At 40.6% G+C, this 72,089-nt stretch overlaps 2 protein-coding genes across 2 annotated transcripts; both read left to right on the plus strand.

Annotated features, from left to right (window-relative positions):
• Positions 1 to 21,049: 21,049 nt before the first annotated feature.
• Positions 21,050 to 30,696, plus strand: LOC126708418 (putative disease resistance protein At4g19050). The gene is made up of 2 exons (XM_050408212.1): positions 21,050 to 21,744; positions 27,084 to 30,696. Exons 1-2 carry the CDS (start codon positions 21,411 to 21,413, stop codon positions 30,557 to 30,559), a joined length of 3,810 nt encoding a protein of 1,269 aa, XP_050264169.1. The 5' UTR covers positions 21,050 to 21,410; the 3' UTR covers positions 30,560 to 30,696.
• A 700-nt stretch (positions 30,697 to 31,396) lies between these two features.
• LOC126708419 (disease resistance RPP13-like protein 4) lies at positions 31,397 to 32,884 on the plus strand. The gene is made up of 2 exons (XM_050408213.1): positions 31,397 to 32,251; positions 32,339 to 32,884. Exons 1-2 carry the CDS (start codon positions 31,397 to 31,399, stop codon positions 32,882 to 32,884), a joined length of 1,401 nt encoding a protein of 466 aa, XP_050264170.1.
• Positions 32,885 to 72,089: the final 39,205 nt, after the last annotated feature.

Consider the following 72,089-nt stretch of genomic DNA (forward strand, 5'->3'; position numbering starts at 1 on the left):
AAGGGACGGTCCCAAAAGGAGACAGTGCACATTTGATAGCTCCTTAGCAAGGGAGCATACTATTGAGGATCCAAAAGGAAGCTCCTTAGCAAGGGAGTGTACCTTTAGGTTCCAAAGGAGCCATCCTTAAGAAATGGGATGAAAGGAGGTTCTAGTCTCAAAAAGGGGACAGCACAACCCTGTCAACGGGGCGTAAACGTTGACCACGAGAAAAGCCTAGGAAATTGTTTATGTGATGGTATCAATATATATATTATGATAGCACACAATATAAAGATATTATTTTCCTTTACATGAAATAGTTGATGCCAAAATATTGATGAGTTATAAGTTGTGAATCTGTTGAAAGAATTATTTATTTGAAAGGTTTGTTCCCACACCCCAATGTTAGTGAATTCCACTTATTGAGTTATCTCACCCCCCTTTATTTCCCATTACAGATACATTAGGTGGATTACTGGAGTAGAGATTCTTGGGAGACAGAAGTTACAAACTATTTTTGTGGAACTGAGGATTTTATTATTATTTTATGGCATTAAACTTTGTATTGGAGAATTATTTTGTGGATGTTTTGTATTTGGTGAATTAGAGCTCTGACTTTTGTAATCAGATTCAGGTTGCTAGTTTCTTTTATTTAATATTTGTTATGGATTATTCAGATTAAATAGACTTTTATTGCCTTTGATTTTGGGGCGTTACAGAGAGTGTTGAGAGTGTTTTGGAGTTTGGGAAGCATTGGGTCTTTGTCAAAATAAGCTAATGAGGCTTGGCGGTGCAATTGGGTGGTATTGTGAGATTTGGGAAGCTAGTGAAAACAAGACTTAGAAAAGTCCGTTGATAGCTAGAGTTTGGAGAGCTCAAGTACTTTGGGTAGATTAGGCTTGAAGGGTCTTTTTGGTATCCTTGTACTCCAACTTATTCACTAGTGAATTATTTCGGCTTTGAAGGCCGTAGAGAGATTTTTACACTGAGTTCTTCGATTTTTCTCTTCGATAACACATCGTCATGTTATCTTAGGTTTGAGGGTTTCTCTCTCTCTCTCTCTCTCTCTCTCTCTCTCTCTCTCTCTCTCTCTCTCTCTCTCTCTCTCTCTCTCTCTCTCTCTCTCCTACCCTTTACATATTTGCCTTGCACTTATATGTTCATTCATGCAATTGTTGAATGTTTCTGTAATACCAAAAAAAAAAAAAAGATTAAAAGGAAGGGTATTTAAGTAAATATTTTATGGGGTTTTATAATTTATAATTATAAGGGAGTTTTTAGAAAAATAGGGTTGAAACCCTAGCTATATAAGCCTATTAAGTCAACGTATATGAGGGGATATTTTGGAGAGAGGAGACTACCCAAAAGACTAGAGTACAGAAAGATTGACTACACTCGAGGTAAGAGCCTACGAAATCTCATTCTTGGTCAGATTAAGGTTTTATATGGATTTAGAATTTTTTTTTTTTTTTTATGGGAGTATTTTGGCCAACAATGAGACTTTCTTTAGGCATGGCCGCATGGGCCTGTACTCTGTTTTGCATAATTTTTCTTAAAGGAATAGTATCGGATTGATGGAGTTAGGAAAAAAAAAAAAAACCGCTTGACGAAAAGAAGGAGCACCAACTTCTTTATGATTTATTATTATTTGTTTATTGATTTGGTAGAGGAAGAATAATGTTTCCATAAAAGCTTGTGTCAGAGCTTGGTTTGTGTGATTTTTCCTCATGCCAAAAGAAAGCTAGAGACAATTGGTGCCAACGCCGGCTTCATTCTAATAATAACAATATTATTATTATTATTATTATTATTATTATTTTATTAGTTCATTGGTTTGGTAATTGAGTTGTTTAGGGAAGTTAGCTAGTGATCATGGAACATGGTCTAGGCGATGCTTTTGACCCTATATGACAATATGTATCCTAGGTTTTATTAGAGGCAATAGAGGATGTATACAAGGATTTTTACTTTGAGATAGTAAAAAGAAATTATTGGATATTATTAGTAGTCACTCTGTTGACCGGATACCATTATAAGTCATTCTTAAATTATTTGATTATTAAGTAAATGATACTTGCAAAATTGTTTTAGGTGATATCTAAGGATTTTAAAAGAAGTGTTAGGGAGAAGTTCCTTTGGTATGGCTTTTGGAAGTAAGTAACCTTATCCTAATTGGTTTTATTTTGACTAATATTGCATTTTTAACTAATGAAAATTGTTTATAACTGTTAGAATTTTATTTCAACTTATATTACTGATTTCAAGTAAAGAATTATCACAAATATATCTGATTACTGAATATATGATGTATTTTATTTAATTGTTTTTTTTTTAGCTATACTGATTCAAAGTAAAGAAATAAGAACTTTCACAAATATATATAAGCATTGAATATAAGATTTATTTTATTTTATTGTTTTTTTAGCTATATTGATTGAAGGTAAAGAATATAGAATTATCACAAATATATTTGAAGGATTTGATATATATGATTTTGGACAATCTAACTACGTTTGACTTTGATACCCAGCCAATAGGGGTTATTCATTGGTATTCTGATACCCAAACCAATGGAAGTTATTCACTGGTACTCTGATACCCAGCCAATGGGGGTTATGGTATTCTGATACCCAGCCAATAGAGGTTATTCATTGGTACTCTGATGTCCAGTCATGGGGATATAGCGTGACCATAGTCATAAGATTGTTAAGAATATGAATCATGTTTGAATATTTGAACTATTTTGAGTCCTTAAAACTACATATTTGATTTTGGAAATGTTTGAGTATTTGAACTATTTTGAGTTATTAAAACTGCTTTTGTATTTTTGGAATCCTATTGTAAGTTATAGCTTTTGATATATGGAAAATTATCTATTTTCTCAATCATCTATGACATATTTGTAACATTAAAGTATGTGATCTATTTGCAACTTATTATTTTAAGACTATGAAACTTCTTTAGTTATTTTTGAAAGAGAAATGATATGTCTACAATATTTTCATAACATTTTTACAACAAATCGTAAGTGGCAGGTTGTTATTGTTAGGACAAAAAAGTAATATTAGTGGTAGGTTCAAATTTGAACCAATAACAACTAATCACCTATGATTTGTTGTAAAAATGTTGTGAACATAGCATCGCTCTTTTTGAAAACCCAAAGTATATCATAACTTTTGAAAACTCATATTAAGTCTTATTACTTTACAAATCTATTGTTTGATAGAACTTATTAGGATTTTGGTTACTTATTGAGTTGTCAGCTCACCATTTTTTTCCCTCCAGTTTTAGATTGTGAAGAATAGCAAGTTTTAGGAGTTTTAATGTTGTGTTGTAAGTAGGAAAAGAAGCTTAGTGATTTTGAGATTGGATGGTCTTCTAATAGTTTTATATTTATTGACCAATTGGCATTATGTACATGAGGTTTGGATTTTGTTCCTATTAAATTATTGGAGATCTATTCATAAAGAAATTGTTGAGGTATTTTGAATTTATTTGATTTAATTTTTAAAGATAAATTTTAGTTACTAAGAAGGTCTTTCACACTTATACGGTGCTTACTTTATAAGCGTGCAGCAGTTGTCACGTACCTATCTTTATGGAAAAAATTGGCCTTTGCCATTTTTAAAAAAACAATCCAGCATTTTACTCATTTTCCCAAACTAATTAAGGAAAAGCCCTTCTTTTGAAACTCGACTTTCTCAAAATTGAGTTAAGCCCTATAATGGCGTTTTAAGGAGGCTATAGTAATGTTTTAATGAGCCTATAGTGGCATTTTGTAACTCGGGCTCCATGAGCTTGAGTTATTGGTAAAAAAGAAGGAAAAACTTGCATTGAACTCGAGTTCATGAAGATCGAGTTACAAAACGCAACTATAAGTCCTTAAAACGTCACTATAGACTCCTTAAAATGCCACTATAAGCCTCCAGAATTTTTTTTTTTTTTTTTTTAACTCGATTTTGAGAAAGTCGAGTTTCAAAAGAAGGGCATTTTCCTAATTAGTTTGGAAAATGGGACAAAATGCTGGATTATTTTTTTAAAACGGGCAAAGGCCATTTTTGTCCCTATCTTTATATTTGGGTTCAGGGCGTGACAGTTTCGATTAATTAACTTGCTAATCAAGTAAATTCCGCATTAAATGAGTTTAGATTAAAATTAATCAAGCTGCAATTAAAAAATTTGGGTCTAAACAAGCTCTAGCATTTGTAATATCAAGCTCTCAGGTATACTATCAAGTGCCAATACAGAGCAATGCCTAGTATCATGTTTTCATGTAGGATCCATGTGTCAAACCTCACACTCATGAGAATGTTAGGACTTGTAGTGTGTGTTGGCAAATTCCATGACAAATTGATTGGATTTTGATTATTTAGTTTGAACATTGTACTGGTAAAATATTGTGGGAGTTAGTCATGTATTGGGTAGAGGATGTATGAAGCTGGAATTCAAAATTGCAAGTTGAAGGTCTTCACTTAAGAAAAATTGATGTTTCAACTGAATCTGTAAGGCGAATTGAGATTATGAAATAGACTCTTAAGAAGTATTGAGCTACAGTCCTGACTTTGAAATAGACTTTAATCACACTAACAAGACTTATATTTGTTCACGGTTTATCAGGCTATAACTATTATTTCAAGTTTCAACATTCCTTCATTTGATGAATGAGTATTTTATTCATACGAATAAAAAGGACCACATGATATTGTAGGCAGCTTTGGGTGCATAATATATATCTAACAAAGACTATAATTTCTTTTCTTTTTTTAAATTCTTATTGTGTAAAATTGGTTTCTTCAAAAATTGATATATTGATGTATGTCCGTTTAAATAGCTTCTTTAGTTGAAATTGAAAATATTTTGCTGAAAGTACTGTAAATAAAGTTAAAAGGTAGCTGAAATAGTACAATAAAACTCATTAATAATACCAAAAAGTGCAATAAAATCCATAAATAGTAACAGAAATAAGCTGAATAATAGCAAAATAAACTAAATAGTAAAAAAAATTAGTTTTTTAACCCAATGTCAAACACAACCATAGTATTTCAAGTTGTTTGGAATGGAATAAAATCCTTTGCATTTCACTTGAAATGGAGAGAGTGCAGTTTTATTCCGTGAATTCAAAAGTGTGAAAACTGTTATTTTTTTTATATAAAAAATAAATAAAATAAAATAAAAAATTGTTTTGTGACTAATATATCAATTTTGACTGAGTTTTTTCCCTTTTTCTGGGGGCTAAAGGTCACCTGCATAGGAAAATTATTAGTCGATCCTTTTTCTAAGCAAAGTATATTATACATTTTTACAAAGCTACTTACTCCGCAAATTAGAGAAAGTAAATTCCAGACAGCAAATAAAGTAGGAAAATATTTCAAATGCCAAGGAAAGGATACTTCGCTATCGTATTCCTCACTTTTGTACCGAGAAATTTCAGATTTGCCTCCCCTTTATGAGGTTAAAGGTTTTTTGTTTTTTTTTTTTTTTTGTGTAAGAAGAATTTTATGAGGTTAAAGTAAATTAATAAAAGACAGCTAGGGAACTCCAAATGTCAAGTAAAGAATAAACAGGGATAATAATTTCACACTCTTTATTAATGGATGTTAATTACTAAATGAGAATATCTTATTATATTATAGTACTCCTTGCTTGCTTGTTCCATGCAATAAGCCATTTGAGAAGACCTTTCATATTTCTTCATAGTTGAATTTCATTTTTATTATTATTGTTATTTTGAAGAAAAATAATACATTTTTTGTTACATTAGTCAAAGAAGTCACATGATTAAATTTTACTTTAAAACCTAATTAGGTACAATATTTAAGATTTTATTATTTTTTTCATAAAGGTTATTGAAGGTTATTGATGTATGATGCAAGTTGAATATCAATAAATAAATAAAATTAAAAACATTAAAGATCAAACTTCTTCATGGGCAGAGTTTGGGAGAGAGTTATCTACCAGTTGCCTTTGCAGCTTGATTGGAAGAGTCGTATGTAATGTAACAGACTTGTTCAATTTCATGGGATTTTAATGGAAAATGCACCCAGAAAAGTTGTGGGTATCATCTAATTGGTATACTACCAATACAGAGCAATGTCTGGCTAGTATCATGTTTTCATGTAGGGTCCATGTGTCTGATCACCTTACACATATGAGAGAAGTGTTTGTATATATGCGCATATTGCATGACACATTTTGACTTATAGATAGCAGTTTACACTTTTTCCCCCCTTTTTTTAATGAATATATAGATAGGATTTTACAATCCAAACTATTCACAATATGTAGAATGAACGGAACCACATTAATGATCTTAGATGAATCAGATTCACCTAAATCATATGCCATCAACAAAATTTTTTGTTCACCTTGTTAGGCAGTTTAGATCCCAGTTTTACCAATTAACGAATCATTAAGCTAAGTTTATTTATTAGTCCAATTATCACTGTAATTAATTATATAAACACTAATATTGTGTAAAACAAATAATCGTGGAAACAACAGAATACACAATATGGTGAGGCGATGATAACTAATAGAAAACTATTCCAAAAAGAAAAACCACTACGGCGGGCATCTCCACCAACCCAAAGGAAAACATATCACTATATAGAATTGAAGTTTTAACAATGTAGAATAATCATATTTTAAATTTGTTGGGACATATGTAGATCATGTTAAGAACATATGTCAATATTTTATGTAATTGGTTAATCCTTTGACAAAATGCACTTTACTTGTATTTGAGTATATCTAGAATGTGTTTAATACTTCAAGAAACTTTATTTCAAGTCTAGTATTGAAACCATGTAAATCTGTCCAAAAAACAAGTGAAGAAGAGCTAATTCATTAAAGCTCAACAGCTGCTCGACAGATAACTATCTATCAAGGTTTGATGAGGCTCGACAAACACTATCTATTGAGGTATCTATCGAGAATTACAGAAATCAGTTTTTCAAATTTGATTTTCGGCCCATGCTTATGTATTTGTGTAGCATTTCTTTTCTCACAACCCTAGACATATATAAGGCTTATTTTAGAGGCCGTCACATAAGAGAATACAAGAAAAACACATGCAAAAAGTGACCAAAGCCTTGTTCTCTTTGAAAGAAGCTACTATGTCTTTGCACCTTAGGGTTTTGTAACCAAGTGCTTCTTGATCTTCATTATTGATGAAGTGAAGAACTTTGTAGCCAACAATCTTCTTCAAGTTGGTGTGTTAGTCACGTACTAGGAGTCGTGCAAAAAGCATGGCATTCATATATTGAAGAGTTCAGAGATTCTGAAGCGATAGAAGGTTTCTACTGTAAGTTCATCTCCGGAGATTGTAGAGTCTAGGGACAAAAGTTTTATACTAGATCTAAAACTTCTCTTTACTATAATAGATTGCTTTGTAGGAAGGCTTGGGGCCCCCCCCCCCCCCCCAGGTTTTTTTATTGTGAAACTATTTTGTTTCATTGGTTTTCCTAGGTTATCATATCTTGTCTTATTTATTTTTTTCCACTGCATAATTTTGACATGATATTGATATTTGTTTGTTTTAACAAGGTTTATTCATAATAAATCTAATTAACAACTTGAATTTAAAACTTGTTAATTCTATCAACCAGGGTCTAAATCTCCGAACAAAATTGCTACTAAATGTAGAATTTACCATCTTTACCTAACATAGCTCCAAAACTATGGAATATTAAATATATGTCATATCTGTTACACATGAACTTCTTGATCACAACTTCAAGCAACCACTTGAAGCTCTTATTCCAACAACTTTTTGATCACTAATCTTCAATTTCTTCAATCTTGATTTCCGGTTAATGCTTTGAGAGGGCTTGGAATACCATAACCCTAGATGCACAATATATGGCTTTCAAAAAGTATTTTAACCACGACCTCGACCAAATCTTGACAGATCTAGCAAGATCTCAACCAAACCTCGATAAATCTGAAGGAATATTAGCCAAATCTCATTAGATTCGGCTGAATCTCATCCAAAGGAATATCAGCCAGATCTCGTTAGATCCAGCCAGATCTGACAAGATCCAGCTGGATTTCAACCAAAATCAAGCAAGATTTGCAAACCCAAAACCAACCGATACACACCTAAAACTGATACGACTGTACCCGGTTAATAAACTTTAATCCCCAATCCCAACGATGAACTTGACATGTCTACAAAAGGTAATTAAAGTTATTTTAATAGTTTGGCAGTAATCACAACTCAAAAGTGTTCAAATTGCTTTGAAAATGATATTGAAAAATGACCTTTGCTTACTGTTTTGACCATAACTTTTTATCCACAAATAATTTTTGAGTGAGGTCTGTTTCATTAGAACATAAACATCCTGGGCTTCAATTTAAACACAAAATTTACCTAATTTAGACTAAAATTGAGTGAGTTACGACCATTTTAATTCAGGCTATCAAAGTTGTCAAAATTAGTATTTCTAGGGACACATGCATGCGCGGGGAGCATGCATGCATGTGTAGCCCCAAACCTACGAACGCAATTTGAGTTCTAGAGGCCCAAAAATTCATTTTTTAGGGTCCAAAGCCTCCTTCTCTTATGGGGCCAAGCTCCTAGACCTTTTGGAACATTTAAAACCCTATAAATGAGATTGAAAACCCTAGTTTAAACATATAAATATAACCTTATGCCTCCAAACTCAAACCCTAGCAAGACAGAGTTGATTTTCCACCTAAAATCTTCCAAAACTCTTTTCTAGCTTTGAACTTTCTTCACACACATCATTAAGCACGTTTTTGGCTTTTCAAAACTTCTCTCTATTACTCTTTAGGGAAAAATCTATTTTCTAATCTTTTTCAAACAATATTTTCAAGAACATCTTTTTTATTTTGAGTTGTGATTACCTATGAACTATTGAATACTTTGACTCTCTTGATTATCATTCAATCTTGTTATGCAGGCATTGAGGGGCCGATTAAAATGTCAACCAAGTTGTGTTCCATAAGCAAGGTAAGTTTCCCTCCAAGACTCTTCCTTAATTTAGGGTTTTATAGCTTGTGCTCTTTTCGTCTTAATTTGATTTATATGTTATGAATTCTTAGAAATATGTTTGGCTTTATTTAATTTTGTTTCGTTGTGTCTTATCATATTTTGATTGGAGAGTTGAATGATTGGATGTATTGATGAACATGTTTTGATGTGTTAAGTGTTATTCTTGTTTATTGTTAGATCCAATGCATGTTTAAGAATAGATTTTATTTTGTTTATCTTTATTATTATTTTTTTTTTATCTTTGATTTCTTTGTTGTTAGTTTAGATTGTTTGGTAATACATTAGAAGCATGCTAGGCTTTGTTTTATTATTGTTTGTTGCTTGCTTTAAAACTGTGTTTCTAGGCAGTATACATGTGCATACTAAAGGTATGCATACGCATACTTATGTATGCATACGCATCCTCATGCCCAGAAATGCAGATTTAGGATTCTTAATTTTTTTTTTTTTTTTAAATCATATGTTTAGGTCTTGTTGAGTCTAGTTTTCACATATTTAGCATTAGGGTTAGTAGAATAACATGCTTCACATGCTTTGATTGTTGAATTAATGGTTAGGGTTTATAACTTTGATAACCACATGAACATGCATATGAACATGAATATGCATTAATGCATAGGTGCTAAGGTTTTATTGTGAAACGAGGTAAGTGAAGGTAAGTCATGCATATGAATATGACCATGCATCTTTGAATATGATGATTGGTCTCTTTGATTGATGAATATCATGAAGCTAGTTTTGAATGATTGAATATACTTGATGATTAATGCCTTGTTGATGTTTCTACCTTGTGATATAATTGTTGCCCTTGGATATATATGTGCTAGATGAATCGTGGGGTTTTATGCTATGGGTGAGTATGGGACATATGCCATGTTTGGATGTTAGATACATGTTAATGTGTGTGAGTTTAGAATAACATATTAGGGGACCCTTTGATGGGATTAGGATTTAGAACACAATGAGTGGAGGTTGACCCACGAGTCGGGTGGGATTGGGTGCCTAACTCCTTCCCATCCCTTTACCTAAACTCTGGACACATGCTCTAATAGTAGATCAGTTCTTCCACAAAAGTTGCTATATTTATGGTTTCTAGACCTAATCTAGGTAGCGACTCCATTTCCTTCTCCGCCTAGGTCCACTTGGCCAAGGCATACTCCCCTTTCCTAAGGAGGAAAGCGATGCGCTTACAACAACCCAATTTGGTTGATCCAAAACTCCATTCATGTCTATTGGGGTTAAAATCTCCCCTACCTAATAATGTCAAGTTGAGTCCAGGTTGGGCACAAACCCAACCTATAAACAACCCTAGTTTGGATTTTCGAGATCCAAACTACAGAGAAAGGTTACAGGCTGGGCAAGTTCACGGAATTTTAATAGAAATGACACTCAGAAAGCTACTACTATGTGTCATCCAATTGATATTCTAGCAAATACCAAAACAATGTCCAGTAGTATGTTTTTTTGACCCATGACAATCATAACCCTATGCAAAACATAGGAAATATATTTGTGTAATATGCAATATCACTCTCATATTCATGTAGGATTTATGTGTTTAAGCCTACACGCATATTAGAGGAGTGTTAGGAGCGGCTTGATGCATTTGGAGGCCTTAGGCAAAAACTAAATTGAGGCTTTATATAAATATATATATATATATATATAGATATATACCAAATGGGGGTAAGCTACTAATTACAGAGGGAGAGCGTGCCGATCTGGGCAGACTCTATGCGGAAGACTGGGAAGGTTACAAATGTAGTTCTAGTACAAGTGTAAACTAAGGGGGAAGAGAAGAGAGCCATTCTGATTACAAAGTATTTCAGAGTACAAAGTAAAAAGCTCTGGAGGAGAGGACTTAGGAGAATTAAGCCTGCTGAAGACTGAGGACAAAGGTCCCTTTTATAGCTGAGGAGAGCTTTGGATAAGAACAGGAGACTGCTGAAATCACGGAGAGTAATTTGCTTTTACTGAAGGTAGATTCTTTTCCACCGAAAGCAAATAGTAACTCAATGATTCTGTCTGGGGTACTGTAGAGTGAACAGTAATTGGTCACTGTTTATGAACAGTATCTTGTCCCCTTGCTTTTCCAAATAGTAACTCTGCATAGTGTTCTGGACTGTGCAGTGAATAGTGTTTTGTCTGCATGCGGATACTGTTCTGAATAGTAACCGGTTCTTTGCAGGTGAGTTTCCGGAGGCTGTTCTGGAGCGTCTGGAACTTAATCAGTATCATGGCCAGAAGGATAACCATCATAAGGATCCCATGGAGGATCGTAATCATAGTTATGCTCATGGTATCTGGCAAACTTGTCACAAATGCCGCAGAACAGGATAGGTTCATAATCTGCTTGTCGCATTACTATCTGTCCGGGCTCAATGTAGTCAATCCTTTCAGTATGGAGAGATTCAGAATACAGCCTGGTGGTGAATACTGTAATTCTTCCAGTATTTCCAACAAAGTGGTAATTTTGCCATAACTCATGGGTGACATCTATAATCTCATTGTTGAAGTAACCGCTCCAGCAACTTGCAAGAGCTTTAGGGTCTTCATTATGGAGATAAGAGTCTCCTTCATACCAGGGACCATTGTGGGTGTACCCGTTTATGAGTACAAGGTGGTGTGCAGGTTGGATATCCATCCAATTGTTTCTGTCCCAGTGGGGGAGAGTACTCCAGCATCTGATAGAGACAAATGGACTCTTGATTTTTGAGACAACCTGTCGGATGATCTGTGGGAATTGGTTGATCTGATCATGGCTAGTGAGCCTGATGAGTCGGACGAACCCATATTCAAACATTCTTGAAAGCCAGCTTGGATCTTCTTCAACGGACCAATCTTCATAATTGATTATTAGGCCGGGGAAGGGATGTTTCTTCTCATAAATCCTTTGGCTGCTTCCAAAGTACTTTTCCCAGGTTGATAGGATGAAGGCAGCATCTTCTGATTCATCGTATACTGGAAAATGAGTGATGACCAATATCTGTAAATGTTTGAACCATAGGTCACATGATTCAGACATAGCCTTGCTTCGGAATATACGATTTTGTATATCAGAAGGCAAGTTGGCAACAGCACTTCTTAGCTGGGTTTGAGTCTTAAGACTTAACCGAGCATAATCTGTGCCCATGATAGTCGTTTTATCCGTTGAATGGATATCCTCTTTGCCAAAGAGTTGACTAATGGTATTTCTTCCAATCTCAATTTCTGCCTCAAGGTTCACTAGGTGTAGTTCTAATGCTTTGAGGGTTCTTTGAAAAAGATGATTGTTGCTCTGGGTATAGGCTCTTTGAAGGTTATCGAGGACAATTTTGATGGAGGGTGGAAGTCCTGTATATACTCCATTTAAAAATTGGAAATTCCTGGATAAAACTTCATGCAAAGTGATAGTTCTATTACCACCTGAAAATGTTATTTGAAGCGGAACATGTTCAAGAAGGGATGTTACTTCCCTGGGTTCTGATCCAGAGGAAGCGCCTTCGTGCATTTGAGAAGGAGAACCCTGGACAGGGGCTTTTCCTTTGTTCCTGCTTGAAGATGCCATTTTCCCCTTACTAGTGGGGCTAGTATGGAAAGTAATTTGCTTTTCTTCCTGCCATGTATTAACAAAATGATTATTTCTGAAAATATCTTTGTTAAAATCATGCAATGTCATGGAGCAAATACTTTTATATGCAATGTGATGAGATGATAATTTATGAGGTTTATGGGGGCTCAAAGAATTATCAAATATGGTGGATGGTGCAATTTGATCAAGGTTCTGGGCTTGATTTGGACCATAAGAAGGAGTTTTGGCATTGATGAGGTTAAGATTTTTAGAAACAGAAACTTTTTGGAGATTCTCAATATCTCTTGGTTCAGGGTTTCTAAGAAACTTAAACTTGACTGGTTGGCCAAAAGGGTGGGTAGTGATTCCTTCACTATCCGTGATGAAAGGGTACAACAGACATATGAACGGGTTTCCTAAGATGACCCTATCTGTTATATTTTTGACAAGAACAAAAGTGGTTTTAAAACACGCATTGTCTTGGCAAACCTGTGCTTCAGGGATTTTGAATTCAATCTGCATTTTCCCACCACTTGCAGAGGTTAACCGTTCTTGGGTTTTCTGGAAGTATTTAGGAGGGATGATTCCTTCTTGAATGCAGTTGAGATCAGCGCCCGAATCCATTAGGGCAACTACCTCTAATTCAAAATCTGTTCCTATGACAATCCTGACCTTGGAATGCCATTTCTGAAAGTTAATACTATTGATGGTTTGCAAGAACGATCCCTTGGATGGTTCGGGCTCCATATCTGCAGTAGGATTAACGGTTTCATCTACTTCACCATCAGAAGGGTTCTGTAATGAGATTCTGTCCTCATTGCCTTGCTGTGAAGTAAACTCTAGGTTTTTTACTCTTAAATCCATGAGACCATGATCAACCCTAAGGATGGCTAACTCCTGCTTAAGGTTTCTCATTTCAACTTTGTGATCCTTGATCTCTTTCTAAAGATCTTGGATGGTGATCTCTTTCTTGGATTTGGTAAACCTATTGTAGATTTTTTCCAAATCAACTAAGGGTTCCTGCAACCTAGGTTTGGATGTACTGGCTTCCTTGACTAGGGTTTTGTGGAACTCACTAAGTCTTTGAGCTTTCTCTTCTGGGTCCTTGATCTGTTCTATGAGATCGAGGAGCAGCTCTTCTTGCTTAGAAAGGACATGGACAGTTTTGTTCCTACAACAACTATCCTGACAGGCTAGGATTTCGTCTGTGTCACTAGAGGAACTGGAAGATACTCTAGAGGTTTCAGAAGATGTCCTAAATAACTGATGTTTCTCTTGGTCACTAGACTCACTGCTTAGGTGATCGAGTTCTAAGAGTTTGAAGATCTCATCCTTGTTGGCTTGGTCACTAATGAGTGTGTTGATAAGGGTTTTGGCCTTAGCTTGACAATCTCTTTTCCAATGACCTTGCTTTCCACACTTATGACATGTTCCTGATGTCTTTGGTGTGAATTTGCCTGTGGACTGGGACCTAGGTTGGGATCTGCCTTTATAGTAATCATTGGTACTGAACCTATGTTTCCTATAATGTTTAGAGGCAGGTTTCTTCCTATGGGATTTCTCAGAGGGTTCTTTTCCTCTGTGTTTGGACTTTCTTTTGGGAATGAGAGAGGGTAAGCCATACTGAGTACAGAAATTCCCTATTTCGTACTTGGCTTTGCTCTTGTTAGCTTGACTCTGGATTTTGAGATCTCTACACATTTTCATCCCTTCATCTCGAATTGTGCTAGAGATGTCTCCATAGGTCAGGTTATCATAATCTATGACTCCCAAAGTTCCTGCAAGAGTTTCTTTAACCTTCTGTCCAAACAGTGTGGGTAAGCCATTGATAAACTTCTCCTTCCAATATGGAGAGTTACAATCGCTTCTATACATGACACGGGTGGTGAATACATCTTCGTACCACCGGTATTCTCCAAGGTTTTTACATCTAAGGTTACTCAACTGGTCGTAAATCCTAGATGTGATATTGCTGGGTTTACCTATGAAGTGTTTCATGATCGTGTAGATCAGGGTATTGACTCCATCGGGAACTCCTCTTCCTATGCGTTCGTCAAAGATGGGGTTCTCATCCGCATCCTTTTGAACAGCATGTTTAATATCTTCCTTGGAAGCTGCTGTCATGCAGTTGTTCCACCAAAGTAACAGTTTTCCAGTAAATCCTAAAACAATGAGCTCAACAACCTCAGTATTGGGAATACCATCATTTAGATAGTTATTCGCTACCATGGTTATGTGCTGGATTTTATTTTGGATTTCTTGTTCAAAGAGGCCATCTATGTTCCATTCATAGAGCTTGGCACTGGATACTGTGAACTGGGTGGTCCTTTCCTCATACTGGAGGTCAGGGGGTGTTGGTTTGGGATACCAATTCTTGGTGAGGCTGGTTGGTGTTACCTTGTTTTGGTAAAGCCTATTTACCTGTAATCCTCGAAATTGGTCTTCTACCTGTTCTATCTCCTTTTCAGTATCTGAGGAGGTTCTGCTAGAACTGCTAGAAATTGTGTGGGTATGTAGGGTTACTAACCGAGATTCAAGTCTAGGATCCCTACTGGTTGAGGTGGGGTCTTGTGAAGGTTCCTTCTTCACAAGGTCTTCAAGCTTTTGAGCCACTACTTGTAAGGCTGTTTGGTCCTTAGGTTTGAGGCTAGCTTGTCTGGTTGTGGGAAGCTTAATTAAGGGTTTTTCTAGAGACTGGACGGGTTTGCTAAGGTTTCCTGGTTGGAGGAGAACCTTGTCGTCTATCCTGTCTTCTATCCTATCAAGCTGTTTTCCTATGACTCCTAAACACTGGTTAGTGTAGTTGTTTTGCTCTATTACCTTTCTGACTACCGTTTCTTCTGGAGCTACTGCACACTTGAAGGGAGAGGCAACAACATCTGTCTTACCAGTTTTGAAGAGTATGGTTTCCTGAGGCGGATGGCTGGACCTAACAAATTCTGGTTTGCTAGTACTTGGTGCATCCTTCTTAGGTGGTATTCTCCAGTTGGTTTTGGTAATAGCACAGTTCTTTTTATGCCATTGGAAATGTTTCTCAAAGTATTCAAAGAAAGGATAATCTGCTTTTACCTCTTTCATGAACAACTTCCATTTCTCCAAAACTTCAACCTTTTGTTCCTTGGTATGGTTGGCTCGATAGGCTTCTCTCTTAACTCTGTTCTTTTCAGAATTAAATTCCTTTTCAAGCATATCCATATCAGGGATGAATTCCTTCGTCAATACTAGGAGCTGATGGTCGTATTCAGTTTCCTGCTGAATAGGATTCTTAAAATCAGATCCTGATGGTGAAGGAGGTTTGAGACTATCTTGACTAGTGCTGTCTTCTTCTTGATCAGCAACTGAGTCTTGTTTGGCTGTGTAACAAGGGGTACTAACCTGGGAGTGGTCTTTGACACCTTGGAACAGTGGACCTAAGTCTCTTCTAGAGGTAGGAGCTCGTGTTCTAGACGAACTACTGTATTGGGATGCAGGTCTATCTCTAAGAAGGATAGTTGGCTGCCTAAGGGGTTGGCGTAGATCTATGGATCTAGACCTATGATGAAGATCTATGGGTGATCTAGGTTCATCATAATCTAAGGGTGACCTAAACCTAGACTGATCAAAGCTTAGTCTAACCGTTCCATCGACTAGCTGCTGGATGATATCTAGATCTGGACTCCTAACAGGGTTCTGAACCTGTAAAGGATAATTCTCATTTTCCAAAGTCCATTGGGCTGGGAATGTTATTTCAGACCATTGCAGGGTTCTTGGTACCTGAATAGTGGATCTAACATCCGAGGTTTGGATAAGAGTAGTTTCTCCTGGCTTTCTCTTATCGAATGCTTGAATGGACATGTTGGTTCGCATGCACTTATAATACACTCTGTATATAAGAGCAAGCTGCTTGGTTCCATGTAACACAAGGTTTCTATGGGTTTTGAGGTTAAGAGTGAGGACCTTCAAGATATGAGGGTTGTCAAGTGCAACTGTGAGATTTGGGTAACAGTCGAAGTGAACTGGACCATTACTCAAACTGGATTCTATGGTTCCTAGGAGACTGTCTCTAAATCTGATAAGACGGGTGTCTCTAAGGGCCATAAGGATTGAGTTGTTCAACCCTTCTCTGATCAATGGTTTTACTCCAACTTGGACAAGTCCTATATGGAGGAATTTATGATCTTTTTCCCTGTGAGCTTTCATGGCTGCAGGGGACAGCAAATAACAGGTTTCAAATTCCTTGTTAATGCTGTAAACTTGTTCTATAGTCCTAACATGGTAGTCCGTTCTGAAAGACTTTTTCAAGGACCATGACGAAGACTTATAGACTTGGGTTGTGGGAACTTTGGGTATGTTCCAATCTCCTAACTTCTGATCTAGATCTGAAAGCTGGTACGACTCTGAGTTGATTGTTCCATCTTCTTGTGGAATATCAGGAGGATTTGTACTGCTAGATCTAATGGAAGTGGAAGAGTCACTCCTTCTAAACATCCTATTTATCATTCTGGATTAAAAGCCTAAATATTACTTGGACTCTATTCTCTTGTTTTAGATGCAAAATTACTAATTTATTGCGTAGAATTGTTTTTTGAAAGTCTATAGACACAAAAAAAATTGACAAAAATTTTCACACCCATTGATGTGGCAAATTGATAGTGGTAAGTAAAAATGTAATGTTCATGATGGACCTAAATGAGAACTAATAAAAATTATCCAACTTAGTTGCTGTGAAAAATGTGATTTTTTTTTTTTTTTTTTTTGTATTACTCTCTTTTCTTCTTCTTCTTCTTTTTAAGTTTTATATTTACAACATTTTCACAAAAAGTCCTAGATGTTAAGTTGTTATTAACTCTAATTTGCACCCACCACCGAAATTACTTTCCTTTTTTTTTTTTTTTTTTCCAACTAATAACAGCCAATAACAACTTGTCACTTAGAATTTGTTGTGAAAAATATTGTGGATGTAACATTTCTCTTCCTCTCTCTTTTTTTCTTGTTTTTCATTTGATAAAAAAATATTATATTATTTATTAGCTAATATTTGTACTTAATTAATACTATTATAATGAAAGAAATAACTATATTGGTAAAAATTTTAAGGTCTTTTTCTACTTGGAGGCCTTAGATGACTGCTTCATTTACTTATACTATTGAGCCGCCTCTGAGGAGTGTTGAAGTATGGTCAATGCGTACGGAATTAACCTTTTTTTTCTTAGTGAAGTATGTATAGATCCAATATGACATTGTTAAAGATAATGGTTTATAATTTGAATTTTGGCCCTAAAGGGCCAATTGTACTAAAAAGTCCATTTAAGGCTCATCCAAGTCCATATATACCATGCATAGGGTTCTTTGTAACACACAAAACAAAAATTAATAGGAAAAATATTTATATACTCCCTAAACTTTAAAATAGTAGCCAAAACACCCTTTAAACTTTTATTTTAGCCGATTTATTCCTTGAACTTTGGACAGCTGCCAAATCAATACATTTGTCAGTCTATTATTAACAAACTAACAGGAAACTCATGTGAGAGGCATGTAGGAATAAAAATTACCAAAGATTTTCCATTGAGAGGGAGAGAGAACGTTAAGGATTAGTTTAGGGAGAGAGAGACAATCGTACAGAAGGCTCTGCATTCTTTCTCCTGTGCCATAGTTCCACCATCATCTAGCCAACCAAGCTACTCACCCTTTGGTATTTTTGTTTTTTTTTTTTTTTTGGCTGCTCTCTATATTTTTCAATTTGTGCGATATATTATTTTTTTTGTTGGTTTGGTAGTTGGTTATGGTGGATTGGGTAGAGTTGGTTGTATTGAAATGCCTATAGTTGGTTATTTTTTCAATCCACTATGCTTTTGAGTATTCTATATAAATGTTTGATGAAATGCCTAAGAGGGATGGCCAGTGCTTTAATGGGGTTTGGTTGTTCAGTAGGATTTTAGATGGGTTTGCAATTTCTTAACGATAATTCAAGTTTATTTTAATGCATTTCTACTAACTTTTGTGAGTTAAAAACTTCATTTTGATTTTCAATGCTTGCCAAGAGGTGATATTTTAGCAGATGTATGTGGTACATTGCATTGTGACCTTGTGATGGACTCCACGCCTCACAAAACAAAGTGCAATCCTACTCCTGCTTCGTGGAAATCTGTTAGAATTCGTGGGAGCAAAAAATAAAACAAAATTTGGAGAATGAGATGAGATCTTCCCAAGCTAGCCAAGGCATTGTCACATCTGTTAGCTTTTCTAAACGCATGGTTGATTTGCAAGTAAGGACTTCTATACAAGAGAGATCTACAATCATCCATCAAATGCAGCAATTTAGGGTGCACTTGGATTACTTTCAATTTGTTGTTGCTATGTGAAGTCGAACTACTACTGGAAAATGGAAATAACCCCCATATAGATCAATGCTTTGTCAGTAATGGAGGTGTCGAGGTTGTGATGGAAAAATGGAAAACAAAAAAAAGTAATATATGAGATTCTACTAAACTAAAGCCATTATGAGGCCATTGATTAACACGTGTCATCTAAAGAAGATATTGCAACCACCTGTGCTCACGTCTTGTTAAAAATCTATGATTTTAGATAATTTTTTCAAAAAAACGAAAAATGTTAAAATCATATTGCTCTGGCTATTGCAAAAAAAATTTTATAACTTTCATAACTCATACCAAATGTGTGACAAAAAGAGAAACATTAATACTAATATATTTTTAAAAATACTATTTTTGTTGAAGTTAAAAAGATAGGCAAAAATCAAAAACATAAACTTTTTTACCAAATTACCTCCAACATGGCTCACCCAGAATTCAATATGAATAAAACTTTTGGAGCTTTAAATTTATATAAAAAAATATTAAAAAAGAAAAAGAAAAAGAAAAAGTCACTTTAAAGTTTAAAGCAATTATTGAAAGGGTAATTTCGCAAACACCACTCGCAAGAAGTTGACTTGGGAAAGACTGAAGACTTTTAAACCAAAAGCCAGCGAGATACCAAACAAGACTTTTTTTTTAATATTGTTTTCATTATTCTAGCCGATGATTTTATAGTGCTACGTAACAAAATAATTTTTCCACCACTTTGCTGTATCTATGATTCTATGTAGACATGGCAAAACGGGCGGGTCGGTTCGGGTCGGGTCAATCGGGTCACGGGTCAAACGGGACACGGGTCAAAAACGGGTCATTTTAAGCGGGTTGAAATCGGGTTCGGGTCAGTCGGGTTGGGTCGGGTTGACCCGTATTTTTCACATGAAATTTTTTATTTTTTTTATTTTTTATTTTTTATTTTTTTTTATAAAGAAAACAATATGTATTTGCCATTTGGATAGTTATGCAACATATTACCTGATGTAAAATGCATTATTTTGCATTCACTACTTATATCAAGAATAAACTCAGTTAAACTTATTAACATTTATTCAATAATTTTAAAATTATACAAATCCTAACATTGCTATCTAAAACAAAACAACACAAAAATAAGTAAAACAAATATAAAAGTTTTATTTTTACACAATATCAACATTCCAAAAAAAAAAATTACAAATGACTTATTGGATAACTCATTTGATAAAGAATAAAAGTTACAATTTTAAAAATTAATTTTATAATCTATTATCAATTGTGGTTGACACTCTATTTCAATTTGAGATATACATTAAAGTTTGATTGCTTACTTATTTATACCTAGTCTCTTTTATGAAGATCATATCATTGTTAAGCAGCACACACTCTAGGAAATATCATAATTTATTTTGAAAAGCCGTTTATTTTGAACATAAATTGTTAAAAAATAGATCTAAGCATTCATAATTTATGCTAATTTGATACTTTGGCTTTACTATTTTCACAACCGTGAATGTGTCTCACACATATCTACAATTTTAAATCTGTTTTTAACTTTACTATAACCAGATTATCTTGGCATGTACTTTGCTATTTGATATCTAAAAATCTTTACTCATTACAGAATGCTCAACCATTTATTTTTCAATTAATTTGCATGCAGTTATGTAAATGTATCAATTGTTTCCTTAAAGCTCACAATAAACAATTAAACCAATATTGTCTTAATTTCACTATTTTTTTTACCCAAAAAAAAAAAGTTTTAAAAAAATGGTTCGGGTTCGGGTCGGGTCGCGGGTCGGGTCGGGTTGACCCGCACAAAACACGGGTCGGGTCACGGGTCAACCCGTTTTTGCTTCGGGTCAAAAAAATCGGGTTCGGGTCGGGTATTTTTCGGGTCGGGTCAGAAAATTCTGACCCGTTTTGCCATGTCTAATTCTGTCCCCATTAGTGATATATTTTACAGAATTATAGATTCCACAATCCACTAGGGAAGTTGATGTTTTAGTTTTATATATATATATATATTAGTAGGTAGTTGATCTCAAAGAAGTACTTACAAGAGCTAAAGTCATTGTAGCAGAGTGGTTTAGGCATATTTCATAGCACACCTGCTGAAGGAATTTTTTTGGTAAGAAGCACGGACATTCCAGAATCCTTAGCATGTCCATCTTGGACATGGACACGCCGGGGACACTATGCTTGTTCTCAATGTAATTTTATATATGTTTTTAAAGATTTTGATGGTTGTTATTTGTTTTAAAAACTTCAAATAAACAAAGAATATGTATAGAATTAAACGGTTAATGAAAATCTTTTATATATTAATTATTGGTAAAATGGGAGTAAAAATTAACCATTTAATGAAAATCTTTTATAATGTGTTGTAAAAAACTTTCTTGGAGGAATAAAGTACTTTGTGCATGTGTGTATATCAATATGTGTGTGTTTGTGCAAGGTGGAATTTATCTTTTTGCTAAACTGATTCTTTTAATCTTATCAAAATTCTGACATTGAATTTTTCATATTAGCTATGGCCTTGAGAGGGGCGGAGAAAAATGAGATACTTGAGCTGTTGAAGAACGACAATGTGACGACAATTGTTCTCATTGGGGATGCAGGAGTTGGGAAAACATGGATTGCAAGAAAGATAGCTGATTCAGCAGACAAGGAGGACCTATCTTATGTGACTCTTTGGGTATTTATGAATCAACAAGATGATAATAAGTCTCTCCAAGAGAACAGGTCTCTTCATGAGAACATTGCCCGTCAATTGTCTGTACTTTCCACTATAGAGGAGTGGGAAGATAATGCTACTAAGGAGGAGGACCATATTAGAAAACAGAGAAAGAAGAATCTGAAATTCTGTATATATTGAATTGAATGAAATAATTGTTACAGTGATCTATTTATATACACGAGTAAAGAGAACTAACTAACTAATTACTCTCCTCCAAAACTAACTAACAGAATTAACAGCTAACAGCCCTATCACGTGCTGATTACATGCCAAGTATTAAAACTATATACAACAATACAAAGCTACATGTCGTATAGAACAAAACAAACCTACAAACTCTGCTCATTGTCGTTTATCCTTTCTATTCTTCTTTGTAGCAACTTGACACTTTGCAACTGATCTTGATTTGCTTTCTTTACACTCCCCCTCAAGAGGAAGTGGGGAATGCACATTCAACACATTCATCTTGGATAACAGATTGTGAAACTGATGTGAGCTAAGTGCCTTTGTTAGCATATCAGCAAGCTGTGATTGAGTCCTAATGTGCAGCAACCTTATTACACCTTGAACCATTTTGTCCCTCACAACATGGCAGTCAATCTCTATGTGTTTTGTGCGCTCGTGGAACACTGGATTGGCTGCAATGTGGAGAGCAGACTGACTATCACTGAATAGTAAAGCAGCCTTAGAGTGATCAACTTGTATATCTCTTAGTAAACTAAGAATCCACACAATCTCACACACTGCTACTGCCATAGAACGATACTCAGCCTCTGCAGATGACCTGCTTACTGTGTTCTGTTTCTTAGACTTCCAAGAAACTAATGAATCTCCCAAGAACATGCAGTAACCAGTCACTGACCTTCTCGTATCAGGACAAGCAGCCCAATCTGAATCAGCAAAGCCTTTAAGATGCAATTCAGATGCACTTAAGAGGAATAACCCTTGTCCTGGACTACTTTTGAGGTATTGCAACACCCTATTTGCTGCAGCCTGATGTGGTTTCCTAGGCTTTGACATAAATTGACTCAATTTATTGACAGCAAAGGTTATATCAGGTCTTGTGATTGTAAGATACAAGAGCCTGCCCACCAATCTTCTATAAGAGCTTGGATTTGTCAACAATTCACCTTGATACTTACTTAACTTCAAATTGTGTTCCATGGGGGTTTTGGCTGGTTTACAACCCAGCAAACCTGCATCATTTATCAATTCCAAAGTATATTTTCTTTGACACAAATGGATGCCTTTCTGTGATCTAGCTATCTCAAGCCCAAGGAAAAACTTCAAATCTCCAAGGTCCTTTAGTTTAAACTGCTGATCTAGAAGAATCTTCAGTTCTGCCACAGACTTAGGATTATCACTTGCAATCAAAATGTCATCTACATACACCAATAAAGCAATGAAAGACCCTGGTGTTTTCTTGGTGAACAAAGAATAATCTGCCTTAGATTGTCTGAACCCCAACCTTAACAAAGCAGCAGAAAACTTTGCAAACCATTGTCGTGAAGCTTGCTTAAGGCCATAGAGAGACTTTTGTAATTTGCAAACTACCTCCCCCTTGCTGTGGAAGCCAGGTGGTAAAGTCATAAACACTTCCTCATGCAAGTCACCATGCAAGAAAGCATTATTGACATCAAGTTGGGAAAGAGACCACCCTTTCACAGCAGCAACAGCCAACAAACATTTCACAGAAACAAGCTTTGCAACAGGAGAAAAAGTTTCTATATAATCAAGTCCCTCCTTTTGAGTATAACCCTTGGCAACCAACCTAGCCTTGAACCTCTCCACAGTACCATCAGCTTTATACTTCACCTTATACACCCATTTACAACCTATGGCCCTTTTACCAGGAGGCAAAGGCTGAAGGGACCAAGTATTATTAGCCTCTAAGGCCTTAATCTCACTAGCCATAGCCTCCCTCCATTGAGGATCAAGAACAGCCTGATCATAATGATTTGGTTCAACTATAGAAGAAATGGCATTGCAAAAATGTCTATGGTTGGAAGAAAGGTTAGCATAGGACAAAAAGGAAGAAAGAGGATAGAGGGTACCTGAGGAAGAAGATGAAGTAGGTGGAGCTACAGCAGATACCTGATTGCAGTGATAAGCCTGTAAATAAGATGGTTTAGAAGAAGTCCTAGTGGATTTCCTAATAGGAATGGACTCAACAACTGGCTCAGCATTAGATATAGCAGCAGGCATAGGTGCTGGCTCAACAATAGGCTCAGGAATAGACTCAATATGGGGCTCAACAGACACAGAAGCTGAAGCTGATGTAGGCATGACAGGAGTAGAAGGATGACCAGAACCAAGAAAAGAACAAGGCTCAAAAAGGAAAGGGTTAGTGGTAGGAAGAGACTGAAATGGAACAGAAGGTGAAGAAGATTTAGAAAAGAAAGGAAAAGTAAACTCATGAAAAATGACATCTCTAGAGATGAAAATGCTTCTAGACTTTAAATCTAGAAGTTTATACCCTTTGATGTTATAAGGGTAACCAAGAAAAACACATTCTCTAGCTCTAGGATCAAATTTGGGTCTATGGGCAGCAATGGTTGAAGCAAAACACAGACAACCAAAAGACCTAAGAGAAGAGTAAGATGGAGGTTTGTGATAGAGAAGCTCAAAAGGGGTTTTATTATGTAAAACAGAAGATGGAAGCCTATTGATTAAGAAAACTGCAGTTAAAATGCATTCGCCCCAATATGATATAGGCAAATTAGACTGAATCTTTAAGGCTCTAGCAATTGAAAGTATATGTTGATGCTTTCTCTCCACAACAGAATTTTGTTGTGGAGTATAAGCACAACTCTTTTGATGCAAAATGCCATGAGCAGAAAAGAAATCATGCATATTAAATTCAGGGGCATTGTCTGATCTTATGATCTTGATACAAGCATTAAACTGAGTCTTAACCATTGCATGAAAAGAAATAAGGATTGGTCTGACATCGGATTTAGATTTCAGAAGAAATACCCAAGTAGAACGAGTGGCATCATCAACAATGGTTAAAAAATATCTATAACCATCATGAGTAGCAACAGAATAGGGACCCCATACATCAATATGAATAAGATCAAAAGGAAACTTGGAAATTTCATTATGAGTAGGAAATGGCAATCTTTTCTGTTTAGCCAAGGGACAAACAGTACAAATGTCATCACAAGAGTGTGAAAAAGAATGTAAAGCATCTTTAATGGGTAACAGTTTATTAAAAGAGGGATGGCCTAACCTAAAATGCCACAACTTTGACATATCAACAACAGAATTAACAATAGGAATAGATTTGATATGAGACAAAGATTGAGACAATGAAGGGTGCTTTGATGAAGAAGAACTCAGCTTTCTCTGCAACAAGTACAGGCCATGATGCATCTCACCCACTCCAATCGTCTTCCAGCAGGTAAGGTCCTGAATGAAACAGAAATGAGGTAGAAAAACAAGACAAAAGGGAAGTTGCTTTGTGAGTTGACTGACAGACAAAAGGATAAAAGTAAAACTAGGAACACAAAGAACATTGTGAAGAGTAAAATGGGCAGAAAGTTGTACTGTACCAACATGTGTGACAATAGCAAACTCATTATTTGGCAAGTTAACAACACATTGAGAGATAGAAGTAAATGTGGTCAACATGGAAACTGAACAAACTATATGATCAGAGGCCCCAGTGTCAATGACCCAAACATTATTCTCAAAAGCTGTCCTATTTATAACTTTTGCAGAAAAAATTGAATGTCTAGAATCAAACACATCATGAGGCAAAATGCCAATACCTGACAGAGGTGTGGTGGCATGAGAAGCAAAGGAAACACTATTAGCCATAGCAAGAGAATTCGGAGAATCTTGAGATGAAGCTCCAATCATAGCAAGGATTTTCTGATATTGATCTGAAGTGAAAGGAAATTGAGTCTGTGGTTGTGCATGAAGAAAAGAATCTTGAGAATCAATGTGAGCAGACACTTGATTAACCAAGGAAGCTTTGCCTTTGGCTTTGTAACCAGGAGGATAGCCGTGGAGTTTGTAACATTTCTCCACAGTATGACCTTGCAAACCACAATGACTACAGGTAGGCCTTTCCTTACCTTTACCCTTGTAGTTCTTGGGACCAAAACTAGTACCCTTAGCTGCAAGAGCAGTAGACTCAACAAAAGGACCACCATTGTTGCCCTGCCCAACTGATCTTTGCTTCTCATCTTGAATCAATAAAGAGAACACTTTCTCAACAGATGGAACAGGGTCCATCAACAAAATTTGCCCTCGAACGTGAGAGAAAGAATCATTGAGACCCATCAAAAATTGCATAACAGCTTCTCTGTGATGAATCTTAGAAATCTTTTCATTCACATTACACACACATTTCTCACAAGAACAAGTAGGAATTGGTTCATAATTCTGTAACTCATCCCACAAAATTGAAAGATTGGTGAAATACTCAGTCACAGAGAGCTCACCTTGAGAAAAACTTGCTAAATCCTTCTGCAATTGATAGACCCTAGGTCCATTACCCTGGGAAAACAAGTTCTGAAGCTTATTCCAAACTTCCTTAGCAGTTTTACGATACGCCATGCTTGTGGCAATCCTGGGAGAAACACAATTGATGATCCAAGAAACCACAATATCATTGCATCGTGCCCAGCTTTGAACCAAGATAGGAACTTTCTCCATAGCTGAAGTCAAAGAAACCGATCCATCAATCAACCAGAATTTGCTCTTGATCCTGAGAGCTCTCTCCATAGATCGTGCCCATGTAGGATAGTTCTCACCCCCAATCAATGGTTGTGAAACCAATACCAAACCAGGATTCTCTGCATGGTGAAGAAAGAAAGGATGCGATTCATCAATGGAGATACTTGTAGAACCAGAGGAAGCCATTGATAAAGCTTCAAGACTCTGATGAAGAAACCCTAACTTTTGAAGAAAAAAAAAACGAAAATTTGAGACGAAGAAATTAGGCGGAAGCAAGAAAAGGCTCAGAATTGAAGAAAACACGAAAACGTCTCAAAAACAAAACAATCTCTCAAGAAAATTTCTTTGAATCAAAGAGAAAAGGGGAAAATTTTCTCTAGAAAATTTTCTGATTTTGAGAGAAAAGAGAAGAGGAAGCTAGGAAATCAGTGAAACTGTGCTAGCTGCTCTGATACCATATTAGAAAACAGAGAAAGAAGAATCTGAAATTCTGTATATATTGAATTGAATGAAATAATTGTTACAGTGATCTATTTATATACACGAGTAAAGAGAACTAACTAACTAATTACTCTCCTCCAAAACTAACTAACAGAATTAACAGCTAACAGCCCTATCACGTGCTGATTACATGCCAAGTATTAAAACTATATACAACAATACAAAGCTACATGTCGTATAGAACAAAACAAACCTACAAACTCTGCTCATTGTCGTTTATCCTTTCTATTCTTCTTTGTAGCAACTTGACACTTTGCAACTGATCTTGATTTGCTTTCTTTACAGACCATGAAGAGGAGGACGTGGAAAGCTTGAAAAAAAAGATATCTACTAAGCTTGAAGAAATGAGATTGCCTGATCCTAAAAAGTGTCTTTTCTTGATTGTCGATGGTGTTCCTGATATGATGAATGAAAATGATATTATGTCAGCATTTACGGAAATTATGCATCTGAATGGGCAGGCTTTGTTTAAGGTTTTAATCACTAGAAGAAAAGAGCAAGTTGTGGAAGTAAATGAAGTGACTGAAACAAAGAGTGAGATAGTAAAAATAAAGCCTTTGTCCAATGAAGAGGGATCAAGTCTGTTTAAGGAAAGATTCACTAAAAACGTTTCAGGCATTGATGATTTTGCCAAAAGAATTGCAGAAAACAGCAATGGTCTACCAGCTGCGATTGTAGTAATAGCAGAAGCCTTAAATCGCATTGTAGAGCATGATTGTGGGATTTGGACATTGGAAAGTGCTATGAAAGAAGCAGCGACATGTAAGGATGCACATAACAGTGCAAATCCACTGCTGCGCTTTGGGTATGAAATGTTGCCGAAGAGAGATGAGGCTTTGATTGATTGTTGTTGGTATAGCTTGCAGTTCTTTCTCAAGCATGGTGGAGTCCATTACAATGAGTTGATAGCTTGCTGGATATTGGAAGGATATTTTGGTCCTGTTGACCATGTTGAGAAGGTGTATGAAGAGGGACATCGTGTTTTAGTGGAGCTTATAGATCGCCATCTGCTGAAAATACGAGATGATAATGCCGTTGTCGTGGAAGGATTAGCACTTACAATCCTTGATTCTTGTCCTGATAGGAATGAAGGGAAATCAAGTTTGGGTTTGGCTAGAGTGTTTGAGGGTGGCCATTGGCAAGGTTTTGGGAGAATCACACATGCAGACGGTTTGATAAAAACAATGTGCAATCGTGACAAATGGGATAAAGTGTCCACACTACTGATTTATGGAAGTCGTCTCTCCAGGGAAGTCCTTGATACATTCTTTAAGCCAATGCAGGGACTCAAAGTTCTTGCACTTTTCAATCCCACAATCAAATCATTGCCATCAAACTTGTCTGAAATGGACAAGCTACGTCTTCTTGTGCTCAGAGGATGTGATCTATTGGAGAACGTTGATGATATCAAAGAACTTAAATCATTAACGGTTCTAGAGATATCAGGTGCTACCTCCTTGAAGAAATTTCCAGATGATTTTTTTCATAAATTGCTTCAACTTCGAAGCCTGAAGCTCTCTGCAGTCCAGATCAAATCGCTGCCTTCTTCCATCTCTGAATTGAGTGAACTTAGGTGGCTCATGCTAAGGGGGTGTGCTAGCTTGGAAGAACTTCCAAGACTACAAAAACTTGAAAGCCTCCTAGTGCTTGATCTTTCTGGTGCTATTGAATTGAGAAAATTGAAAGATAAAACGTTTAAAGCACATGCAAAACTTCGAATGCTTGATCTTTCCCAAACAAAGATTGACCGCTTGCCTTTTTTGAAAAATCTGGGAAATCTCACTCAACTCTCCTTAAGATGTTGTACATGCTTAACTAGACTTCCCAGCCTAAAATCAGTATCTCAGCTTGAAATTCTTGATCTTTCAGGTTCTTCTAAGCTAAAGGAAAATCAAGATGAAATCTTTCCAAGTATGGATGGCCTCAAAACCCTCAATCTTTCTAATACTGCAATCAGGCATTTACCTTCCAATAATAACAGCCTCCCAAATCTCGAGTTGATGAATCTTTCTGATGCTTTTAGTTTAGACAAAATCGAAGATAATATCTTTGAACATCTGAGAAACCTCCGTCGTCTTAAACTCTCAAAAACCAACCTTCAAAAGTTGCCCTCACTTTCTAACCTTTGTAACCTTGAAATTCTTAATCTTTCAGGTTGTAGTGCTTTGAAAGAAATTGTGGATCAATCCTTTCAGCACATGGCTTGCCTTCAACAACTTAACCTCTCAGAAACTAAGATTGAATGTCTACCATCCCTTTCCAATCTTAGTAGCCTCTGTCAACTCTTACTAAGAAACTGTGTCAATCTCAAAGAACTTCCACCTCTGGAATCTCTATCGAAACTTGAGAAGCTTGATTTATGTGGTGCAAGGTCTTTGAAAGAAACTGAAGCTGAATTCTTGGAGAACATGGTTCACCTTCGGTTCCTCAACCTATCAGGAACTGCACTTAAGTTACCTCCCACGTCCAACCTCACCAACCTCACCAACCTCACTCAGCTTTTACTTCAACGTTGTAGACTGTCCGAATTATATCCAAATTTGGAAAAATGTACACAGCTAGAGGTTTTGAATCTTTTTGAGACAGACATTCAGTCTCTACCATCACTTGAAAATTTTAGCAATCTCCGTGACCTTAACTTAAGAGATTGTTCAAGCTTGGAGAAGCTACCGTGTCTGAAATCAGTTACTCATTTGGAAGTCCTTGATTTATGGGGAACTAGAGTCAAGGAGTTTCCCTATGAGATCTCACAGTTGACTCATTTGAAGCGCCTTAATCTACCAGACTTCAAGGATGTTCAAACACTTGACTGGGGGAAGTTAAAGAACTTACCAGAGGAGCTAAACTGGGATCAGTGTGGCATCTTCAAGTGCAGTCAAAATAGGCCTTGCATGTCATTGAGTGGCACTGAATTCTTCCAATATTTGAAGACAAATCCTGGGTTATGGGAGACATGCTTCAAAGAATTTCAGTTCTCTGTTTGTGCTCATGAAAAGGAAGGCACAGCTAGGGACATTTGTTGGCACAGAGTTGACCCTAACTTCAGAGAAATCTACTTCCAGACTCTTTCTCTTCCTGAAGAACATGGCAAGTATCTGGAAATCGTTGGATTTGATAGTTTTACTGGGTTTGAGGATGCCCTCCTAAAAGCAGAATATATCTCTTTGATTGATAACAAGTTTATCAAATCCTTATCAGACTTGGCTGCGGGTGTGAAGTCAATGAATGTTGGCAATGTCATGGCAATGAAAGGCTGTTGGCTAGAGAGGTCAACCGAAATGCAAACTATTTTTGATGAAGAGGCAGAAGTCTTAATGGAGGAAAATCTTGAGACTCTGTGGGCGTCAAACCTTCCCATATTGGAGAGTGTCTCCAATGGAAACTTGCAACTGGGACACGTTAAAAAATTATATCTAGATTGTTGCCCAATGCTTGAAGCTATTTTTCATTCATCCCAGCTACCAGAAAATCTTGAAGTCCTCCAAATTAAATTCTGTGATAAATTGAAGACTCTGTTTATGCCAAATACATCAACAGATTGTAAACTGCAGAATTTACAGAAGCTGCACCTGGTGGAACTGCCTAATTTGACTAGTATTGGGGTGCTAGAGTCGAAGAGCATTCTGGATATATTTCCATCTATAAAATTAATCAAAGTCAGGGAATGCCCAAATCTCGAAAATTTAGATAAGATTAAGGACTTCAAATTTACTTTTGTTGAAAACTCTGGACCCATGAAGTCCAGGGATCACTAGATTGAAGGAGAGCTCTCCTGATTTAATTAACAAGGATAGCACTAGTTACATTGTGCATCTTGCTCCATTTGTACGCTCAGGTTTGTCATAGTTTCCCTGCATCTTTTTCATACATGGAAACCACATTTTGATATTCCTGCCCAGCTTGCTTTTTCCCTGTTGTTTCGTGTTAATTTCTCTTATGCCTTTCTTCATGTATCCAAGTTTAAGGTTATTGTAAAAGTTGTCTGTTTTAGAGTGCATTATTTTTCCTAGTCCATATAATGCTCTGTAAACATTATTTGTTATTGACTTATGCGAATCACCTATGTTCTTTTCCTTCTAATTCTTTTGCTACAATGTTGAACTGTAAGGTACAATATTCAGCTTCTAGGTTGCAGTTGTTTGTATAGGACCATTAATCTACTTGCCTTTCTGGTATTTTAAAACAACTTGATAAACTACTTGCTGGGAACAGAGTGATACTTTGCTTATGTCAGTATACAAAGTAAATTTCTAAATTCATGTTTAGTTTTGGGTGAGAGCATTTTGAAGCAGCAGAACCACGGTTCGCCACTCCTTAATTAGCTGAGACTGCAAACTAATTAGCAAGTTCTGAGTCCATGGTATGGTATAGGTCATGATCAGGCATCATGTAGCAACTAGGTCCAGAAAGCTTCAAAGATAGCATATTTTACAAAGAAATTCAGGAGATTTTTGACGTGCTTGATGACGAAAGGAAGTTCCTTTTTGTCTTGCTTTACAGTTTACCCAGAAAATGCAGTGGTGAAGAGGAGGATCTTTGTATAGTGGGGGGTGGGAGAGGAGTTCTGGCCAGCTTCAGGTATTGAAGATGAAATGCCTGAGAAAATCGTTGATGGAATTCTTAAAGAATTTCAAGAGAAGGGCTTAATTGAGCCTGCGATAAAAAAGCGAAGACTGCATGTTAAGAGCTATAAAATGCATCCTCTTGTGCGTTCAGCTGTGACTGTTCTTTCCCAGGAAGCTGGTAATTTGTTTGATTATGATGATAAGGGGAATGTGCTTCCCCAGAAATATTGGACTTCTGAATTACTAGATCCTAGGGAGGAACCGGTGGTGAAGGTGAATGTCTCATTCCCAAGGTGTAAAAGGATGTGTTTGCTAAAAGTCCAAGAGGAGGATCAGGAGCTGAAGCAGAAGCAGAAGCAGTTCCTAGAGAAAAAACCTTCTATACCAAAGGAAAGTCAGTCAACATCAAGTTCGAATTCAGAAGGTACAGATCTAGAAAAAATCGTTACATTATTCAATGTTAATGAGCCTTTTCCTGATCTTGAATTGGCGTGGTTAATGAAGAAGAAAGATAAAAATGCGGAACCGATTAAAGAGCCGAGTGCGAAGGACTGGTTATCGAAGATGAAACATGCCAAAGTTGTTTGTCTGGGAAGCTGGCCGGGATCAGTTAAACCTCATATTGAAGTCGAGAGCATTGAATTCTTAGAAGGGTTGAAGAATAGCACAGGTTTAAGGTTTCTTAGCCTCCAAGGAGTCTCAAATATCACAGAGCTTCCAGAATTTATAGGCAACCATAGCAGTTTGGTGATCTTGGATCTCAAGGAGTGTCACAATCTGGAGGTGCTTTCAAAGGAGATAGGCAAACTCACGAACCTCAGGTACTTGGATCTTTCTGACTGTTATCTGCTAGCTCGCCTGCCCAAGGAGCTTTCCGCCCACGTACAACTTCGAGTCCTGAAGGGGTTTGTCATTAGTAATCCGCAAAGAAAAGGCTCGGCTACTTTAGATGATTTGAAAAAATTGTAGAAGTTGAGGAAACTGTCCATCAATGCAAATAGTAATGACTTCCCTAAAGATGAGGATCTAACTGCTCTCCAAAATATTGGAGTACTCCGAAAGCTAACAATAGTATGGAGAGCAACGCTAGCAGATAAGCAAGGAGAAGCTCAGAATAGAGGAAATGCCAGCTGCTGGCAAATATTCAAATCAGCTACAAAGCAACACAACCCAAAAACAGTGACGAAGAAACTTCCAGAGCAACTTGAGAAGCTGGATCTTCAGTGTTTCCCCAATTCTACAGCGACGTGGCTGACACCTGAATCTTTGCCAAAACTAGAGAAACTCTACATAAGAGGAGGAAACCTTGCAACTCTGGGCGAAAGCAAATGGTCCAAGGTTAAGGCTTTACGTTTGAAGTACTTGAATGAATTGAAGACAACTTGGATAAAACTGCAGGAATCTTTTCCAAAATTGGAATACTTGGAGAAAGTCAAATGCCCTGGGATCAGACTCTGCCCTTGCGACCAGCATGGAGTGTGGATGAAGAATCCTGATCAAATCGAACAAAAGTAGCTGTGAGAGGGATTGGTTGTTGCTCTCTACTGGCCTCACATTATTATTAAATACTATTGTGGTGTGTTGATTGCTTTTTTTTGAGAGAGAGAATACTGCTATTTAATTTGAATTTCTTTTTCTTTTTCTTTTTCTTTTTTTGGTTAATAAAATTTTAATTTGTATTTCAAATCTATATCTGATTTCTGTACTTTATTAATGGATTTTTACTAAATAAATGACATTATTTTATATAATACTTAATAATATATACTCCTTGCATGTTTGTTCCATCAATATTATTTCATATTTCTTCGTAAAACGCTATTGATGTACTGCTTATGCACGTGGAGAACAACTAAATGGAATTAAAACATTAAAGATCAAACTTCTGCTAGTATTGCTCATGATTCATAAGTAGGAGAGACAAGATTTTCAAAGTGTGGGTGAGGGTCTAGCAGTAGCCTCTGCAGCATCACTGATTTACTGGTAGGGATTGATATCTGTTAATTCTTGTATAATATGGCTTCTACTTGGTCGCTGTATTGTTTGGATTTTCGAGATCCAAACTACGGAGAAGGGTTATATGTTGGACTTGATCAAGTTCATGGAATTTTAACGGAAAAGGCACTCAGAGAGCTCCTACTATATGTTAATCCCAGATTTGGATCCGGTGCAATACCCCTAAATCCCTCACAAAAAATATCAACTTTTTTCATTTTTTACCTCTTTCAACTTTTAACTTTTTTTGCTTTTTAAACTACAATGTCCAGTAGCATTTTTTTAGTGACCCACGACGACCACGACCCTATGCAGAATATATAGGAAACATATTTGTGTAATATGCAATATCACTCTCATATTCATGTATGATTCTTGTGTTTGAGCCTACACATATTAGAGGAGTGTTGAACTATGACAATATGTATGGAATTAAACTTTTTTTTTTCCCCTAATTGTATAGAATTTAACCAAATCACATCTATGATGTCAGATCCAACCAAAGCATATGACATTATTGAAGATAATAGTTTATAATTTGAATTATGGCTCTAGAGGCCCAATTGTAGTGAAAAGCCGGCCCATCTTGGGCTCATCCGAGTCCATATATAGTATATACCCTGCATAGGGTTCTCTGTAATACACAATATAAAAATAAATACTATCTTGGGCTCATCCGAGTCAAAAATTTCTCCTTTTATTATTTGGAGTTTACAATTTTGGTTTTGCAAAATTATAATATTGGTGTATGTACCTTTCACACTCTAGCTCCTTCCTAACAGGTGTGTCAATTCTTTTCCTAAGTTGTACTCAATTAAAGATTAAAACAAAGTATACTATGCCTTGCAATTGGAACATTCACAATAGCTTATGCAAAATAGCATTCCATTTAGCTAAAAATAGAGAATACTGTAGCTTAGGTAAATTATTATTATTATTTTTAGCTTTTCAATTTTTTATTTCCTCTCTCGCTCAAATGGTTGAGAGGTGAAGCTTTGAGCTTTTTGTCTCAAATCACTCTTTGCAGCTAAGAGGAAACTCTGCTAGATTCTCATCCAATGGATATTGCATGCTGTTTGAATCTCACTGTTGGATTCTTTGGTACAATTTGGAGTCTTTGTACTATAAAGGTGTCGTGGCAAATGGTTTGAACCGAGTCATTTCATGGTAATGGAGAATGGTGGTGTTGACGTCAGGGCCGGCCCAAGGCCCACCACCCAAAAAAAAATTCCCTTAAGAAAAAAGGCCCCTCTCCCATTGTCAAAGGCCCAAAAATTTATAAATTTATATTTATTTTTTAAAGATTGTGCATTTTTTTTATTAGTGATGCTAAAGATACCACAAATTTTACTATTGGCTTACAAATAGACATGTTACCGATCACAAAAAGTGATTTAAACATTCATTAATTAAATTGATAAAGTTCATCAATGAGAGTCAATGTTATATCATACTGTGAACATTTTATAGTACTTTAAGCACATTTTTTCTTTTCATTTCTATTAAACTCTCAAAGTACGAGACCAATAGAACTCTAACTTAGTTGAAACCCTCAAATGTTTCAAAAAAATGTTACAAATGTGTTGAATCATCAATTATAGATTAATCTCCTCTAATAATTTGAGGCTTTAATTTTTGTAAACTAATATTCTACAAAGCCACACACTGAATAATATCTATCTTTCTCTCTTAAAAACAAGATATAAAATTAAAAATTAGATTACAATTTTACTTAACTATGCATCATCATATATCCAAAATAAGGTGTCTTTTTTAATCATAGTATATTTTTATTTCTTTTTATTAATATTTATGGTTCAATTATGATATTCAATTCTCTATATAAAATTAACATTAGTTTAGTTGGTATTATTCATCAAATTATGTATTTAATATATCAAATTAACCTTGATTTGATTAGTGTGAGAGACCATAAATTTTGGTGCTCTCAATCAAAAGAGAAAGATATCGGCACCTCTCTTTTTGGGGTTGATGTGAAGTCGCTACTTATTTTTTATTACCAAAAAAAAAAAAAATACACTACGTAAAGTACATAACTGAATAATTCCAAGTTTCATTGATAGAATATACAAATACAATTTTGATAGAAGATCTTTACAAGGCTTTGGTCCTAAATACAATCCATGTAAAAAATACAAAACTTTGGTCCTAGATACAATCTACCAAAATATAAAATAAAGCACTATTTCTATGAACCAAAAACCTAAAGTTTAGGGGTTAGGTTACAGAATGGGAAGGTATTAGGCACTCATCCTACCCAAACAAAGTCTAGTCTTCTAGACTCTAAAATGATCATTTTAACACCCCTTGTATGATGTTATTTAAATGTAACTTGTCAAGTGCCGATTGGCACTCCTCAGTGCTCGGCCTGGTTTCCTTTTCTGGTTCATTTTACACTCTTTTTTGGGCATTTTCCAGGGGCAGAAAATGTACTTGGACTTTTTTTTTAAACTTATATTCCTAATAAAATCCATCTTAACTTGATAATTAAGTCCTTTAAAAGTAATTATCTGAAAGATAATTACTTTTAAAAGCCTAATTATCAACAATTCCCACATTATTAGATTATCCATTTTATTCCTATAAAACCAAACTTATTTTTAGGATCTGTTTGAATACCGCTTATTTTGCTGAAATTGAAAACTTATTGCTAAAAGTACTGTAAATAAAGGTAAAAAGTAACTGAAATAGTACAGTGGGAACCATGAATAGTGCCAAAAAGTGCAGTGGAGCCCGTGAATATTAGCAAAAATAAGTTGAATAGTGAAATAATTTGTAATTTTCATTTGTATCCAAACAGAGACTTAATCAAATTCAACAACCAATCACATAAATTATTTAATTAACATTAATTATTGACCAATCAAAATTAATTTCAATTAATCACACGTGATCGGTTTCACCCAAATGAAATGTATGCAGATCGTGAAAACTTTCAATTCGATGGCCCGATTTGGGGTCCAGGCATATTTTTGCGATCGTTAGAATCTCAAGATCATTTTTATGATATGAGATGAATGATTTAATGCATGAAATGCAATTATGATTTTTGGGGTACTTAGAATGATACTTTCTATCATCTTCCAAAATTAAATTCAGGGTGCAAAATTGAGTGTCTACAATTATTATTAAATAATTTTGTTTAATTAATTTTACATATTAAAGGCCCCATAAAATTTTTTCGCTTTAGGCTCCAAATTATGTTGGGCCGCCATTGGTTGACGGTTTGGGTGGTCAATATAAATGGGTCATAGTTCATGGCGATTTGAGACTTGGGTTTTTAGCGGCATCATGGAGATTTGAGGGCTGGGTTTGGTACTAGTGGTGGTAAGGATTGCAAAAATTTCAAAAAAAAAAAAAAAAATTGTGGAGTTGAAATAGGTAAATTTGGATATGAGGAAGAAGGGGAGAGAACTATGTTAGAATATGGTCTAATGGGTCAAAATTTACTGACCAGAAAATATCTAACCTAAACCCAAAATGTTTTACTCGAAGTAAAAAATGAGTTGACCCAAGACCCGATCTATTTTTTTGCTAAAAAAAATAAAATTAAGAAATTATTGCTTTAATTGTTCATTGTGAGTTTTATAGTGCATAAGTCCAACTCAATTGGCAATATATAATGGATATTATTATTACATTTTTTTTAAAAAAAATATCAATATTTTAACATTTTTTGGATAATGTCATTCAAATAATATATATATATATATATATATATATATATAACATCATTTAGATACAGTGGTCTTAAGAAAACAATTGAGACTGTCTTTACATAACTACATGCAAATGAATTAAAAGATAAATGGTTGGGGCATTTTGTAATGAGGAAAGATTTTTAAATATTAAATAGTAAAGTACATGTCAAGATAATCTAGTTACAGTAGAATTAAAACACATATATTTAAAATTATTGACATATATGAAAAACATTCATAAATTTGAAAAGAGTGAAGCCAAAGTATATCAATAAAATCAGCATAAATTATGGGTGCATGGGCCTATTTTTTAACAATTCATGTCTAAAATAAAACAGTTTTTCAAAATAAAATATGATATTTCCTAAAGTATATGTTACTTAACAATGACATGATATTCATAAAAAAGACCATGTATAAATAAGTAAAAAAAAAAAAAAAAAAAAAAAAATCAAACTTTAAAGTATATTCTCAAATGGAAATAAAGTATCAACCATAGTTGATATTAGATTATAAAATTAGTTTTAAATATTGTAAATTTCTTATATATTTTTATTTCTTGTCAAATTAGTTATCCAATATGGCATTTATAATTTTTTTTTTTACTGTTTTGGGATGTTGGTTGTGGGGCCCAATAGTTTATGGGTCCGGCCCGCTCGCTTATAGGGAGTCCACAGGTCCCAAACTAAGGGAGGCTAGGGCCCAAGCCCAAAAATAGCGAGCTCAAAGTGGCCCGAAGATACGTCCGAGGACCGCTCAGTCCTCGGAAGGCCCAAAAATCCCATTGACGAAAGTGGGATACAGGTAAACTTGAAAGATCAGAAAATATCCTGGGGAAGTTGTCTTTAATACCCTTCCCTGACATGGCACTGCCCCTGACAGAGCCGGGATCTTAGGCTTTATGGATCATCTCCAGCAATTTTTGGGATTAGACTGACGGGACAGATATCTGTCCTGGAAAGATCGACCCTACACGTGGACGAAGGACAACGAACGTAGGCTAATATAAAAGAGAATGTTATGTGACCAAAAGGGGGATGTCTCCCATCTAGCTTCTTGAGAAAGACTTGATGAAAGAGAATGCCTGGATAATATACGCCGGATACCACATAAAAACCCACCGACGGATAACCGGGGACAGCACCATCGCTCCTCGGACATGATCCGAGGAGCCAAATCCTCCTGAATACAAGATTGAAGGGCTTGAATATCCAGCCCAAAGCTCTTTCTCATATTGGTTCACCTATACTCCGGCCCGTACTAACGCCCCGTGACCCAACGCCAGCCTTTCAACCCATTCTCTACAAATTTTATTGTGAGGGATCCATCACGCGCGAGCCCAACGTCATTGCTGGGCCGCTTGAGAATCGTGTCCCTACAATTGGCGCCGTCTGTGGGAAGACTTACGCGTTGGCACGGGTGGCGCAGGAGTCAGCTCTCTAGCAAGCGGAGATTCACGAGTTTTTCCCAACTCCGGCAACATGCAGTCGTTGCTCCGCCATAAGCTTCTACTAGGGGCTACGCCTTGCACTGCTAACGGAGCGGGCAGCTCTAGGGGCTTCCGGCCTCGAGCCAACTCCTCCCTCCCTGGCATAGGGGCCTACCTTCGAAAAAATAAATCAGTATAGAGAAAAAACTATTTAAAAGAGATCTTAAAAGTATTGGACAGAACCAAGGCCTTGCATGGTCCTCGGACCCAAGCCTATGGGGAAACCAAGTACAAAGAAGAGATCTTACAAGTATTGGACAGAACCAAGACCTTGCATGGTCCTCGGACCCAAGCCTATGGGGAAACCAAGTACAAAGAAGACATCTTAAAAGTATTGGACAGAACCGAGGCCTTGCATGGTCCTCGGACCCAAGCCTATGGGGAAACCAAGTACAAAGAAGACATCCTAAAAGTATTGGACAGAACCAAGGCCTTGCATGGTCCTCGGACTCAAGCCTATGGGGAAACCAAGTACAAAGAAGAGATCTTACAAGTATTGGACAGAACCAAGGCCTTGCATGGTCCTCGGACCCAAGCCTATGGGGAAACCAAGTACAAAGAAGACATCTTAAAAGTATTGGACAGAACCGAGGCCTTGCATGGTCCTCGGACCCAAGCCTATGGGGAAACCAAGTACAAAGAAGACATCCTAAAAGTTTTGGACAGAACCAAGGCCTTGCATGGTCCTCGGACTCAAGCCTATGGGGAAACCAAGTACAAAAAAGAGATCTTACAAGTATTGGACAGAACCAAGGCCTTGCATGGTCCTCGGACCCAAGCATATGGGGAAACCAAGTACAAACCAGACATCTTAAAAGTATTGGACAGAACCAAGGCCTTGCATGGTCCTCGGACTCAAGCCTATGGGGAAACCAAGTACAAAAAAGAAATCTTACAACTTTTGGACAGAACCAAGGCCTTGCATGGTCCTCGGACCCAAGCCTATGGGGAAACCAAGTACAAAGAAGACATCTTAAAAGTATTGGACAGAACCAAGGCCTTGCATGGTCCTCGGACCCAAGCCTATGGGGAAACCAAGTACAAACCAGACATCTTAAAAGTATTGGACAGAACCAAGGCCTTGCATGGTCCTCGGACTCAAGCCTATGGGGAAACCAAGTACAAAGAAAACATCTTAAAAGTATTGGACAGAACCAAGGCCTTGCATGGTCCTCGGACCCAAGCCTATGGGGAAACCAAGTACAAAAAAGAGATCTTAAAAGTATTGGACAGAACCAAGGCCTTGCATGGTCCTCGGACTCAAGCCTATGGGGAAACCAAGTACAAAAAAGAGATCTTAAAAGTATTGGACAGAACCAAGGCCTTGCATGGTCCTCGGACTCAAGCCTATGGGGAAACCAAGTACAAAAAAGAGATCTTAAAAGTATTGGACAGAACCAAGGCCTTGCATGGTCCTCGGACTCAAGCCTATGGGGAAACCAAGTACAAAAAAGAAATCTTACAAGTCTTGGACAGAACCAAGGCCTTGCATGGTCCTCGGACCCAAGCCTATGGGGAAAACAAGTACAAAAAAGAAATCTTACAAGTATTGGACAGAACCAAGGCCATGCATGGTCCTCGGACTCAAGCCTATGGGGAAACTAAGTACAAAAAAGAAATCTTACAAGTCTTGGACAGAACTAAAGCCTTGCATGGTCCTCGGACCCAAGCCTATGGGGAAACCAAGTACAAAAAAGAGATCTTACAAGTATTGGACAGAACCAAGGCCTTGCATGGTCCTCGGACCCAAGCCTATGGGGAAACCAAGTACAAACCAGACATCTTAAAAGTATTGGACAGAACCAAGGCCTTGCATGGTCCTCGGACTCAAGCCTATGGGGAAACCAAGTACAAAAAAGAAATCTTACAACTTTTGGACAGAACCAAGGCCTTGCATGGTCCTCGGACCCAAGCCTATGGGGAAACCAAGTACAAAGAAGACATCTTAAAAGTATTGGACAGAACCAAGGCCTTGCATGGTCCTCGGACCCAAGCCTATGGGGAAACCAAGTACAAACCAGACATCTTAAAAGTATTGGACAGAACCAAGGCCTTGCATGGTCCTCGGACTCAAGCCTATGGGGAAACCAAGTACAAAGAAAACATCTTAAAAGTATTGGACAGAACCAAGGCCTTGCATGGTCCTCGGACCCAAGCCTATGGGGAAACCAAGTACAAAAAAGAGATCTTAAAAGTATTGGACAGAACCAAGGCCTTGCATGGTCCTCGGACTCAAGCCTATGGGGAAACCAAGTACAAAAAAGAGATCTTAAAAGTATTGGACAGAACCAAGGCCTTGCATGGTCCTCGGACTCAAGCCTATGGGGAAACCAAGTACAAAAAAGAGATCTTAAAAGTATTGGACAGAACCAAGGCCTTGCATGGTCCTCGGACTCAAGCCTATGGGGAAACCAAGTACAAAAAAGAAATCTTAAAAGTCTTGGACAGAACCAAGGCCTTGCATGGTCCTCGGACCCAAGCCTATGGGGAAACCAAGTACAAAGAAGACATCTTAAAAGTATTGGACAGAACCAAGGCCTTGCATGGTCCTCGGACCCAAGCCTATGGGGAAACCAAGTACAAAAAAGAGATCTTAAAAGTCTTGGACAGAACCAAGGCCTTGCATGGTCCTCGGACCCAAGCCTATGGGGAAACCAAGTACAAAAAAGAGATCTTAAAAGTATTGGACGGAACCAAGGCCTTGCATGGTCCTCGGACCCAAGGCTATGGGGAAACCAAGTACAAAAAAGAGATCTTAAAAGTATTGGACAGAACCAAGGCCATGCATGGTCCTCGGACTCAAGCTTATGGGGAAACCAAGTACAAAAAAGAAATCTTACAAGTCTTGGACAGAACCAAGGCCTTGCATGGTCCTCGGACCCAAGCCTATGGGGAAACCAAGTACAAAAAAGAGATCTTAAAAGTATTGGACGGAACCAAGGCCTTGCATGGTCCTCGGACTCAAGCCTATGGGGAAACCAAGTACAAAAAAGAAATCTTACAAGTATTGGACAGAAACAAGGCCTTGCATGGTCCTCGGACCCAAGCCTATGGGGAAACCAAGTACAAAGAAGAGATCTTAAAAGTATTGGACAGAACCAAGGCCTTGCATGGTCCTCGGACCCAAGCCTATGGGGAAACCAAGTACAAAAAAGAGATCTTAAAAGTATTGGACAGAACCAAGGCCTTGCATGGTCCTCGGACTCAAGCCTATCGGGAAACCAAGTACAAAAAAGAGATCTTAAAAGTATTGGACAGAACCAAGGCCTTGCATGGTCCTCGGACTCAAGCCTATGGGGAAACCAAGAAAAAAAAAGATATCTTATAGATCTTGGACAGAACCTAGGACTTGCATGGTCCTCGGACCCAAGCCTATGGGAAAACCAAGTACAAAAAAGATATCTTGTAGGTCTTGGACAGAACCTAGGACTTGCATGGTCCTCGGACCCAAGCCTGTGGGGAAAACCCAGCACCTAAAAGAAAAAGTATAAGTCCTAAGCAAAACCCAGGTTGTGCGAAGTCCTCGGACTCAGGATCCTTGGGAAATCAACTACCCGGGTGGGGAAGTTTCTCGGCTTAAATATTGGAAAAGGTTAACGCCAGTGTGTTAAAAAGATGGCGAAATGAACTGATGGTCGTTAGCCTAAAAGAAATCGTTCATTGAAAGGGTGACATGTCCTCGGATAATTACTTCTTGCACCCTATCAAGCACTTAATCCCCATCGCGATTAATTTTGAGGTAAGTCTCGTTCCACACTGGTCGGATTGTTATGTCGAGTGATAATTTTGTTAAAGTTATTATGGCGTCTTTTTATTAGCGAGTATTTTGGCCTTAGTTGTCATTGGTTCAAATGCTATACTACTGTGCCGAGCAGAACTTGCAAATTTATTGAAACAAATAAACAGAACATACGAAATAGGATAACAATAACTTTTATTAATATAAAAAAATTATTATTACAACGTACAAGGAAGGGCTTAAACAAGCCTATACAAAAAATGAACTGCTAAAACAGTAACAACATCCGTAATACAAATAAGTAAACCATCAGGTGTCTTCTGAACTCGCCTTCAAAGTCTCTCTGAAATCTATGCCTCAGTACTGCTCACATCAGGAGAAGAACCTTATACAAAAATAATGAAGGAGAAGGAAGAAGAATTGGAACACATGGAAGCACTTCAGCAAACTCTTGTCGCTGAAGAAAGCAAGGGAAAAAGAAGATGGAGGACATGAGTAGGAAGGAGGAGAAGAAGAGGGAAGTAATGAAAAGAAAGTAAAAGGAGCAAAAGAGGGAGAAAGGGAGCCATATTAGGTATGCTCATGAAAGAGCGGATGGAGATGACAAGGGAGGTTTTCAACTCAGTCACACCGGAAGTGGGGTGTGACGAGTCTCTGCTTCGGATTTTGGCTAAAAGAATGGCGAGGCAAATCTTGAGTCTCCGCCATCCTTGCCCTGACTGAGCCATCTCAAGTTTCGTTAGGACATGGCGTTTCTGAGAAAGGAAGGATTTATTCATGGCTGACTATTATGGAGGATGTATTATTGGATAAGGAATAACCAGACGGAAGAAGTGAACTAGGAGAAGGGCCTGAGGGATTCAGATATGAGAGAATCACCTTTTGTCTTCTCTCTTTATATAGGGGAGTAAGACGAAGGTGCGTAACCCGTTCTGATCCCCAAGGAAATCTGCGAATAAATGTGCATCCGTTTCATTCCCCCACGCTATCAGTAACCGTTAGGTTGGGGAGGTCTCGTAAAAGGAAGATATTAAAGGCGTGCCACGGATAACCAAACGGAATAAGCGCATCACGCGTAAATCGAGGGAAATATCTTGTAGACCGGCGCATTCCTCGTGGAGGTGAAGAGTCGCTAACGTTGATCAAGGGCCGAATTAAATGAGCCGCAGTTAAGGCTCGGTATTACCAAAACCCACCTTTCCAACCAAGACGTTGGACAGCAGGGTTTTGAGGGGCTATTGTGGGGCCCAATAGTTTATGGGTCCAGCCCGCTCGCTTATAGGGAGTCCACAGGTCCCAAACTAAGGGAGGCCAGGGCCCAAGCCCAAAAATAGCGAGCTCAAAGTGGCCCGAAGATACGTCCGAGGACCGCTCAGTCCTCGGAAGGCCCAAAAATCCCATTGACGAAAGTGGGATACAGGTAAACTTGAAAGATCAGAAAATATCCTGGGGAAGTTGTCTTTAATACCCTTCCCTGACATGACACTGCCCCTGACAGAGCCGGGATCTTAGGCTTTATGGATCATCTCCAGCAATTTTTGGGATTAGACTGACGGGACAGATATCTGTCCTGGAAAGATCGACCCTACACGTGGACGAAGGACAACGAACGTAGGCTAATATAAAAGAGAATGTTATGTGACCAAAAGGGGGATGTCTCCAATCTAGCTTCTTGAGAAAGACTTGATGAAAGAGAATGCCTGGATAATATACGCCGGATACCACATAAAAACCCACCGACGGATAACCGGGGACAGCACCATCGCTCCTCGGACATGATCCGAGGAGCCAAATCCTCCTGAATACAAGATTGAAGGGCTTGAATATCCAGCCCAAAGCTCTTTCTCATATTGGTTCACCTATAGTCCGGCCCGTACTAACGCCCCGTGACCCAACGCCAGCCTTTCACACCCATTCTCTACAAATTTTATTGTGAGGGATCCATCACGCGCGAGCCCAACGTCATTGCTGGGCCGCTTGAGAATCGTGTCCCTACAATTGGCGCCGTCTGTGGGAAGACTTACGCGTTGGCACGGGTGGCGCAGGAGTCAGCTCTCTAGCAAGCGGAGATTCACGAGTTTTTCCCATCTCCGGCGACATGCAGTCGTTGCTCCGCCATAAGCTTCTACTAGGGGCTACGCCTTGCACTGCTAACGGAGCGGGCAGCTCTAGGGGCTTCCGGCCTCGAGCCAACTCCTCCCTCCCTGGCCTAGGGGCCTACCTTCGAAAAAATAAATCAGTATAGAGAAAAAACTATTTAAAAGAGATCTTAAAAGTATTGGACAGAACCAAGGCCTTGCATGGTCCTCGGACCCAAGCCTATAGGGAAACCAAGTACAAAGAAGAGATCTTACAAGTATTGGACAGAACCAAGGCCTTGCATGGTCCTCGGACCCAAGCCTATGGGGAAACCAAGTACAAAGAAGACATCTTAAAAGTATTGGATAGAACCGAGGCCTTGCATGGTCCTCGGACCCAAGCCTATGGGGAAACCAAGTACAAAGAAGACATCCTAAAAGTATTGGACAGAACCAAGGCCTTGCATGGTCCTCGGACTCAAGCCTATGGGGAAACCAAGTACAAAAAAGAAATCTTACAACTTTTGGACAGAACCAAGGCCTTGCATGGTCCTCGGACTCAAGCCTATGGGGAAACCAAGTACAAAAAAGAGATCTTACAAGTATTGGACAGAACCAAGGCCTTGCATGGTCCTCGGACCCAAGCCTATAGGGAAACCAAGTACAAACCAGACATCTTAAAAGTATTGGACAGAACCAAGGCCTTGCATGGTCCTCGGACTCAAGCCTATGGGGAAACCAAGTACAAAAAAGAAATCTTACAACTTTTGGACAGAACCAAGGCCTTGCATGGTCCTCGGACCCAAGCCTATGGGGAAACCAAGTACAAAGAAGACATCTTAAAAGTATTGGACAGAACCAAGGCCTTGCATGGTCCTCGGACCCAAGCCTATGGGGAAACCAAGTACAAACCAGACATCTTAAAAGTATTGGACAGAACCAAGGCCTTGCATGGTCCTCGGACTCAAGCCTATGGGGAAACCAAGTACAAAGAAAACATCTTAAAAGTATTGGACAAAACCAAGGCCTTGCATGGTCCTCGGACCCAAGCCTATGGGGAAACCAAGTACAAAGAAGACATCTTAAAAGTATTGGACAGAACCGAGGCCTTGCATGGTCCTCGGACCCAAGCCTATGGGGAAACCAAGTACAAAGAAGACATCCTAAAAGTATTGGACAGAACCAAGGCCTTGCATGGTCCACGGACTCAAGCCTATGGGGAAACCAAGTACAAAAAAGAAATCTTACAAGTTTTGGACAGAACCAAGGCCTTGCATGGTCCTCGGACTCAAGCCTATGGGGAAACCAAGTACAAAAAAGAGATCTTACAAGTATTGGACAGAACCAAGGCCTTGCATGGTCCTCGGACCCAAGCCTATAGGGAAACCAAGTACAAACCAGACATCTTAAAAGTATTGGACAGAACCAAGGCCTTGCATGGTCCTCGGACTCAAGCCTATGGGGAAACCAAGTACAAAAAAGAAATCTTACAACTTTTGGACAGAACCAAGGCCTTGCATGGTCCTCGGACCCAAGCCTATGGGGACACCAAGTACAAAGAAGACATCTTAAAAGTATTGGACAGAACCAAGGCCTTGCATGGTCCTCGGACCCAAGCCTATGGGGAAACCAAGTACAAACCAGACATCTTAAAAGTATTGGACAGAACCAAGGCCTTGCATGGTCCTCGGACTCAAGCCTATGGGGAAACCAAGTACAAAGAAAACATCTAAAAAGTATTGGACAGAACCAAGGCCTTGCATGGTCCTCGGACCCAAGCCTATGGGGAAACCAAGTAAAAAGAAGACATCTTAAAAGTATTGGACAGAACCGAGGCCTTGCATGGTCCTCGGACCCAAGCCTATGGGGAAAACAAGTACAAAGAAGACATCCTAAAAGTATTGGACAGAACCAAGGCCTTGAATGGTCCACGGACTCAAGCCTATGGGGAAACCAAGTACAAAAAAGAAATCTTACAAGTTTTGGACAGAACCAAGGCCTTGCATGGTCCTCGGACTCAAGCCTATGGGGAAACCAAGTACAAAAAAGAGATCTTACAAGTATTGGACAGAACCAAGGCCTTGCATGGTCCTCGGACCCAAGCCTATGGGGAAACCAAGTACAAACCAGACATCTTAAAAGTATTGGACAGAACCAAGGCCTTGCATGGTCCTCGGACTCAAGCCTATGGGGAAACCAAGTACAAAAAAGAAATCTTACATCTTTTGGACTGAACCAAGTCCTTGCATGGTCCTCGGACCCAAGCCTATGGGGAAACCAAGTACAAAGAAGACATCTTAAAAGTATTGGACAGAACCAAGGCCTTGCATGGTCCTCGGACCCAAGCCTATGGGGAAACCAAGTACAAACCAGACATCTTAAAAGTATTGGACAGAACCAAGGCCTTGCATGGTCCTCGGACTCAAGCCTATGGGGAAACCAAGTACAAAGAAAACATCTTAAAAGTATTGGACAGAACCAAGGCCTTGCATGGTCCTCGGACCCAAGCCTATGGGAAACCAAGTACAAAAAAGAGATCTTAAAAGTATTGGACAGAACCAAGGCCTTGCATGGTCCTCGGACTCAAGCCTATGGGGAAACCAAGTACAAAAAAGAGATCTTAAAAGTATTGGACAGAACCAAGGCCTTGCATGGTCCTCGGACTCAAGCCTATGGGAAAACCAAGTACAAAAAAGAGATCTTAAAAGTATTGGACAGAACCAAGGCCTTGCATGGTCCTCGGACTCAAGCCTATGGGGAAACCAAGTACAAAAAAGAAATCTTACAAGTCTTGGACAGAACCAAGGCCTTGCATGGTCCTCGGACCCAAGCCTATGGGGAAAACAAGTACAAAAAAGAAATCTTACAAGTATTGGACAGAACCAAGGCCTTGCACGGTCCTCGGACTCAAGCCTATGGGGAAACCAAGTACAAAAAAGAAATCTTACAAGTCTTGGACAGAACTAAGGCCTTGCATGGTCCTCGGACCCAAGCCTATGGGGAAACCAAGTACAAAAAAGATATCTTACAAGTATTGGACAGAACCAAGGCCTTGCATGGTCCTCGGACCCAAGCCTATGGGGAAACCAAGTACAAAAAAGAGATCTTAAAAGTATTGGACAGAACCAAGGCCTTGCATGGTCCTCGGACCCAAGCCTATGGGGAAACCAAGTACAAAAAAGAGATCTTAAAAGTATTGGACAGAACCAAGACCTTGCATGGTCCTCGGACCCAAGCCTATGGGGAAACCAAGTACAAAAAAGAGATCTTAAAAGTATTGGACAGAACCAAGGCCTTGCATGGTCCTCGGACTCAAGCCTATGGGGAAACCAAGTACAAAAAAGAAATCTTACAAGTTTTGGACAGAACCAAGGCCTTGCATGGTCGTCGGACTCAAGCCTATGGGGAAACCAAGTACAAAAAAGAAATCTTACAAGTCTTGGACAGAACCAAGGCCTTGCATGGTCCTCGGACCCAAGCCTATGGGGAAACCAAGTACAAAGAAGACATCTTAAAAGTATTGGACAGAACCAAGGCCTTGCATGGTCCTCGGACCCAAGCCTATGGGGAAACCAAGTACAAAAAAGAGATCTTAAAAGTCTTGGACAGAACCAAGGCCTTGCATGGTCCTCGGACCCAAGCCTATGGGGAAACCAAGTACAAAAAAGAGATCTTAAAAGTACTGGACGGAACCAAGGCCTTGCATGGTCCTCGGACTCAAGCCTATGGGGAAACCAAGTACAAAAAAGAGATCTTAAAAGTATTGGACAGAACCAAGGCCTTGCATGGTCCTCGGACTCAAGCCTATGGGGAAACCAAGTACAAAAAAGAAATCTTACAAGTCTTGGACAGAACCAAGGCCTTGCATGGTCCTCGGACCCAAGCCTATGGGGAAACCAAGTACAAAAAAGAGATCTTAAAAGTATTGGACGGAACCAAGGCCTTGCATGGTCCTCGGACTCAACCCTATGGGGAAACCAAGTACAAAGAAAACATCTTAAAAGTATTGGACAGAACCAAGGCCTTGCATGGTCCTCGGACCCAAGCCTATGGGGAAACCAAGTACAAAAAAGAGATCTTAAAAGTCTTGGACAGAACCAAGGCCTTGCATGGTCCTCGGACCCAAGCCTATGGGGAAACCAAGTACAAAAAAGAGATCTTAAAAGTATTGGACGGAACCAAGGCCTTGCATGGTCCTCGGACTCAAGCCTATGGGGAAACCAAGTACAAAGAAAACATCTTAAAAGTATTGGACAGAACCAAGGCCTTGCATGGTCCTCGGACCCAAGCCTATGGGGAAACCAAGTACAAAGAAGACATCTTAAAAGTATTGGACAGAACCAAGGCCTTGCATGGTCCTCGGACCCAAGCCTATGGGGAAACCAAGTACAAAGAAGACATCCTAAAAGTATTGGACAGAACCAAGGCCTTGCATGGTCCACGGACTCAAGCCTATGGGGAAACCAAGTACAAAAAAGAAATCTTACAAGTTTTGGACAGAACCAACGCCTTGCATGGTCCTTGGACTCAAGCCTATGGGGAAACCAAGTACAAAAAAGAGATCTTACAAGTATTGGACAGAACCAAGGCCTTGCATGGTCCTCGGACCCAAGCCTATGGGGAAACCAAGTACAAACCAGACATCTTAAAAGTATTGGACAGAACCAAGGCCTTGCATGGTCCTCGGACTCAAGCCTATGGGGAAACCAAGTACAAAAAAGAAATCTTACAACTTTTGGACAGAACCAAGGCCTTGCATGGTCCTCGGACCCAAGCCTATGGGGAAACCAAGTACAAAGAAGACATCTTAAAAGTATTGGACAGAACCAAGGCCTTGCATGGTCCTCGGACCCAAGCCTATGGGGAAACCAAGTACAAAAAAGAGATCTTAAAAGTCTTGGACAGAACCAAGGCCTTGCATGGTCCTCGGACCCAAGCCTATGGGGAAACCAAGTACAAAAAAGAGATCTTAAAAGTATTGGACGGAACCAAGGCCTTGCATGGTCCTCGGACTCAAGCCTATGGGGAAACCAAGTACAAAAAAGAGATCTTAAAAGTATTGGACAGAACCAAGGCCTTGCATGGTCCTCGGACTCAAGCCTATGGGGAAACCAAGTACAAAAAAGAAATCTTACAAGTCTTGGACAGAACCATGGCCTTGCATGGTCCTCGGACCCAAGCCTATGGGGAAACCAAGTACAAAAAAGAGATCTTAAAAGTATTGGACGGAACCAAGGCCTTGCATGGTCCTCGGACTCAAGCCTATGGGGAAACCAAGTACAAAAAAGAAATCTTACAAGTATTGGACAGAACCAAGGCCTTGCATGGTCCTCGGACTCAAGCCTATGGGGAAACCAAGTACAAAGAAGACATCTTAAAAGTATTGGACAGAACCAAGGCCTTGCATGGTCCTCGGACCCAAGCCTATGGGGAAACCAAGTACAAAGAAGACATCTTAAAAGTATTGGACAGAACCGAGGCCTTGCATGGTCCTCGGACCCAAGCCTATGGGGAAACCAAGTACAAAGAAGACATCCTAAAATTATTGGACAGAACCAAGGCCTTGCATGGTCCACGGACTCAAGCCTATGGGGAAACCAAGTACAAAAAAGAAATCTTACAAGTTTTGGACAGAACCAAGGCCTTGCATGGTCCTCGGACTCAAGCCTATGGGGAAACCAACTACAAAAAAGAGATCTTACAAGTATTGGACAGAACCAAGGCCTTGCATGGTCCTCGGACCCGAGCCTATGGGGAAACCAAGTACAAACCAGACATCTTAAAAGTATTGGACAGAACCAAGGCCTTGCATGGTCCTCGGACTCAAGCCTATGGGGAAACCAAGTACAAAAAAGAAATCTTACAACTTTTGGACAGAACCAAGGCCTTGCATGGTCCTCGGACTCAAGCCTATAGGGAAACCAAGTACAAAGAAGAGATCTTACAAGTATTGGACAGAACCAAGGCCTTGCATGGTCCTCGGACTCAAGCCTATGGGGAAACCAAGTACAAAAAAGAAATCTTACAACTTTTGGACAGAACCAAGGCCTTGCATGGTCCTCGGACTCAAGCCTATGGGGAAACCAAGTACAAAAAAGAGATCTTACAAGTATTGGACAGAACCAAGGCCTTGCATGGTCCTCGGACCCAAGCCTATAGGGAAACCAAGTACAAACCAGACATCTTAAAAGTATTGGACAGAACCAAGGCCTTGCATGGTCCTCGGACTCAAGCCTATGGGGAAACCAAGTACAAAAAAGAAATCTTACAACTTTTGGACAGAACCAAGGCCTTGCATGGTCCTCGGACCCAAGCCTATGGGGAAACCAAGTACAAAGAAGACATCTTAAAAGTATTGGACAGAACCAAGGCCTTGCATGGTCCTCGGACCCAAGCCTATGGGGAAACCAAGTACAAACCAGACATCTTAAAAGTATTGGACAGAACCAAGGCCTTGCATGGTCCTCGGACTCAAGCCTATGGGGAAACCAAGTACAAAGAAAACATCTTAAAAGTATTGGACAAAACCAAGGCCTTGCATGGTCCTCGGACCCAAGCCTATGGGGAAACCAAGTACAAAGAAGACATCTTAAAAGTATTGGACAGAACCGAGGCCTTGCATGGTCCTCGGACCCAAGCCTATGGGGAAACCAAGTACAAAGAAGACATCCTAAAAGTATTGGACAGAACCAAGGCCTTGCATGGTCCACGGACTCAAGCCTATGGGGAAACCAAGTACAAAAAAGAAATCTTACAAGTTTTGGACAGAACCAAGGCCTTGCATGGTCCTCGGACTCAAGCCTATGGGGAAACCAAGTACAAAAAAGAGATCTTACAAGTATTGGACAGAACCAAGGCCTTGCATGGTCCTCGGACCCAAGCCTATAGGGAAACCAAGTACAAACCAGACATCTTAAAAGTATTGGACAGAACCAAGGCCTTGCATGGTCCTCGGACTCAAGCCTATGGGGAAACCAAGTACAAAAAAGAAATCTTACAACTTTTGGACAGAACCAAGGCCTTGCATGGTCCTCGGACCCAAGCCTATGGGGACACCAAGTACAAAGAAGACATCTTAAAAGTATTGGACAGAACCAAGGCCTTGCATGGTCCTCGGACCCAAGCCTATGGGGAAACCAAGTACAAACCAGACATCTTAAAAGTATTGGACAGAACCAAGGCCTTGCATGGTCCTCGGACTCAAGCCTATGGGGAAACCAAGTACAAAAAAGAAATCTTACAAGTTTTGGACAGAACCAAGGCCTTGCATGGTCGTCGGACTCAAGCCTATGGGGAAACCAAGTACAAAAAAGAAATCTTACAAGTCTTGGACAGAACCAAGGCCTTGCATGGTCCTCGGACCCAAGCCTATGGGGAAACCAAGTACAAAGAAGACATCTTAAAAGTATTGGACAGAACCAAGGCCTTGCATGGTCCTCGGACCCAAGCCTATGGGGAAACCAAGTACAAAAAAGAGATCTTAAAAGTCTTGGACAGAACCAAGGCCTTGCATGGTCCTCGGACCCAAGCCTATGGGGAAACCAAGTACAAAAAAGAGATCTTAAAAGTACTGGACTGAACCAAGGCCTTGCATGGTCCTCGGACTCAAGCCTATGGGGAAACCAAGTACAAAAAAGAGATCTTAAAAGTATTGGACAGAACCAAGGCCTTGCATGGTCCTCGGACTCAAGCCTATGGGGAAACCAAGTACAAAAAAGAAATCTTACAAGTCTTGGACAGAACCAAGGCCTTGCATGGTCCTCGGACCCAAGCCTATGGGGAAACCAAGTACAAAAAAGAGATCTTAAAAGTATTGGACGGAACCAAGGCCTTGCATGGTCCTCGGACTCAACCCTATGGGGAAACCAAGTACAAAGAAAACATCTTAAAAGTATTGGACAGAACCAAGGCCTTGCATGGTCCTCGGACCCAAGCCTATGGGGAAACCAAGTACAAAAAAGAGATCTTAAAAGTCTTGGACAGAACCAAGGCCTTGCATGGTCCTCGGACCCAAGCCTATGGGGAAACCAAGTACAAAAAAGAGATCTTAAAAGTATTGGACGGAACCAAGGCCTTGCATGGTCCTCGGACTCAAGCCTATGGGGAAACCAAGTACAAAGAAAACATCTTAAAAGTATTGGACAGAACCAAGGCCTTGCATGGTCCTCGGACCCAAGCCTATGGGGAAACCAAGTACAAAGAAGACATCTTAAAAGTATTGGACAGAACCGAGGCCTTGCATGGTCCTCGGACCCAAGCCTATGGGGAAACCAAGTACAAAGAAGACATCCTAAAAGTATTGGACAGAACCAAGGCCTTGCATGGTCCACGGACTCAAGCCTATGGGGAAACCAAGTACAAAAAAGAAATCTTACAAGTTTTGGACAGAACCAACGCCTTGCATGGTCCTTGGACTCAAGCCTATGGGGAAACCAAGTACAAAAAAGAGATCTTACAAGTATTGGACAGAACCAAGGCCTTGCATGGTCCTCGGACCCAAGCCTATGGGGAAACCAAGTACAAACCAGACATCTTAAAAGTATTGGACAGAACCAAGGCCTTGCATGGTCCTCGGACTCAAGCCTATGGGGAAACCAAGTACAAAAAAGAAATCTTACAACTTTTGGACTGAACCAAGGCCTTGCATGGTCCTCGGACCCAAGCCTATGGGGAAACCAAGTACAAAGAAGACATCTTAAAAGTATTGGACAGAACCAAGGCCTTGCATGGTCCTCGGACCCAAGCCTATGGGGAAACCAAGTACAAAAAAGAGATCTTAAAAGTCTTGGACAGAACCAAGGCCTTGCATGGTCCTCGGACCCAAGCCTATGGGGAAACCAAGTACAAAAAAGAGATCTTAAAAGTATTGGACGGAACCAAGGCCTTGCATGGTCCTCGGACTCAAGCCTATGGGGAAACCAAGTACAAAAAAGAGATCTTAAAAGTATTGGACAGAACCAAGGCCTTGCATGGTCCTCGGACTCAAGCCTATGGGGAAACCAAGTACAAAAAAGAAATCTTACAAGTCTTGGACAGAACCATGGCCTTGCATGGTCCTCGGACCCAAGCCTATGGGGAAACCAAGTACAAAAAAGAGATCTTAAAAGTATTGGACGGAACCAAGGCCTTGCATGGTCCTCGGACTCAAGCCTATGGGGAAACCAAGTACAAAAAAGAAATCTTACAAGTATTGGACAGAACCAAGGCCTTGCATGGTCCTCGGACTCAAGCCTATGGGGAAACCAAGTACAAAGAAAACATCTTAAAAGTATTGGACAGAACCAAGGCCTTGCATGGTCCTCGGACCCAAGCCTATGGGGAAACCAAGTACAAAGAAGACATCTTAAAAGTATTGGACAGAACCGAGGCCTTGCATGGTCCTCGGACCCAAGCCTATGGGGAAACCAAGTACAAAGAAGACATCCTAAAATTATTGGACAGAACCAAGGCCTTGCATGGTCCACGGACTCAAGCCTATGGGGAAACCAAGTACAAAAAAGAAATCTTACAAGTTTTGGACAGAACCAAGGCCTTGCATGGTCCTCGGACTCAAGCCTATGGGGAAACCAACTACAAAAAAGAGATCTTACAAGTATTGGACAGAACCAAGGCCTTGCATGGTCCTCGGACCCGAGCCTATGGGGAAACCAAGTACAAACCAGACATCTTAAAAGTATTGGACAGAACCAAGGCCTTGCATGGTCCTCGGACTCAAGCCTATGGGGAAACCAAGTACAAAAAAGAAATCTTACAACTTTTGGACAGAACCAAGGCCTTGCATGGTCCTCGGACTCAAGCCTATAGGGAAACCAAGTACAAAGAAGAGATCTTACAAGTATTGGACAGAACCAAGGCCTTGCATGGTCCTCGGACTCAAGCCTATGGGGAAACCAAGTACAAAAAAGAAATCTTACAACTTTTGGACAGAACCAAGGCCTTGCATGGTCCTCGGACTCAAGCCTATGGGGAAACCAAGTACAAAAAAGAGATCTTACAAGTATTGGACAGAACCAAGGCCTTGCATGGTCCTCGGACCCAAGCCTATAGGGAAACCAAGTACAAACCAGACATCTTAAAAGTATTGGACAGAACCAAGGCCTTGCATGGTCCTCGGACTCAAGCCTATGGGGAAACCAAGTACAAAAAAGAAATCTTACAACTTTTGGACAGAACCAAGGCCTTGCATGGTCCTCGGACCCAAGCCTATGGGGAAACCAAGTACAAAGAAGACATCTTAAAAGTATTGGACAGAACCAAGGCCTTGCATGGTCCTCGGACCCAAGCCTATGGGGAAACCAAGTACAAACCAGACATCTTAAAAGTATTGGACAGAACCAAGGCCTTGCATGGTCCTCGGACTCAAGCCTATGGGGAAACCAAGTACAAAAAAGAGATCTTAAAAGTACTGGACGGAACCAAGGCCTTGCATGGTCCTCGGACCCAAGCCTATGGGGAAACCAAGTACAAAGAAAACATCTTAAAAGTATTGGACAAAACCAAGGCCTTGCATGGTCCTCGGACCCAAGCCTATGGGGAAACCAAGTACAAAAAAGAGATCTTAAAAGTACTGGACGGAACCAAGGCCTTGCATGGTCCTCGGACTCAAGCCTATGGGGAAACCAAGTACAAAAAAGAGATCTTAAAAGTATTGGACAGAACCAAGGCCTTGCATGGTCCTCGGACTCAAGCCTATGGGGAAACCAAGTACAAAAAAGAAATCTTACAAGTCTTGGACAGAACCAAGGCCTTGCATGGTCCTCGGACCCAAGCCTATGGGGAAACCAAGTACAAAAAAGAGATCTTAAAAGTATTGGACGGAACCAAGGCCTTGCATGGTCCTCGGACTCAACCCTATGGGGAAACCAAGTACAAAGAAAACATCTTAAAAGTATTGGACAGAACCAAGGCCTTGCATGGTCCTCAGACCCAAGCCTATGGGGAAACCAAGTACAAAAAAGAGATCTTAAAAGTCTTGGACAGAACCAAGGCCTTGCATGGTCCTCGGACCCAAGCCTATGGGGAAACCAAGTACAAAAAAGAGATCTTAAAAGTATTGGACGGAACCAAGGCCTTGCATGGTCCTCGGACTCAAGCCTATGGGGAAACCAAGTACAAAGAAAACATCTTAAAAGTATTGGACAGAACCAAGGCCTTGCATGGTCCTCGGACCCAAGCCTATGGGGAAACCAAGTACAAAGAAGACATCTTAAAAGTATTGGACAGAACCGAGGCCTTGCATGGTCCTCGGACCCAAGCCTATGGGGAAACCAAGTACAAAGAAGACATCCTAAAAGTATTGGACAGAACCAAGGCCTTGCATGGTCCACGGACTCAAGCCTATGGGGAAACCAAGTACAAAAAAGAAATCTTACAAGTTTTGGACAGAACCAAGGCCTTGCATGGTCCTCGGACTCAAGCCTATGGGGAAACCAAGTACAAAAAAGAGATCTTACAAGTATTGGACAGAACCAAGGCCTTGCATGGTCCTCGGACCCAAGCCTATAGGGAAACCAAGTACAAACCAGACATCTTAAAAGTATTGGACAGAACCAAGGCCTTGCATGGTCCTCGGACTCAAGCCTATGGGGAAACCAAGTACAAAAAAGAAATCTTACAACTTTTGGACAGAACCAAGGCCTTGCATGGTCCTCGGACCCAAGCCTATGGGGACACCAAGTACAAAGAAGACATCTTAAAAGTATTGGACAGAACCAAGGCCTTGCATGGTCCTCGGACCCAAGCCTATGGGGAAACCAAGTACAAACCAGACATCTTAAAAGTATTGGACAGAACCAAGGCCTTGCATGGTCCTCGGACTCAAGCCTATGGGGAAACCAAGTACAAAGAAAACATCTAAAAAGTATTGGACAGAACCAAGGCCTTGCATGGTCCTCGGACCCAAGCCTATGGGGAAACCAAGTAAAAAGAAGACATCTTAAAAGTATTGGACAGAACCGAGGCCTTGCATGGTCCTCGGACCCAAGCCTATGGGGAAAACAAGTACAAAGAAGACATCCTAAAAGTATTGGACAGAACCAAGGCCTTGAATGGTCCACGGACTCAAGCCTATGGGGAAACCAAGTACAAAAAAGAAATCTTACAAGTTTTGGACAGAACCAAGGCCTTGCATGGTCCTCGGACTCAAGCCTATGGGGAAACCAAGTACAAAAAAGAGATCTTACAAGTATTGGACAGAACCAAGGCCTTGCATGGTCCTCGGACCCAAGCCTATGGGGAAACCAAGTACAAACCAGACATCTTAAAAGTATTGGACAGAACCAAGGCCTTGCATGGTCCTCGGACTCAAGCCTATGGGGAAACCAAGTACAAAAAAGAAATCTTACAACTTTTGGACTGAACCAAGGCCTTGCATGGTCCTCGGACCCAAGCCTATGGGGAAACCAAGTACAAAGAAGACATCTTAAAAGTATTGGACAGAACCAAGGCCTTGCATGGTCCTCGGACCCAAGCCTATGGGGAAACCAAGTACAAACCAGACATCTTAAAAGTATTGGACAGAACCAAGGCCTTGCATGGTCCTCGGACTCAAGCCTATGGGGAAACCAAGTACAAAGAAAACATCTTAAAAGTATTGGACAGAACCAAGGCCTTGCATGGTCCTCGGACTCAAGCCTATGGGGAAACCAAGTACAAAAAAGAAATCTTACAAGTTTTGGACAGAACCAAGGCCTTGCATGGTCGTCGGACTCAAGCCTATGGGGAAACCAAGTACAAAAAAGAAATCTTACAAGTCTTGGACAGAACCAAGGCCTTGCATGGTCCTCGGACCCAAGCCTATGGGGAAACCAAGTACAAAGAAGACATCTTAAAAGTATTGGACAGAACCAAGGCCTTGCATGGTCCTCGGACCCAAGCCTATGGGGAAACCAAGTACAAAAAAGAGATCTTAAAAGTCTTGGACAGAACCAAGGCCTTGCATGGTCCTCGGACCCAAGCCTATGGGGAAACCAAGTACAAAAAAGAGATCTTAAAAGTACTGGACGGAACCAAGGCCTTGCATGGTCCTCGGACTCAAGCCTATGGGGAAACCAAGTACAAAAAAGAGATCTTAAAAGTATTGGACAGAACCAAGGCCTTGCATGGTCCTCGGACTCAAGCCTATGGGGAAACCAAGTACAAAAAAGAAATCTTACAAGTCTTGGACAGAACCAAGGCCTTGCATGGTCCTCGGACCCAAGCCTATGGGGAAACCAAGTACAAAAAAGAGATCTTAAAAGTATTGGACGGAACCAAGGCCTTGCATGGTCCTCGGACTCAACCCTATGGGGAAACCAAGTACAAAGAAAACATCTTAAAAGTATTGGACAGAACCAAGGCCTTGCATGGTCCTCAGACCCAAGCCTATGGGGAAACCAAGTACAAAAAAGAGATCTTAAAAGTCTTGGACAGAACCAAGGCCTTGCATGGTCCTCGGACCCAAGCCTATGGGGAAACCAAGTACAAAAAAGAGATCTTAAAAGTATTGGACGGAACCAAGGCCTTGCATGGTCCTCGGACTCAAGCCTATGGGGAAACCAAGTACAAAGAAAACATCTTAAAAGTATTGGACAGAACCAAGGCCTTGCATGGTCCTCGGACCCAAGCCTATGGGGAAACCAAGTACAAAGAAGACATCTTAAAAGTATTGGACAGAACCGAGGCCTTGCATGGTCCTCGGACCCAAGCCTATGGGGAAACCAAGTACAAAGAAGACATCCTAAAAGTATTGGACAGAACCAAGGCCTTGCATGGTCCACGGACTCAAGCCTATGGGGAAACCAAGTACAAAAAAGAAATCTTACAAGTTTTGGACAGAACCAAGGCCTTGCATGGTCCTCGGACTCAAGCCTATGGGGAAACCAAGTACAAAAAAGAGATCTTACAAGTATTGGACAGAACCAAGGCCTTGCATGGTCCTCGGACCCAAGCCTATAGGGAAACCAAGTACAAACCAGACATCTTAAAAGTATTGGACAGAACCAAGGCCTTGCATGGTCCTCGGACTCAAGCCTATGGGGAAACCAAGTACAAAAAAGAAATCTTACAACTTTTGGACAGAACCAAGGCCTTGCATGGTCCTCGGACCCAAGCCTATGGGGACACCAAGTACAAAGAAGACATCTTAAAAGTATTGGACAGAACCAAGGCCTTGCATGGTCCTCGGACCCAAGCCTATGGGGAAACCAAGTACAAACCAGACATCTTAAAAGTATTGGACAGAACCAAGGCCTTGCATGGTCCTCGGACTCAAGCCTATGGGGAAACCAAGTACAAAGAAAACATCTAAAAAGTATTGGACAGAACCAAGGCCTTGCATGGTCCTCGGACCCAAGCCTATGGGGAAACCAAGTAAAAAGAAGACATCTTAAAAGTATTGGACAGAACCGAGGCCTTGCATGGTCCTCGGACCCAAGCCTATGGGGAAAACAAGTACAAAGAAGACATCCTAAAAGTATTGGACAGAACCAAGGCCTTGAATGGTCCACGGACTCAAGCCTATGGGGAAACCAAGTACAAAAAAGAAATCTTACAAGTTTTGGACAGAACCAAGGCCTTGCATGGTCCTCGGACTCAAGCCTATGGGGAAACCAAGTACAAAAAAGAGATCTTACAAGTATTGGACAGAACCAAGGCCTTGCATGGTCCTCGGACCCAAGCCTATGGGGAAACCAAGTACAAACCAGACATCTTAAAAGTATTGGACAGAACCAAGGCCTTGCATGGTCCTCGGACTCAAGCCTATGGGGAAACCAAGTACAAAAAAGAAATCTTACAACTTTTGGACAGAACCAAGGCCTTGCATGGTCCTCGGACCCAAGCCTATGGGGAAACCAAGTACAAAGAAGACATCTTAAAAGTATTGGACAGAACCAAGGCCTTGCATGGTCCTCGGACCCAAGCCTATGGGGAAACCAAGTACAAACCAGACATCTTAAAAGTATTGGACAGAACCAAGGCCTTGCATGGTCCTCGGACTCAAGCCTATGGGGAAACCAAGTACAAAGAAAACATCTTAAAAGTATTGGACAGAACCAAGGCCTTGCATGGTCCTCGGACCCAAGCCTATGGGAAACCAAGTACAAAAAAGAGATCTTAAAAGTATTGGACAGAACCAAGGCCTTGCATGGTCCTCGGACTCAAGCCTATGGGGAAACCAAGTACAAAAAAGAGATCTTAAAAGTATTGGACAGAACCAAGGCCTTGCATGGTCCTCGGACTCAAGCCTATGGGAAAACCAAGTACAAAAAAGAGATCTTAAAAGTATTGGACAGAACCAAGGCCTTGCATGGTCCTCGGACTCAAGCCTATGGGGAAACCAAGTACAAAAAAGAAATCTTACAAGTCTTGGACAGAACCAAGGCCTTGCATGGTCCTCGGACCCAAGCCTATGGGGAAAACAAGTACAAAAAAGAAATCTTACAAGTATTGGACAGAACCAAGGCCTTGCATGGTCCTCGGACTCAAGCCTATGGGGAAACCAAGTACAAAAAAGAAATCTTACAAGTCTTGGACAGAACTAAGGCCTTGCATGGTCCTCGGACCCAAGCCTATGGGGAAACCAAGTACAAAAAAGATATCTTACAAGTATTGGACAGAACCAAGGCCTTGCATGGTCCTCGGACCCAAGCCTATGGGGAAACCAAGTACAAAAAAGAGATCTTAAAAGTATTGGACAGAACCAAGGCCTTGCATGGTCCTCGGACCCAAGCCTATGGGGAAACCAAGTACAAAAAAGAGATCTTAAAAGTATTGGACAGAACCAAGGCCTTGCATGGTCCTCGGACCCAAGCCTATGGGGAAACCAAGTACAAAAAAGAGATCTTAAAAGTATTGGACAGAACCAAGGCCTTGCATGGTCCTCGGACTCAAGCCTATGGGGAAACCAAGTACAAAAAAGAAATCTTACAAGTATTGGACAGAACCAAGGCCTTGCATGGTCGTCGGACTCAAGCCTATGGGGAAACCAAGTACAAAAAAGAAATCTTACAAGTCTTGGACAGAACCAAGGCCTTGCATGGTCCTCGGACCCAAGCCTATGGGGAAACCAAGTACAAAGAAGACATCTTAAAAGTATTGGACAGAACCAAGGCCTTGCATGGTCCTCGGACCCAAGCCTATGGGGAAACCAAGTACAAAAAAGAGATCTTAAAAGTCTTGGACAGAACCAAGGCCTTGCATGGTCCTCGGACCCAAGCCTATGGGGAAACCAAGTACAAAAAAGAGATCTTATAAGTACTGGACGGAACCAAGGCCTTGCATGGTCCTCGGACTCAAGCCTATGGGGAAACCAAGTACAAAAAAGAGATCTTAAAAGTATTGGACAGAACCAAGGCCTTGCATGGTCCTCGGACTCAAGCCTATGGGGAAACCAAGTACAAAAAAGAAATCTTACAAGTCTTGGACAGAACCAAGGCCTTGCATGGTCCTCGGACCCAAGCCTATGGGGAAACCAAGTACAAAAAAGAGATCTTAAAAGTATTGGACGGAACCAAGGCCTTGCATGGTCCTCGGACTCAACCCTATGGGGAAACCAAGTACAAAGAAAACATCTTAAAAGTATTGGACAGAACCAAGGCCTTGCATGGTCCTCGGACCCAAGCCTATGGGGAAACCAAGTACAAAAAAGAGATCTTAAAAGTATTGGACAGAACCAAGGCCTTGCATGGTCCTCGGACCCAAGCCTATGGGGAAACCAAGTACAAAAAAGAGATCTTAAAAGTATTGGACGGAACCAAGGCCTTGCATGGTCCTCGGACTCAAGCCTATGGGGAAACCAAGTACAAAGAAAACATCTTAAAAGTATTGGACAGAACCAAGGCCTTGCATGGTCCTCGGACTCAAGCCTATGGGGAAACCAAGTACAAAGAAGACATCTTAAAAGTATTGGACAGAACCGAGGCCTTGCATGGTCCTCGGACCCAAGCCTATGGGGAAACCAAGTACAAAGAAGACATCCTAAAAGTATTGGACAGAACCAAGGCCTTGCATGGTCCACGGACTCAAGCCTATGGGGAAACCAAGTACAAAAAAGAAATCTTACAAGTTTTGGACAGAACCAACGCCTTGCATGGTCCTTGGACTCAAGCCTATGGGGAAACCAAGTACAAAAAAGAGATCTTACAAGTATTGGACAGAACCAAGGCCTTGCATGGTCCTCGGACCCAAGCCTATGGGGAAACCAAGTACAAACCAGACATCTTAAAAGTATTGGACAGAACCAAGGCCTTGCATGGTCCTCGGACTCAAGCCTATGGGGAAACCAAGTACAAAAAAGAAATCTTACAACTTTTGGACTGAACCAAGGCCTTGCATGGTCCTCGGACCCAAGCCTATGGGGAAACCAAGTACAAAGAAGACATCTTAAAAGTATTGGACAGAACCAAGGCCTTGCATGGTCCTCGGACCCAAGCCTATGGGGAAACCAAGTACAAAAAAGAGATCTTAAAAGTATTGGACAGAACCAAGGCCTTGCATGGTCCTCGGACCCAAGCCTATGGGGAAACCAAGTACAAAAAAGAGATCTTAAAAGTATTGGACGGAACCAAGGCCTTGCATGGTCCTCGGACCCAAGCCTATGGGGAAACCAAGTACAAAAAAGAGATCTTAAAAGTATTGGACAGAACCAAGGCCTTGCATGGTCCTCGGACTCAAGCCTATGGGGAAACCAAGTACAAAAAAGAAATCTTACAAGTCTTGGACAGAACCATGGCCTTGCATGGTCCTCGGACCCAAGCCTATGGGGAAACCAAGTACAAAAAAGAGATCTTAAAAGTATTGGACGGAACCAAGGCCTTGCATGGTCCTCGGACTCAAGCCTATGGGGAAACCAAGTACAAAAAAGAAATCTTACAAGTATTGGACAGAACCAAGGCCTTGCATGGTCCTCGGACTCAAGCCTATGGGGAAACCAAGTACAAAGAAAACATCTTAAAAGTATTGGACAGAACCAAGGCCTTGCATGGTCCTCGGACCCAAGCCTATGGGGAAACCAAGTACAAAGAAGACATCTTAAAAGTATTGGACAGAACCGAGGCCTTGCATGGTCCTCGGACCCAAGCCTATGGGGAAACCAAGTACAAAGAAGACATCCTAAAATTATTGGACAGAACCAAGGCCTTGCATGGTCCACGGACTCAAGCCTATGGGGAAACCAAGTACAAAAAAGAAATCTTACAAGTTTTGGACAGAACCAAGGCCTTGCATGGTCCTCGGACTCAAGCCTATGGGGAAACCAACTACAAAAAAGAGATCTTACAAGTATTGGACAGAACCAAGGCCTTGCATGGTCCTCGGACCCGAGCCTATGGGGAAACCAAGTACAAACCAGACATCTTAAAAGTATTGGACAGAACCAAGGCCTTGCATGGTCCTCGGACTCAAGCCTATGGGGAAACCAAGTACAAAAAAGAAATCTTACAACTTTTGGACTGAACCAAGGCCTTGCATGGTCCTCGGACCCAAGCCTATGGGGAAACCAAGTACAAAGAAGACATCTTAAAAGTATTGGACAGAACCGAGGCCTTGCATGGTCCTCGGACCCAAGCCTATGAGGAAACCAAGTACAAAGAAGACATCCTAAAAGTATTGGACAGAACCAAGGCCTTGCATGGTCCACGGACTCAAGCCTATGGGGAAACCAAGTACAAAAAAGAAATCTTACAAGTTTTGGACAGAACCAAGGCCTTGCATGGTCCTCGGACTCAAGCCTATGGGGAAACCAAGTACAAAAAAGAGATCTTACAAGTATTGGACAGAACCAAGGCCTTGCATGGTCCTCGGACCCAAGCCTATGGGGAAACCAAGTACAAACCAGACATCTTAAAAGTATTGGACAGAACCAAGGCCTTGCATGGTCCTCGGACTCAAGCCTATGGGGAAACCAAGTACAAAAAAGAGATCTTAAAAGTATTGGACAGAACCAAGGCCTTGCATGGTCCTCGGACTCAAGCCTATGGGGAAACCAAGTACAAAAAAGAAATCTTACAAGTATTGGACAGAACCAAGGCCTTGCATGGTCCTCGGACCCAAGCCTATGGGGAAACCAAGTACAAAAAAGAGATCTTAAAAGTATTGGACGGAACCAAGGCCTTGCATGGTCCTCGGACTCAAGCCTATGGGGAAACCAAGTACAAAGAAAACATCTTAAAAGTATTGGACAGAACCAAGGCCTTGCATGGTCCTCGGACCCAAGCCTATGGGGAAACCAAGTACAAAAAAGAGATCTTAAAAGTCTTGGACAGAACCAAGGCCTTACATGGTCCTCGGACCCAAGCCTATGGGGAAACCAAGTACAAAAAAGAGATCTTAAAAGTATTGGACGGAACCAAGGCCTTGCATGGTCCTCGGACTCAAGCCTATGGGGAAACCAAGTACAAAGAAAACATCTTAAAAGTATTGGACAGAACCAAGGCCTTGCATGGTCCTCGGACCCAAGCCTATGGGGAAACCAAGTACAAAGAAGACATCTTAAAAGTATTGGACAGAACCGAGGCCTTGCATGGTCCTCGGACCCAAGCCTATGGGGAAACCAAGTACAAAGAAGACATCCTAAAAGTATTGGACAGAACCAAGGCCTTGCATGGTCCACGGACTCAAGCCTATGGGGAAACCAAGTACAAAAAAGAAATCTTACAAGTTTTGGACAGAACCAAGGCCTTGCATGGTCCTTGGACTCAAGCCTATGGGGAAACCAAGTACAAAAAAGAGATCTTACAAGTATTGGACAGAACCAAGGCCTTGCATGGTCCTCGGACCCAAGCCTATGGGGAAACCAAGTACAAACCAGACATCTTAAAAGTATTGGACAGAACCAAGGCCTTGCATGGTCCTCGGACTCAAGCCTATGGGGAAACCAAGTACAAAAAAGAAATCTTACAACTTTTGGACTGAACCAAGTCCTTGCATGGTCCTCGGACCCAAGCCTATGGGGAAACCAAGTACAAAGAAGACATCTTAAAAGTATTGGACAGAACCAAGGCCTTGCATGGTCCTCGGACCCAAGCCTATGGGGAAACCAAGTACAAAAAAGAGATCTTAAAAGTCTTGGACAGAACCAAGGCCTTGCATGGTCCTCGGACCCAAGCCTATGGGGAAACCAAGTACAAAAAAGAGATCTTAAAAGTATTGGACGGAACCAAGGCCTTGCATGGTCCTCGGACTCAAGCCTATGGGGAAACCAAGTACAAAAAAGAGATCTTAAAAGTATTGGACAGAACCAAGGCCTTGCATGGTCCTCGGACTCAAGCCTATGGGGAAACCAAGTACAAAAAAGAAATCTTACAAGTCTTGGACAGAACCATGGCCTTGCATGGTCCTCGGACCCAAGCCTATGGGGAAACCAAGTACAAAAAAGAGATCTTAGAAGTATTGGACGGAACCAAGGCCTTGCATGGTCCTCGGACTCAAGCCTATGGGGAAACCAAGTACAAAAAAGAAATCTTACAAGTATTGGACAGAACCAAGGCCTTGCATGGTCCTCGGACTAAAGCCTATGGGGAAACCAAGTGCAAAGAAAACATCTTAAAAGTATTGGACAGAACCAAGGCCTTGCATGGTCCTCGGACCCAAGCCTATGGGGAAACCAAGTACAAAGAAGACATCTTAAAAGTATTGGACAGAACCGAGGCCTTGCATGGTCATCGGACCCAAGCCTATGGGGAAACCAAGTACAAAGAAGACATCCTAAAATTATTGGACAGAACCAAGGCCTTGCATGGTCCACGGACTCAAGCCTATGGGGAAACCAAGTACAAAAAAGAAATCTTACAAGTTTTGGACAGAACCAAGGCCTTGCATGGTCCTCGGACTCAAGCCTATGGGGAAACCAAGTACAAAAAAGAGATCTTACAAGTATTGGACAGAACCAAGGCCTTGCATGGTCCTCGGACCCGAGCCTATGGGGAAACCAAGTACAAACCAGACATCTTAAAAGTATTGGACAGAACCAAGGCCTTGCATGGTCCTCGGACTCAAGCCTATGGGGAAACCAAGTACAAAAAAGAAATCTTACAACTTTTTGGACAGAACCAAGGCCTTGCATGGTCCTCGGACCCAAGCCTATGGGGAAACCAAGTACAAAGAAGACATCTTAAAAGTATTGGACAGAACCGAGGCCTTGCATGGTCCGCGGACCCAAGCCTATGGGGAAACCAAGTACAAAGAAGACATCCTAAAAGTATTGGACAGAACCAAGGCCTTGCATGGTCCACGGACTCAAGCCTATGGGGAAACCAAGTACAAAAAAGAAATCTTACAAGTTTTGGACAGAACCAAGGCCTTGCATGGTCCTCGGACTCAAGCCTATGGGGAAACCAAGTACAAAAAAGAGATCTTACAAGTATTGGACAGAACCAAGGCCTTGCATGGTCCTCGGACCCAAGCCTATGGGGAAACCAAGTACAAACCAGACATCTTAAAAGTATTGGACAGAACCAAGGCCTTGCATGGTCCTCGGACTCAAGCCTATGGGGAAACCAAGTACAAAAAAGAAATCTTACAACTTTTGGACTGAACCAAGGCCTTGCATGGTCCTCGGACCCAAGCCTATGGGGAAACCAAGTACAAAGAAGACATCTTAAAAGTATTGGACAGAACCAAGGCCTTGCATGGTCCTCGGACCCAAGCCTATGGGGAAACCAAGTACAAACCAGACATCTTAAAAGTATTGGACAGAACCAAGGCCTTGCATGGTCCTCGGACTCAAGCCTATGGGGAAACCAAGTACAAAGAAAACATCTTAAAAGTATTGGACAGAACCAAGGCCTTGCATGGTCCTCGGACCCAAGCCTATGGGAAACCAAGTACAAAAAAGAGATCTTAAAAGTATTGGACAGAACCAAGGCCTTGCATGGTCCTCGGACTCAAGCCTATGGGGAAACCAAGTACAAAAAAGAGATCTTAAAAGTATTGGACAGAACCAAGGCCTTGCATGGTCCTCGGACTCAAGCCTATGGGAAAACCAAGTACAAAAAAGAGATCTTAAAAGTATTGGACAGAACCAAGGCCTTGCATGGTCCTCGGACTCAAGCCTATGGGGAAACCAAGTACAAAAAAGAAATCTTACAAGTCTTGGACAGAACCAAGGCATTGCATGGTCCTCGGACCCAAGCCTATGGGGAAAACAAGTACAAAAAAGAAATCTTACAAGTATTGGACAGAACCAAGGCCTTGCACGGTCCTCGGACTCAAGCCTATGGGGAAACTAAGTACAAAAAAGAAATCTTACAAGTCTTGGACAGAACTAAGGCCTTGCATGGTCCTCGGACCCAAGCCTATGGGGAAACCAAGTACAAAAAAGAAATCTTAAAAGTATTGGACAGAACCAAGGCCTTGCATGGTCCTCGGACTCAAGCCTATGGGGAAACCAAGTACAAAAAAGAAATCTTACAAGTCTTGGACAGAACCAAGGCCTTGCATGGTCCTCGGACTCAAGCCTATGGGGAAACCAAGTACAAAAAAGAAATCTTACAAGTCTTGGACAGAACCAAGGCCTTGCATGGTCCTCGGACCCAAGCCTATGGGGAAACCAAGTACAAAAAAGAGATCTTAAAAGTATTGGACGGAACCAAGGCCTTGCATGGTCCTCGGACTCAAGCCTATGGGAAAACCAAGTACAAAAAAGAGATCTTAAAAGTATTGGACAGAACCAAGGCCTTGCATGGTCCTCGGACTCAAGCCTATGGGGAAACCAAGTACAAAAAAGAAATCTTACAAGTCTTGGACAGAACCAAGGCCTTGCATGGTCCTCGGACTCAAGCCTATGGGGAAACCAAGTACAAAAAAGAAATCTTACAAGTCTTGGACAGAACCAAGGCCTTGCATGGTCCTCGGACCCAAGCCTATGGGGAAACCAAGTACAAAAAAGAGATCTTAAAAGTATTGGACAGAACCAAGGCCTTGCATGGTCCTCGGACTCAAGCCTATGGGGAAACCAAGTACAAAGAAAACATCTTAAAAGTATTGGACAGAACCAAGGCCTTGCATGGTCCTCGGACCCAAGCCTATGGGGAAACCAAGTACAAAAAAGAGATCTTAAAAGTCTTGGACAGAACCAAGGCCTTACATGGTCCTCGGACCCAAGCCTATGGGGAAACCAAGTACAAAAAAGAGATCTTAAAAGTATTGGACGGAACCAAGGCCTTGCATGGTCCTCGGACTCAAGCCTATGGGGAAACCAAGTACAAAGAAAACATCTTAAAAGTATTGGACAGAACCAAGGCCTTGCATGGTCCTCGGACCCAAGCCTATGGGGAAACCAAGTACAAAGAAGACATCTTAAAAGTATTGGACAGAACCGAGGCCTTGCATGGTCCTCGGACCCAAGCCTATGGGGAAACCAAGTACAAAGAAGACATCCTAAAAGTATTGGACAGAACCAAGGCCTTGCATGGTCCACGGACTCAAGCCTATGGGGAAACCAAGTACAAAAAAGAAATCTTACAAGTTTTGGACAGAACCAAGGCCTTGCATGGTCCTTGGACTCAAGCCTATGGGGAAACCAAGTACAAAAAAGAGATCTTACAAGTATTGGACAGAACCAAGGCCTTGCATGGTCCTCGGACCCAAGCCTATGGGGAAACCAAGTACAAACCAGACATCTTAAAAGTATTGGACAGAACCAAGGCCTTGCATGGTCCTCGGACTCAAGCCTATGGGGAAACCAAGTACAAAAAAGAAATCTTACAACTTTTGGACTGAACCAAGTCCTTGCATGGTCCTCGGACCCAAGCCTATGGGGAAACCAAGTACAAAGAAGACATCTTAAAAGTATTGGACAGAACCAAGGCCTTGCATGGTCCTCGGACCCAAGCCTATGGGGAAACCAAGTACAAAAAAGAGATCTTAAAAGTCTTGGACAGAACCAAGGCCTTGCATGGTCCTCGGACCCAAGCCTATGGGGAAACCAAGTACAAAAAAGAGATCTTAAAAGTATTGGACGGAACCAAGGCCTTGCATGGTCCTCGGACTCAAGCCTATGGGGAAACCAAGTACAAAAAAGAGATCTTAAAAGTATTGGACAGAACCAAGGCCTTGCATGGTCCTCGGACTCAAGCCTATGGGGAAACCAAGTACAAAAAAGAAATCTTACAAGTCTTGGACAGAACCATGGCCTTGCATGGTCCTCGGACCCAAGCCTATGGGGAAACCAAGTACAAAAAAGAGATCTTAGAAGTATTGGACGGAACCAAGGCCTTGCATGGTCCTCGGACTCAAGCCTATGGGGAAACCAAGTACAAAAAAGAAATCTTACAAGTATTGGACAGAACCAAGGCCTTGCATGGTCCTCGGACTCAAGCCTATGGGGAAACCAAGTGCAAAGAAAACATCTTAAAAGTATTGGACAGAACCAAGGCCTTGCATGGTCCTCGGACCCAAGCCTATGGGGAAACCAAGTACAAAGAAGACATCTTAAAAGTATTGGACAGAACCGAGGCCTTGCATGGTCATCGGACCCAAGCCTATGGGGAAACCAAGTACAAAGAAGACATCCTAAAATTATTGGACAGAACCAAGGCCTTGCATGGTCCACGGACTCAAGCCTATGGGGAAACCAAGTACAAAAAAGAAATCTTACAAGTTTTGGACAGAACCAAGGCCTTGCATGGTCCTCGGACTCAAGCCTATGGGGAAACCAAGTACAAAAAAGAGATCTTACAAGTATTGGACAGAACCAAGGCCTTGCATGGTCCTCGGACCCGAGCCTATGGGGAAACCAAGTACAAACCAGACATCTTAAAAGTATTGGACAGAACCAAGGCCTTGCATGGTCCTCGGACTCAAGCCTATGGGGAAACCAAGTACAAAAAAGAAATCTTACAACTTTTGGACTGAACCAAGGCCTTGCATGGTCCTCGGACCCAAGCCTATGGGGAAACCAAGTACAAAGAAGACATCTTAAAAGTATTGGACAGAACCGAGGCCTTGCATGGTCCGCGGACCCAAGCCTATGGGGAAACCAAGTACAAAGAAGACATCCTAAAAGTATTGGACAGAACCAAGGCCTTGCATGGTCCACGGACTCAAGCCTATGGGGAAACCAAGTACAAAAAAGAAATCTTACAAGTTTTGGACAGAACCAAGGCCTTGCATGGTCCTCGGACTCAAGCCTATGGGGAAACCAAGTACAAAAAAGAGATCTTACAAGTATTGGACAGAACCAAGGCCTTGCATGGTCCTCGGACCCAAGCCTATGGGGAAACCAAGTACAAACCAGACATCTTAAAAGTATTGGACAGAACCAAGGCCTTGCATGGTCCTCGGACTCAAGCCTATGGGGAAACCAAGTACAAAAAAGAAATCTTACAACTTTTGGACTGAACCAAGGCCTTGCATGGTCCTCGGACCCAAGCCTATGGGGAAACCAAGTACAAAGAAGACATCTTAAAAGTATTGGACAGAACCAAGGCCTTGCATGGTCCTCGGACCCAAGCCTATGGGGAAACCAAGTACAAACAAGACATCTTAAAAGTATTGGACAGAACCAAGGCCTTGCATGGTCCTCGGACTCAAGCCTATGGGGAAACCAAGTACAAAGAAAACATCTTAAAAGTATTGGACAGAACCAAGGCCTTGCATGGTCCTCGGACCCAAGCCTATGGGAAACCAAGTACAAAAAAGAGATCTTAAAAGTATTGGACAGAACCAAGGCCTTGCATGGTCCTCGGACTCAAGCCTATGGGGAAACCAAGTACAAAAAAGAGATCTTAAAAGTATTGGACAGAACCAAGGCCTTGCATGGTCCTCGGACTCAAGCCTATGGGAAAACCAAGTACAAAAAAGAGATCTTAAAAGTATTGGACAGAACCAAGGCCTTGCATGGTCCTCGGACTCAAGCCTATGGGGAAACCAAGTACAAAAAAGAAATCTTACAAGTCTTGGACAGAACCAAGGCATTGCATGGTCCTCGGACCCAAGCCTATGGGGAAAACAAGTACAAAAAAGAAATCTTACAAGTATTGGACAGAACCAAGGCCTTGCACGGTCCTCGGACTCAAGCCTATGGGGAAACTAAGTACAAAAAAGAAATCTTACAAGTCTTGGACAGAACTAAGGCCTTGCATGGTCCTCGGACCCAAGCCTATGGGGAAACCAAGTACAAAAAAGATATCTTACAAGTATTGGACAGAACCAAGGCCTTGCATGGTCCTCGGACCCAAGCCTATGGGGAAACCAAGTACAAAAAAGAGATCTTAAAAGTATTGGACAGAACCAAGGCCTTGCATGGTCCGCGGACCCAAGCCTATGGGGAAACCAAGTACAAAAAAGAGATCTTAAAAGTATTGGACAGAACCAAGACCTTGCATGGTCCTCGGACCCAAGCCTATGGGGAAACCAAGTACAAAAAAGAGATCTTAAAAGTATTGGACGGAACCAAGGCCTTGCATGGTCCTCGGACTCAAGCCTATGGGGAAACCAAGTACAAAAAAGAAATCTTACAAGTCTTGGACAGAACCATGGCCTTGCATGGTCCTCGGACCCAAGGCTATGGGGAAACCAAGTACAAAAAAGAGCTCTTAAAAGTCTTGGACAGAACCAAGGCCTTGCATGGTCCTCGGACCCAAGCCTATGGGGAAACCAAGTACAAAAAAGAGATCTTAAAAGTATTGGACGGAACCAAGGCCTTGCATGGTCCTCGGACTCAACCCTATGGGGAAACCAAGTACAAAGAAAACATCTTAAAAGTATTGGACAGAACCAAGGCCTTGCATGGTCCTCGGACCCAAGCCTCTGGGGAAACCAAGTACAAAAAAGAGATCTTAAAAGTCTTGGACAGAACCAAGGCCTTGCATGGTCCTCGGACCCAAGCCTATGGGGAAACCAAGTACAAAAAAGAGATCTTAAAAGTATTGGACGGAACCAAGGCCTTGCATGGTCCTCGGACTCAAGCCTATGGGGAAACCAAGTACAAAAAAGAGATCTTAAAAGTATTGGACGGAACCAAGGCCTTGCATGGTCCTCGGACTCAAGCCTATGGGGAAACCAAGTACAAAAAAGAAATCTTACAAGTATTGGACAGAACCAAGGCCTTGCATGGTCCTCGGACTCAAGCCTATGGGGAAACCAAGTACAAAGAAAACATCTTAAAAGTATTGGACAGAACCAAGGCCTTGCATGGTCCTCGGACCCAAGCCTATGGGGAAACCAAGTACAAAGAAGACATCTTAAAAGTATTGGACAGAACCGAGGCCTTGCATGGTCCTCGGACCCAAGCCTATGGGGAAACCAAGTACAAAGAAGACATCCTAAAATTATTGGACAGAACCAAGGCCTTGCATGGTCCACGGACTCAAGCCTATGGGGAAACCAAGTACAAAAAAGAAATCTTACAAGTTTTGGACAGAACCAAGGCCTTGCATGGTCCTCGGACTCAAGCCTATGGGGAAACCAAGTACAAAAAAGAGATCTTACAAGTATTGGACAGAACCAAGGCCTTGCATGGTCCTCGGACCCGAGCCTATGGGGAAACCAAGTACAAACCAGACATCTTAAAAGTATTGGACAGAACCAAGGCCTTGCATGGTCCTCGGACTCAAGCCTATGGGGAAACCAAGTACAAAAAAGAAATCTTACAACTTTTGGACTGAACCAAGGCCTTGCATGGTCCTCGGACCCAAGCCTATGGGGAAACCAAGTACAAAGAAGACATCTTAAAAGTATTGGACAGAACCGAGGCCTTGCATGGTCCTCGGACCCAAGC

Source organism: Quercus robur, chromosome 12, assembly GCF_932294415.1.
Source record: "Quercus robur chromosome 12, dhQueRobu3.1, whole genome shotgun sequence".
Lineage (NCBI taxonomy): Eukaryota > Viridiplantae > Streptophyta > Magnoliopsida > Fagales > Fagaceae > Quercus > Quercus robur.

Bases quoted from the DNA above. Each gene is read 5' to 3' on its own strand.
- LOC126708418 (XM_050408212.1), top strand. From the start codon at position 21,411: ATGGCCTTGAGAGGGGCGGAGAAAAATGAGATACTTGAGCTGTTGAAG. The intron at 21,745-27,083 runs GTATATATTGAA...GATTTGCTTTCT, and splicing joins AAAGAAGAATCTGAAATTCT to TTACAGACCATGAAGAGGAG.
- LOC126708419 (XM_050408213.1), top strand. From the start codon at position 31,397: ATGCCTGAGAAAATCGTTGATGGAATTCTTAAAGAATTTCAAGAGAAG. The intron at 32,252-32,338 runs GTACAACTTCGA...AAAAAATTGTAG, and splicing joins CCAAGGAGCTTTCCGCCCAC to AAGTTGAGGAAACTGTCCAT.